Genomic DNA, 69,974 nt, shown 5'->3' with positions numbered 1-69,974 from the left:
AAAGATCTGGAGTTGCCGTGAGCTGTGGCGTAGGTCAAAGATGCGGCTCAGATCTGGTGTCGCTGTGGCTATGGCATAGGCCAGCAGCTACAGCTACAATTTGACCCCTGGCCTGGGTTCAGCCCTAAAAAAACACACACAAAAAAAGTTGCCTGGCAATAAAAATGATTGACTCTGATGGGAATAAGAAAATATTTGTCCTTTGGAGTTCCCGACGTGGCTCAGTTGTTAACAAATCTGACTAGGAACCATGAGGTTCGATCCTTGGCCTTGCTCAGTGGGTTGAGGATCTGGCGTTGCCGTGAGCTGTGGTGTAGGTTGCAGACGCGGCTCAGATCTGGTGTTGCTGTGGCTCTGGTGTAGGCCGGGGGCTACAGCTCCAATTAAACCCCTAGCCTGGGAACCTCCATATGCCGCGGGAGCAGCCCAAGAAATGGCAAAAAGACCAAAAAAAAAAAAAAGAAAGAAAGAAAAGAAAATATTTGTCCTTAAGGAATCACAAGTTATTCTGGGTGGGGTGTCCAATAAAGAGACAAACTGTCATGAGTTTCTGACAGATGTTCTGGATTGACTTCATCAGGTCAGAAGGTCAGACTCAGCCTATATGTGCTGTTACACTCCCTTAATGGCCTCCTAGCTCCATTTTTTTTTTATTTCCTTTTTTTTAATGGCTGCCCATCCCCATGCCCCACCCCCCACGGCCTATGGAAGTTTCAGGGCCATGGATCAAATCCAAGCCACAGCTATGACCTATACCACAGCTGGAGCAACACTGTGATTGCTTAACCCACTGCGCCAGGCCAGGGATCGAACCTGCACCTCTGCTGCAATCTGAGCCACTGCAATCAGATCCTTAACCCACTGTGCCGCAGCAGGAACTCAACACATGTAAGTTTTTAACATCGTTCTATAATTAAAGGAACCAATGCTCTCTAATGAAATGGCTGCTACTATGACTGAGACAGCAAATACATAGGAAGAATAATGTCAATATCAGAAAGTAAGGAAGTACCAAGAAAAAAATCCCACAAGATGGAATTAGGTAAAGGGAAATCAGGAGTCAGTGTGAAGATCCCTCAATAGACAGAGCAGGAAGGAATGGAGCAACCAAACACCGTAGTGCTGGATTGCAGCCAAAAGCTTAAACTAGTTATCCAGGCGTCCACATTGGTAAAAATGAATGGTTACATACATTATTTTGTGATATGTTTGAATACAAGTGTTCCATACAGAAGGATTCCAAACAGTTGGTATAGACACTCAGCTGTTCATCAGTAAGACTGAGCTAACATCCCTCTCTTTTTTTATTTCTTGGCTCACACATATGGACGTTCTGGCCGGGGATCGAACCTGTGCCTCCACAGCGACCCAAGCCCTCGCAGTCAGATTCTTAACCCACTATACCACAACGGGAACTCCCTAATTCCCCTTTCCAGAAGTGTGGGGTCCACATAGTGACCTTCTCCTGTGAAAGTTACTGAAACAAGGAGAGTCTAGAAACTGCCAAAGTCAAGAAGAGTCTAAAGAGATGTGACAAATACAGGTCATGTGATACCTTGGATGGGATCCTAGAACACAAATGGTATGGCTGCATTCAGAGCCTCCAGGCTGACACACACCCTATGTCCATTCCACTGGGAAGAGGTTCTCCTTCCTTGGGGTCCAGCGAAAAGTCCCACAGCTTTAAACACCTTTGACTGGCCTGGGTCACATTCTCATCCTCAAGCCCAGCAAGAACACCCAGGACACGAACCATGGGATTGGCTAGACTTGGATCATACAGCCAGCTTTCAGGTGAGTGGGACGTGGGGTCTGGACTGGAGACAGGTGAGACATGGCTCCCGAAGGAAAGCTGAGGTGCAGCCCTTGGACAGGAGGAGAAACGCTGGCTCAGGGAGAGCAGTAGACTCCACAGCACTGACAGCCCACTCGCTGCCCAGCACAGAATTTGAAGCACCGGGTAGTGAAACCATCTACAAGTCCATGAGTCCTTGTGTTTTGATGGAAAAGCCTTCTCCTTTAGCCTCCCAGGTCTCCCCTCAGTCTCAAAAGGCAGACTCAAGAGTTAATGATTAGGAAACACTGTTACAGCTAGAAACTAGTTCTCCATCATGTTATGGCTGCCTTGGCCCACTAACTTATTACTACTGGTTACTTTCTAGTTAGAGTTGTATTGCACCTGGTGTTTTCTTTACTGTGAAACACTCCCTAGCACCCCCCTCCTTTTGTGAGCAACTTCACTGCAGAGAGAGGGTCAAGGTGCAATAACCCCAAAGACCACCAGAAACCATCAGCAGACCACCTGATCTCAGCCTTGATAAGTTGTTCATCATCTCTGGTGGGAGAAGAATGCGGGCTCCCTAACCCTTATCAACAGCCTTTGTTTTTAAAGCTAAACCTATAAGACCCCTTGCTGTCCCCTCTCAAGGGAGGACACAGTTTTGAGGCATGAGCCTGCTGTGGCCTCCTTCGCCTGGCAAAGCAATAAAGCTGTTTTTTCTGCTTCACCCAAAACTCTGTCTCTGAGACTTAACTGGTGCCAGTGTACAGAGGCTGGGTTTTGGCCATAGGAGGAGGGGTTCAGGGGCTGCGGCCCACGTGATGCTCTTGCTGATCTCCCTCGACAGCACCGGGTTCCTCCTTTGCTGAAAAGCAAAGTTGATGATGGTGGTCAACTTGGGGCTCCTGCCTTGGGCATCAGGTCCATGCACCTCAGAGGCTGGCCCTAGAATATCTGGGTGCCCTCAGAAGGCACAGAGACCTCACTCATGTCCCTGGGAGGTGGGAGCCCAGGAGTCATGCCTGCCCTCCGCCATAGTCATCACCTACCCATGAAGAACTAATGTGCCCATTTTCCAGGCTCTTCCCTCTCCTTCACAAAGAGCAGAGACCAAACGCCAGGGAGGAAAGGAAATCCTTGCTCAATGAAGCAGTGGGCAGCTCCAGGATTATTCCCTAACATGGAATCCCCAGGTGGCTGGCTTTCCGGAAGACATGGAGATGAGGCCCTGGACACTCATGGCTCTAAGGCCATGAGGCCTTTGAGGGAAACTGCCCGTTGGGAGGCCCAGTTGCTCCCATGTCTTTGATTCTAGATGAGTATGAATGTCAAAGATTTGTTCCAACCAGAAGGCCAAAGTACTGCAGCCAAGGCCATGGTCAACATCTGGAGAGATATGACCTCTCCAACAGGCCGGGAGGGACAACACACTTTCTCAAAGGTGTCAAGAATTGGAAAACCCCAAGGGGCTCTTTGAGCTGCCCAGGTAGCCAGTCTATTGACCAGAAGCAGGCTCAGCTCAGTACCTGGCCATGGGGGCTTGATGGGGCCCAGGCTGACCTGGGCTGGGGGACCACACCTCCCTGCCTAATGGTGAAAGACTAAGGGATGTCCTATCTGACCTGTTTCTGCTGCCCACTCAGATAGAACAAAGGATCCATCCAGTCCCAGGAGGGTCCTACCAGCCCTCAAGAAGGCAGCACCTGGGGGCTGGCAGCTCGATGCCCCCAGTCCTGTATAAATCCAAATGTGTCTCAGTGCCCAAATGCCAGAGGTGTGCTGGACCTGAGGCTACCCAGGCAGAGTAAGGCCAGCATCACCTTCCCTACCTGAAGTCTGAGGCCCTTCACATCTCTTGATTAGGGTTAAGTTGGACTGCAACGTCAGTGACCAGTGTGGGCATTTCATTCCCCTATTATCAAAGTAGACGATCAAGGGTCCAGCTCAACTCCTGACTCTTGCATGACACTGGGTGAGTCCTATTCATCCTGGAGGCCTCAGAGAGATGGAAGCAGAGGAAGTGGGCCAAGGAGACTTAAACCTATCCTCAATCCTAACCTTTGACTTCAAATGCTAATCCCTAACAATCTTTACCCTGGAAACCTAGACACTAGACCCTGACCCATAAACTCTAAACCTTGACCCTGTAAACCTGACCCTGATCTTCTGACACCAACCTTGACCCTCTAACTCTGACCCTGACCTCTAACCCCTAACTCCAATCCCAAACCTACACTCTAACACTCAAGCCTTAACTCTAACCTCTAAACAACTAACATGTATTTGCTAACATACAATGAACTTTTACAATTGAGCCAAACAGAAACACCGCAATTTTTAAATGAACAAAGGACTTAAACAATTGTCCAAAGAAGGCAAACAGATAAGTCACCTGAAAAGATTCAACATTAATCACTATTGAAATGCATATTGAAACCACTGTGAGATCAATCTCTCTCTGTCTCTCTCTCTCTCACACACACACATGGCCCTTGACTTTGCTCTACAGCTAAACTATTGCTATTTTATCTTGCTTGACTTTTTCTTGTTTCTGCATTTCTCGTTCCTCTGATTAAATTTGCTCTTTGAAACTCGGAGCACTTCACCTGAAGTGGCAAATGCGGTGAAGCAGTGACAACTGGGGACCGATGGATAGGATAAAGAGCAACCTGTACGTTCTCACAGGTTCTCCGTATGTTTGAAATTCATGGAAAACAAGATACTTTTAGGAACAATTCTGTCCATACCAACAACAAACGCGGTGGTCTGGTCAGGAGGCCCTCACCTGACCTGGGTCTTCCATGGTGCAGGGGCCTCACAGAGACCACCAAGTCTGTGCACCATGACCCCCCTAACGCGGTTTTCAGGATCCATAGTCTACACCGGACCTTCACTGGGCACTGGGATCACCAGGCACTGGGCACAGAGGGAGCTTATCTGCACCCCTCCTCACCATCCCCACCCCTCTTCACCATCCCCACCCCTCTTCACCCGTCTTCACCTCCCCACCACTCATTACTCCTTCCTCGCCTGTCCCCCCTTTCACTTCTCCGCACCCTGCAGCTCTCCTCCTCAGGCGGCCCCACATCGTCCCTGTGCCTCCTCTGGGTCCCAAGGAAAAAGAGCTCCGGAACATCCGAATTTTCAGGAGGGCATGCAGATGCAAAGCGCATGCGCCCCAGGCGGGCCCTCTGGCCCCCTGGGGGCGGCGGCGGGCGGTGCAGTTGTTCCAAGCTCCCAGCTTAGCTGGGAAGCTGCGCCCCGGGGCCAGCACCAGGCTGAAGCAAGGAAACGGTACTCAGATCACTTAATGCCATGACCCTGAAAATGCACTTTTTTTTTTTTTTTTTTTAAGGGCCGCACTCGCCTCATATGATAGTTCCCAGGCTGAATCATTAACCCACTGATGGAGGCCGCATCCTCGTGGATCCCAGTCGGGTTTGTTAACTGCTGAGCCACAAAGGGAACTGCCTGCCGGCCCTGAAAATTTAAAGTGAGGTGGCACGCACTGACGCATGACTTTTCCTGAAATAGTGATGGAACGTTGATTAGAAACTATGGAATGAAATAAGGGAATTCCCGTCGTGTCTCAGCGGTAACGAACCCAACTAGGATCCAGGAGGATGCGGATTGGATCCCTGGCCTCAGTCCGTGTTTAGGGACCTAGCGTTATCGTGAGCTGTGATGTAAATCGCAGAAACTACTCGGATCTTGCCTTGTTGTGGCTGTGGCTGGCAGCTGTAGCTCCAATCCTAGCCTGGAAACTTCCATATGTCGCGAGTGTGATCCTAAAAAGAAAAAAAAAAAGAAAGAAAGAAACCATATGGAATGAAATAAATGTAGCCTTAAAAAGTCAATTCACACAAAAATTCACTCAAAATAGTCCAAAGACAGATTTTTTTAAGGTAAAACAATAAAAACACTAGAAAAAAAGTGAAAAAAAAACCTTCCATGACTCAGTATGGTGATGGCTTTTTATACAGAACAGCAGAAGCTGATTAACCAAAGAAAAATAATTGATAATGTGGAATATGCAAATTAAAATGTCTGTGTTCCCTGGGGCTCAGTGGGTGAAGTATCCAGCACTGTCACTGCTGTGGCCAGGGTTGCTGCTGTGGCCCAGGAACTTCTTCATGCTATGGGCGTCGCCAAAAATAAATAAATAAATAAATAAATAAATAAAAAATGTCCACTCTGTGAAAGATCCTATTCAAACAACAAAAAGAGGAGTTCCCATTGTGGTGCAGTGGAAATGAACAAACTAGGAACCATGAGGTTGCAGGTTCAATACCTACCCTCACTTAGGGATCTGGTATTGCCATGAGCTGTGGTGTAGGTAACAGACAAGGCTTAGATCCTGCATTGCTGTGGCTGTGGTGTAGGCCTGCAGCTGTAGCTCCAATTTGATCCCTAGCCTAGTGACTTCCATATGCCACAACTGTGGCCCTAAAAAGATCAAAAAGAAAAAAAAAAAAGAAAAAAGAAATTAAAATAAATGAACTTTTAGGAGTTCCCTGGTGGCTCAGCAGGTTAAGGATCTGACATTTTCACTGCCAGGACAGTGGTGTGGGTTCAGTCCCTGGCCTGGGAACTTCCGAAAGCTGTGTGTGGCCATAATTAAATAAATAATAAAACGAACTTTTGTCTCATCTGAGACATAGATGAATCTTAAATATCTCTTAGAGTAAGAAGCCAGTGTGAAGAGGCTACCACTGTTTAATCCCATGTATATGACATTCTGGAAACGGAAAAACTATGTGGTAAACAGATTTGTAGTTGCTGGGGGTTCATGGGGGAGTGAGTTTGAAGTATTGTATATGATAATTGAACTGTAAACATTCACCACTCTGCTTTTGTCAAAAACCACAGACTTTTATAGCCCAGAGTAAAGCATAATGTAAGCTTCCTCGCTCTCATTTTTTTCTCTCCTTTTTTTCTTATTAGGGCTACATCTGTGGCATATGGAAGTTCTTGGGCTACAGGTCAAACTGGAGCTGCAGCTGCCAGCCTGCACCACAGCTCATGGCAATGCCAGATCCTTAACCCACTGAATGAGGCCACAGATCAAACCAGCATCCTCTGGTTACTAGTTGGGTTCTTAACCTGCTGAGCCATGATGGGAACTCATATGCTTTCAATTACATTACCCAGTTACAAATTCAATTACATTATTTAGGGTATTAGAACATCCCTGGATGGAATACAGAATGTGACAAAGAATCTCACTGTATCACAAATGTATGAAAAAAAAAACAAAACACTGCAGGCACTGGGGCAAAAAGCAAATGATTAGCAATTTGTAGATGAAAGATAAAAGGACCACATAAAAACAGTGAACACTAATTGTTTTCAATTTTTCTTTCTTTCTTTCTTTTCTTTTCTTTTTTGTCTTTTCTAGGGCCACACCTGCAGCATATGGAGGTTCCCAGGCTAGAGGTCTAATCAGAGCTGTTGCTGCCGGCCTATGCCAGAGCCACAGCAACTCCGGATCAAGCCACATCTGTGACCTACACCACAGCTCACGGCAATGCCAGATCCTTAACCCACTGAGCATGGCCAGGGATTGAACCCACAATCTCATGGTTCCTCGTCATATTCGTTAACCACTGAGCCACAATGGGAACTCCAGTTTTTCTGGTTTTTTTTCAACTTTGGTTTGAACATTTAACATGAACTCTACCCTCTTAACGGATTTTAAGGGTCAAATCCAGTTATTTTTTGGCCATACGCTTGGTATGTGCCAGAGACAGGGATCAAATCCACACCACAGCAGTGAAAACACTGGATTATATACCACTAGGCCACCAGGGAACTCCCAGATTCAGCATTAAGATTTCAAGAAATACAGTCTGATCATCTCTTGGCACAATGTTGTCCATCAGAGCTATTGGTCAACATGCCAGTATCATACTGTTTTAGTTACTGTAGATTTGTAATATACGTTGAGGTCAGGATGTGTAAGGTCTCTGGTTTTCTTCTTTTTCAAGATTATTTGACTACTTGAGGTTTTTCATGGTTCCATATGAATTTTAGAATTGCTATCTATTTCTGTAAAAAAAATACTATTTGGGGGTTTGTTTGTTTGTTTGTTTTGTTTTGTTTGTCTTTTTAGGGCCACACCCAAGGCATATGGAGGTTCCCAGGTTAGAGGTTGAATTGGAGCTGTAGCTGCTGGCCTGCACCACAGCTTGCAGCAACACCAGATCCTTAACCCACTGAGTGAGGCCAGGAATCGAACCTGCATCCTCATGGACTCTAATCAGATTTGTTTCTGCTGAGCCATGACAGGAACTCCAATAATACTGTGAGTTTGATAGGGGTTGCACTGAAGCTGTAACTCACTTTGGGTTCTATAGGTTTCTTCCAATCCATGAACATGGGATGTCTTCCTGTTTGCTTGTGTCTTGCTTACTTTTACAACAATATTTTAGTTTTCAGTGTTCAATTCTTCCACTTCTTTAGTTAAGTTTATGCCTAAGTATTTTATTAATCTTGATGCCACTATAAATGGGACTGTCTTCCTAATTCTCTTTTCAGATAGTTGGTTATTAGTGTATAGATACCACAATTGATTTTTGTATTTTGATTTTGTATTCTGCCATTTAATGCAATACATTTTATCTCTAGAAGATTTTTTTGTTTTTGGTCTTTAGGGTTTTCCAGAAATAACATCATGTCATCTGCAAACAGGGAGTTTTACTCCATCTTTTGCAATTTTTATGCCTTTTATTTCTTTTTCTTGGCCAATAACTCTGGTCAGAATTTACACTACTATGTTGAATAGAAGTGATGAGAGTGGCCATCCATGCCTTGCTCCTGATCTTTGTGGAAAAGCTTTCACTTTTTCACTATTGAGTATGTTAGCTGTACGTTTTTCATACATGAGCTGTACTATTTTGAAATTATTTCCCTCTATTCCTAGTTTTTTGAGAGCTTTTATCATGAAAGGATGTTGAATTTTATCTAATTTTTTTCTATATCTATTAGGATGATCTTGTGTGCTAGGGGTCGAATCAGAGCTGCAGCTGCTAGCATATGCCACAGCCACAGGGATGCCGGATCGTAGCTGCGTCTGTGACCTACAGCATATTTGGACAAAACACTCTGGGTACCTAGCCCTGTGATGAGCTAGGACATAATCACCACATGCCTAGATGGTTTTGGATCCCTAACTTAATCTCCCTTTAATGCAGGCGGATATTCAGAAACTATATTTACTGGGAGTTCCCATCATGGCACAGCAGTAATGAACCCAACTAGTATTCATGAGGCCGCAGGTTTGATCCCTGGCCTCACTCAGTGGGTTAAGGATCTGGCATTGCCATGAGCTGTGATGTAGGTTGCAGATGCAGCTCGGATCCTACATTGCTGTGGCTGTGGCATAGGCCGGCAGCTAGAGCTCTGATTTGACCCTTAGCCTGTGAACTTCCATACGCTGCAGGTGTGGCCCTAAAAAGCAAAAATAAATAAATAAATAAATAAATAAATAAATAAAACTATATGTTCTGGCCTTTGGGTTTGCCACTGAAGAGATCAACAGGAACATAAACTTAGTATATTGTCTACATTTCCTACAACAGGTCAAAGGACATTGGCAGAAGTCACAACAGACAAGAGTGGGCCAGGCCAATCCCAATTTCAACTGTGAGAAGCAGAAGAGAGCCACAGTTGTCACTACCAAAACCACATCAGCGTTTTCTTGCTCAGGAGGATACTGTTGGACTCTGCAAATTCCCATAGGTGGAAATGAAGGTGAAGTGGGGCAGAACTGAGTACACATCTTGTTCAGAGACATATATGGCAGTAAAATAGGATAGAATGTCTCTGTACATCAGTAAGGGGGAAAACCAGAATGCACAGAACTCCTGTAGTGGCATGTCCTTTCCTTGGCTTGGCAACGACAAGTGGGAAGATGAAGACTTCACAGGCTTAAGTCAACCTTGGTAGCCCCCAGAAATAGCTTCTGAGTAATTTTTCCAGGTAGCCCTTGCAGTGACATTGAAAACAAAATATGCTTTGAAAAAACCCTTGCAGCTGCACTTACTGTTGAAAGTAAAATTGTTAATATATAGAGCACTTTCCATGGCAAGTGAAAAGGAAAATTATTTCAATGAATACTAAAGAAGTATCCTCTCTTTTTCTTTTCTTTCTTTCTTTTTTTGGCCACACCAGGGCATTCAAAAATTCCTTGCACCACAGCAGCAACCCAAGCTACAGCAGGGACAGCACTGGATCCTTAGCCCAATGAGTTACAAGAGAACTCCCAAGAATTCTCTCTTGATTGTTTCCTTGGAAAAGAAAATGGACCATGTGTTTTCCTTCCCATCTAGGTCACCTAAGGTCTCTGTGGTCTTCTGCTGAGTGTCAAGGGTTGGTCTCCACGTCTGAATCAGATGCCTCCAGGAATGCTCTTCTGGCCTCAGGTATGGTGGTGCTGCTGCTGCATTACAGCTGGACCTGGGCTGGGCTGTGGTCTCTGATGATGTGAGGTGAGCATTTTCTCTGGAGGCCAAGAGAAGACATGCACAGGGGAGATCTGTGCACCCTTTATAGGGTGGATGCCTACTGTTGAGCAAACTTTTAAATTGGAGATTCTTTTTGTTTGTTTGTTTATGACTGCACCTATGGCATATGGAAGTTCCTGGGCCAGGGACTGAAATCTGACCCAACAGCCTTAAAGTACACTGTAGCTGTGGCAATGCAGGATCCTTAACCCACTGGATCAAACCCACACCTCCACAGTGACCTGAGTCACTGCAGTCAGATTCTTAACCCACCGTGCCACAGGAGAAACTCCACCAATTGGAAAATCTTATCCAGTGCCCTATATTCACCCAAAATGTGGCTATTAATTGCTATAAACTGGGCTTCTTTGATTCCAAAAACCACACTGATGAAAATGAGGTCAACAGAAAATTTCTGAAACACATTTATGTCAGCTAAGGGAAGAGTCAGCAGGCTGATAGGGGCCTAGGAGCTGTCCAGCTGCTGAAAATATGTTGAAAGCAGCTTAAGAAGAATCACAGATTTTAAAAATTGCAGTACAATCCCTCCCCAGCCCCTCCTAAGAGGTTCTAGATGGCAGAGAGTATCGTTGGGGGTGGCTACAAAAGTGGGTCCGAGCCTACTAAGCCTCCAGGAAGAATGCCCAAAGCATACAGCCTGGAGTGGTGACCCTATCAACAGCCCATTGAAGTCTAGAAGCAAAGCTTGAGGTGTACTCATGAGAACAGCACCTCCATGCAGCTGGGAATCACTGAGCAAAACTGCTACAGTAACCAAAGTTTCTCAATGAAGATTTTATGTGGTTGCCACTTAAATGGGGATTCAGTTGGTGAATCAGGAATGAGTAAAGTATTTTTCAGCTTGGAAGATTTACTTAGGCAGAGCTTTCCTATTTGGGATTAATATAAGAATCTTTTAAAATACAGTAAAGAGAATGACATAATGGACACCTATGTTCGTTAACTACTGAGCCACAACAGGAACACCTTCCTGTTGTCTTTTTTTTTTTTTTTTTCCTTTTTAGGGCCTCACCCACGGCATATGGAAGTTCCCAGGCCAGGCCAGGAGTCTAATAGGAGCTGCAGCTGATGCCACAGCCACAGCAATGCCAGATCCGAGCTGCGTTTGCAACCTATACCACAGCTCATGGCAACGCCAGATCCTTAACCTACTGAGCGAGGGGTCAAACTCACAACCTCATGGTTCCTAGTTGGATTTGTTTCCACTGTGCCAAGATGGGAACTCGCCCTCTATTGTCTTCTTGACCCTCTGCTCTGGCCTGGGCTACAACATCCCTCTGCTTCATGTTCTGCTTCATTTTCCAATTACAAAGTCTTCTCTGCACTAACGTTTTGAATACATTTCTCCCCACCCCACCCCACCCCTTTTTTTAGAGTTGTATCTGTGGTACCTGGAAGTTCTCAGGCTAGGTGTCAAATCAGAGCTGCAGCTGCAGCCTACACCACAGCCACAGCAACACTGGATCCAAGCCACATCTTTGACCTACACCACTGTGGCAAGGCCAGATTCCCAACCTACTGAGCGAAGCTAGGGATCGAAACTGCATCCTCATGGAGACAACGTCAAGTCCTTAACCTGCTGAGCCACAATGGGAACCCCCACATTTTCCCTTTAAAAATATATTCCTAGGTCCCTTTCCTCAGCTGCCACGTGGTGCTTGGTCCTTCCGAGGAAGCTAAGGCTGAGTTGAGGTGAGGCCCTCACTTCATCCAATAACTAGTACCTCGCCTGGCAATACCCACCTAGCATTCATCCACACCATGGCCTCTGTCTCTGAGCTCGTCTGCATCTACTCTGCCCTCATCCTGCATGACAGTGAGGTGATGGTCATGGAGGATAAGATCAATGCCCTCATTAAAGCAGCAGGTGTAAAATGTTGAGCCTTTCTGGCCAGGCTTCTTTGCAAAGGCTCTGGCCAATGTCAACATCAGGAGCCTCATCTGCAGCGTGGGGGCTGGTGGACCTGCCCCAGCAGGAGGTCCTGCCCCAGCCACCCACTACTGCCCCAGCTGAGAAGAAAGCAGAAGCAAAAGAAAGAAGAATCTGAGAAGTCTAATGATGATATAGCCTTTGGTCTTTTTTGACTAAACTTCTATAACACATTCAATAATAAAAAGCTGAGCTCTTAAAAAAAAATTCCTAGAAAAAGGCCCCCACCTAAACTGTTGGTGGGAATGTAAACTGGTACAACCACTATGGAAAACAGTATGGAGGTGCCTCAGAAAACTAAACATTATTATTATTATTATTTTTTGTCTTTTTGCCATTTTCTTGGGCCGCTCTTGCGGCATATGGAAGTTCCCAGGCTAGGGGTCGAATCGGAGCTGTAGCCACTGGCCTACGCCAGAGCCACAGCAACGCTGGATCCAAGCGTCTGCAACCTACACCACAGCTCACCGCAACGCCGGATGTTAACCCACTGAGCAAGGCCAGGAATCGAACCCGCAACCTCATGGTTCCTAGTCGGGTTTGTTAACCACTGCGCCACGACGGGAACTCCAGAAAACTAAACTTGATCCTGCTGTATAGCACTGGGAACTATATCTAGTCACTTGTGATGGAACATGATGGAGGATAATGTGAGAAAAAGAATGTGTGTGTGTGTGTGTGTGTGTAAGACTGAGTCACTTTGCTGCACAGTTGAAAATTGACAGAGCATTGTAAACCAACTATAATGGAAAAAATAAAAATCATTAAAAAAAAAGAAAATTAAATATAGAACTACAATATGATCCAGCAACCATTCCTGGGCATCTATCCAGACAAAACTACAATTCAAAAAGATACATGCAACCCTATGTTCACTGCAGCACTAGTCACAACAGCCAAGGCATGGAAGCAACCTAAACGTCCATTGACAGATGAATGAATTAAGATGATGTAGTACACAATGGAATACTACTCAGCCATAAAAAAAATCCAAAATGCCATTTGCAGCAACATGGATGCAACCAGAGATTCTCATACTGAGTAAAGTCAGAAAAACAAGTACCATATGAAACCACTTATAGGTGGAATCTAAAATATGACACAAATGAACCTATCTACAAAACAGAAATAGATTCACAGATATAGCGAACAGACTTGTAGTTGCCGATGGGGAGAGGGTAGGGAGTGGAATGGACTGGAAATTTGGGGTTAGTAGATGCAAACTATTACATTTAGAATGGATAAGCAATGAGGTCCTACTGTACGCACAGGAAACTATATCCAGCCTCTTGGGATAGACCATGATGGAAGATAATATGAGAAAGGGAATGTATGTATATGTATGACTGGGTCACTTTGTTGTACACCAAAATGGCAGAACATTGTAAATCAACTATACTTTAAAATATATATAATATACATTTAATAGACACATATTTATGTATAAATATAAATATATAGTTAATAAATAGATACATATTCCTCGAGGTTTGTCTATGGCCTTATCTATGCTGCTTCCCTGACATTCACTTGTGTAAGTGACGGGTGAGGGGTTCCCATTTCAGGGCAGAGTACAAGGGGACCCATTTTTGAAGCCCCCTGTGCACAGGGTCCAGGGAGCCAGAGGAGAGGGGTCAGGGCTGGGGGGTTCCAGTGAGCCCTCCAGGACACAGGGAGTGACAAATGGGAGCCCCAGGGACCTGAGTGTGCAGAGCTGCAGGTGGGCACTGCTGAGATGGGGCCATCCCAGAGCAAGGATGCCAGTCATCCCAGGGAACCGGCTCTGAGGCCTGGCAGGGGAGGGGTGCAGGGTATATCCCCCACCCCAAGCAAAAAGGGGACAAGGGGCTTGCTCCAGGCCAAGAACCCACATGTGACACCACAGCCAGCGTGGAGGTTCTACTGGGCTCAGGCATAGCTCTGTACATGATCAGCCTCTTGGGGGCACAGGCTCCCTGGCCACACTCTTACCCACGTGTGAATTTCTGCCCAGTTGCTTGCATTTAGGGGTTCAGGGCAGGAGGGGTGCCCTCGGCAGAGGCCTCCTTACTGGGAGAAGGGCAGAGGTGGAGCCACTTCATACCCAACCTGCACTCAGGGCTTTCTACTTCTAGCCTCCCCAGCCCCAGCTTGTGCATGGGGCTCACTCTGCTGGGTGACACCTGCTGCCTGGGTAGGTCCACCTGACCCCCAACCTTAGCACTGGGCCACAAACCAGTGGACCAGGCAGCAGCCAGCTATTCTTCTCTACCTCCTGCCCACTGGCCCAGAGCAGCAACTATGGGTGTGTCCGACTCACCTTGCTGAGCCCCAAACAGAGGGTCTCCCCCTCTGCTGTAGGAACAGAGTCCCCAGGACAGCCATAAAGAACAGAGGTGCTATTCACACTTGTCAAGCAAATGCCCTATTTTACTAAAAATCTGCATATACATTACATTTTACAAAAACAGCATCCATAAGGATCACTTGGTCCCTTCCCAAACCCAACAAAAGGGGTCCTGAGGAAGGGTCCCCCTCCAAACGCTAGGGCTGCCCCAGGCACCCCCAGACCCCTGGTCCAGTACACATGAGGTGTGTCAGTGGAACTTGCTCCAGGATCCAGCAGGGGCATCCAGAGCCCTCACCACCATCCCAGGTGAGGGACCTGCCAGGAACAAGGAACCCAGCTGGAAGCAGCTCCGGGTCTCAGGAGGAGGAGACCGGGTACCCATAGTGGTTGTGGTCGGCCTCGCCCAGGGTCAGTGTCAGTGACAGACTAGGCTTCCGCTCCAGCTCCTCCTCCTCTGGGCTGTGCTGCGGGGGCCGGACTTTGAAGAAGTCGGAGATGTACCGGACCTGGCGGAGGAGAGGAGGCAGGAGCTGATGGAATGGGAGGGGCGGTGGGCACCAGGAGGGGAGGGGCACGTGGCGGGGCAGTGAGGGGAGGATAGGAGAGAGAGCGGGAGGGTCTCAGGGTGAGGTCTCTGGTCAAGGCAGGGTCAGGAACCCCCCACCCCGGAGCTTACAGTGAGGCTGGCCACCAGCGCTCCCTGCAAGAGGCCGACAAGAACATCACTCCAGTGGTGCTTGTGGTCAGACACGCGGGTGTAGCCCACGTAGAGGGCAAAGGCCACCAGGAAGAACTGCACGGTGGGCCTCAGCAGCCGTGCCCACTTCCAGCAGAGCCGGGCCTGCACGTAGAGCTGGGGGGACAAGAGCAGCTGTTGGCACAGGAGCGTGCCAGGTGCCCACCAGCCCAAAGAAGTGGGTACCACCAAGGCCAGGAGTGTGTACCGGGTACACCCAGGGCCTCCAGTTCTTATGAACACACCAGTTAGTCCACCCATCACCACCAGCACCCACCCCATTTTACTGAGGCCCAGGCAAGGGGAGTGACTTGGCCTCGGCTCCACAATGGGCAAGTCACAGAGCTACAGACTCACCGCCAAGAACACCATGCAGTACATCCCAAAGGAGGAATGTCCAGAGTAGAAAGACAGCCTGAGAAAGGGGGTGGGGGTGTCAGGAAGGCGGCAAAGGGCAGCCCCTGAGGGCCCACCCTCTGAGGCCAGGCAGCTCCCTCAGCACTTCTGCCTTCAAACACCGGCCCCTGTCCCATCCTGCTGTGCCCCCAGGGCCAGGGCCCAGTACAAGGCAGGGTTTCATGTAGCACCACAGCCAGTGTCAGCACCTGCAATTCTTTCATCTTGTTTCTCTTTCTCTCTCTCTTTTTTTTTTTTTTTTTGCTTTTTAGGACTGCACCCGTGGCACGTGGAGATTCCCAGGCTAGGAGTCTAATTGGAGCAACAGCTGCCGGCCTACATCACAGCCACAGCAACACCAGATCTGAGCCACATCTGTGACCTACACCACACAGCTCATGGCAACACCAGATCCTTAACCCACTGAGCAAAGCCAGGGATCAAACCCGCAACCTCATGGTTCCTAGTCAGATTCGTTTCCCCTGAGCCATCATGGGAACTCCTTTCATCTTGTTTCTCTGATGACTCGAGGGAAAGTCTCAGCTGGGGCTCATGATCTTTAAGGCCTCCCCACCGAGACACTGCAGGCCTTGAATACAGAGCCCTGGGCAGACAACTGTGTCCCCCAAGTAGATACAATCACAGCTTCACCAGACCTGTGGCTGCCCAGGGGGAGGAGGTAGGGGAGGAATGACACAGGAGGGAGGTTGGGGTTAGCAGATATAAGCTGTTATGTATAGGATGGATAAGCAACAAGGTCCTACCATGTAGGAGAGGAAACTATATTCAATGTTCTATGATAAACCAACATGGAAGATAATATTTTTATTTTTATGTCTGTATCCTCAGCATATGGAAGTTCCCTGGCCAGGGACTGAATCCAAGCCACAAATGCAACCTATGCCACACCTGCGGCAATGCCTGATCCTTTCAACCTACTATGCCAGGCCAGGGAACAAACCCTAGCCTCTGCAGCAACCCAAGCCACTACAGTAGGATTCTTACTCCACTGCACCATGGCAAGGCCGTAAGCTCTCACCTCTGGCTTACCTTCAGGTACTGCACAAATAGGACGTGAGGGCTAAGACAGAGTTGTCAACTGACATGCCTCACATAGCACTCACACCCCACATGGTACACGGAGCCCATCTATAAACTGCAACTTTCTTCCTCCAGGTTCCAGGTATTTAAGAAGATATCTGTCCAATCACTAGCTAATCACTCAGCTGACAGCAGAACTTCATGGCCACTCATGACAAAGAATAAAGACTTTATAGGAGTTCCCGTCGTGGCTCAGTGGTTATGGAATCCAACTAGGAACCATGAGGTTGTGGGTTTGATCCCTGGCCTTGTTCAGTGGGTTAACGACCCGGTGTTGCCGTGAGCTGTGGTATAGGTTGCAAACGTGGCTCGGATCCCACGTTCCTGTGGCTCTGGCCTAGGCCAGCGGCTATAGCTCCGATTAGACCCCTAGCCTGGGAACCTCCATATGCTGTGGGAGTGGCCCAAGAAATGGAAAAAAAAAAAAGATTTTACAAAATTAGTTCAGAAAACTCACCAAGCAAACAACCAACAACCTATAACAAACAGTAACAACAACCCCCCAATCAGAGTAGAATCTGATTTCCAGAGTTGCTACATTATAGTATTAAAAATGTTTTTCAACAAAAACAACAAAGAACAAATTAGAAGGCATGCAGGGAAAAAAAATGGAGATACCCCGGGGAAAAAAAAGCCCATTAACAAAAGTTGTCCGTGAGGAAGCTGGGATGTGGGACTTACTAGATAAAGACTTTAAATATGCCATTTAAAGTATGTTCAGGAAGAGTTCCTATTGTGGCTCAGTGGGTTACGAACCCAAGTAGTATCCAGGGATTCGGGTTCAATCCCTGGCCTCGATTAGTAGGTTAAGGATCCAGCATTGCTGTGAGCTATGCTATAGGTCACAGATGGGGCTGAGATCCTGAGGTGCTGTGGCTGTGGTGTAGGCTGGCAGCTGCAGCTCCAATATGACCCCTGGCTTGGGAACTTCCGTATGCTAAAGGTGTGGCCCTAAAAAGCAAAAAGTATGTTCAGGAGTTCTCACTGTGGTGTAATGGGATTGGCAGCATCTCTGCAGTGCCAGGATGAAGGTTCAATCCCCAACCAGGTGTAGTGGGTTAAAAGGATTGAACACTGCCACAATTGTGGCTCAGATCTGATCCCTGGCCTGGGAACTCCATATACCTCAGGGTGGCCAAAAAAGTAAGCAAGTAAGTAAATAAATAAATAAAATATGTTCAGAGAGCAAAAACAGTGAGAATGTCTCGCCTAAAAGACAATACCAAAGGGAGTTCTCGGTGTGGTGCAGCGGAAACGAACCCGACTAGGGACCATGAGGTTGCGGGTTTGATCCCTGGCCTTGCTCAGTGGGTTGAGGATCTGGTGTTGCCGTGAGCTGTGGTGTGGGTCACCGACGTGGCTCGGATTTGGCATTGCTGTGGCACTGGCATAGGCTGGCAACAACAGCTCTGATTAGACCCCTAGCCTGGGAATCTCCATATGCCACAGGTGCAGCCCTAAAAAGACAAAAAAAAAAAAAAAGAAGAAGACAATACCAAAAAGAAATAGAAGTTGTAAAAAGAAACCAAATAGGAAGTCTGGATTCAAAACTATAGTATCTAAGATAAAAAATAACCAAAGGGGCTCAAAAGCAGACCTGAGCAGGCAGAAGGCTGTGTGAAAATGAAGATAGGTCAATTGAGATTTTTGGTCTAAGGGAAAAAAAAATTTTAATGAAGAGAAATGAATCGGTCTCAGTCTTGTGGTGGGCCACCATCAACTGTACCAACATATACACAACAGAACCCCAAAGGAGGAGAAAGGGGCAGAAAGAATATTTGAAGAGGTAATGACTGAAAACTTTACAAATTTCATGCAAAACATCAATCTACACATCCAAAGCTTGATGAACTCCAAATACAATAAACTCAAAGAGAGCCACAAAAAGACACATCATAATCAAAAGACACCAAGAGACAAAGTCAAGGAGAACATCTTGAAAGAAGCAAGAAAAGGGATTCATTTTGTATGAGGAATCCTTAATAAGATTAGTAGTTAATTTCTTATCAGAAACCATGATGCCAGAAGGATGACATATTCAAAGTACTAAACTGGTATATGCACACTGAAGTATATGGAATGATTGGCCAGTGGGGACCTGCTGCATAGCAGAGAACTCTAGCCAATATCCTGTGAAAATCTATGTGAGAAAAGAATCTGAAAGAGAATGGATATGTGTACATGTATAACTGAATCACTTTGCTGTACAGCAGAAATTATCACAACCTTGTAAATCAAATCAACTATACTTCAATAAAACCTTAAAATATAAAGAAAAAAGAAAAGAAACCATGGAGGCCGGGATGTCATATTTAAAGTACTTAAAGGGGGAAAAAAACCTGTCAATCAAGAATTCTAAGAGTAGTAGATGGGAACACCAACCAGAGTTCCCATGATGTTTCAGCGGAAATGAAATTGACTAGCATCCATGAGGACGCATGTTTGATCCCTGGCCTTGCTCACTGGGTTAAGGATCTGGTGTTGCTGTGAGCTGTGATGCAGGTAGCAAACACAGCTCAGACTCCATACTGATGTGGCTGTGCCGTGGGCCAGCAGCTACAGCTCCGATTCGACACCTAGCCTGGGAACTCTCATATGCTGTGGGTGCAGCCCTGAAAAAAAAGCAAAAAAAAAGCAGCTATTTAAAATATAAACATCAGGAGTTCCCATTGTGGCGCAGCAGAAACGAATCCGACTAGGAACCATGAGGTTTCAGGTTCGATCCCTGGCCTTGCTCAGTGGGTTAAGGATTGCCATGAGCTGTGGTGTAGGTCGCAGGTGTGGCTTAGATCTGGCGTTGCTGTGGCTGTGGCTGTGGCTGGCAGCTCTAGCTCTGATTAGACCCGTAGCCTGGGAACCTCCATATGCCGTGGGTGCGGCCCTCAAAAGACAAAAGAAAAAAAATTTTCTTAAAATAAATAAATAAAATATAAACATCAGAGTTAATGTGTTTGGGTTTATCATTTGTTTTTTTTAATGATTTTTATTTTTGCCATTATAGTTGGTTTACAGTGTTCTGTCAATTTTCTACTGTACAGCAAGGTGACCCAGTTACACACACACACACATAAATATACACATTCTTTTTCTCACATTATCCTCCATCATGCTCCATCACAAGTGACTAGATATACTTCCCAGTGCTATAGAGCAGTATCTCACTGCTTATCCCTTCCAAATGTATAATTTGTTTTTACCTACATGATTAAAAAAGAAAAAACATCCTACTGTATAGCAGAGGGAACTATATCCAGTTCCTTAGGATAGACTGTGATAGAAAATAATATAAGAAAGGGAACGCATGTGTGTTTGTATGTGTATATATACATACATACATATATAAATATGTATATATATATATATGACTGGGTCACTTTGCTATACAGCAGAAATTGGCACATTGTAAATCAACTATAGGAGTTCCCGTCGTGGTGCAGCAGAAACAAATCTGACTAGGAATCGTGAGGTTGCAGGTTTGATCCCTGGCCTTGCTCCATGGGTTAAGGATCCGGCATTGCCGTGAGCTGTGGTGTAGGTCGCAAACACAGCTCGGATCTGGCATTGCTGTGGCTCTGGCATAGGCTGGCAGCTGTAGTTCTGATTAGAACCCCTAGCCTGGGGACCTCCTTATGCCATGGGTGTGGCCCTGAAAAGGACAAAAGACGGGGGGGGGGGGGGGAAGACAAACCTTTAAAATAAATGAATAAATAAATCATCTATACTCTAATAAATTTTAAAAAATAATAACAGAAACTGCATACAACTAGATTTATTCTCGTCACTCCACAATGAATGCAAGTGTTGAATCATGTTGTGCATTTGAAATCAATATAATGTTATATGGCAACTATACCTCAATTTAAAAAAAAAAAAAAAACGTGAAACAATTTTTTTCTTTTCTTATTGTTTTTTTTTTGTCTTTTGTCTTTTTAGGGCCGCACCTGCGGCATATGGAAGTTGCCAGGCCAGGGGCCAAGTTGGAGCTACAGCTGCCAGGCCATACCACAGCCACAGCAACTCGGGATCCAAACCATGTCTGTAACCTACAACACAGCTCACGACAATGCCAGATCCTTAATCCACCGAGCAACGCCAGGGATGGAACCCGCATCCTCATGGTTACTAGTCAGGTTCGTTATGGCTGAGTTACAATGGGAACTCCCTGAAACAATAATTATAAACCTATATTGATGAGTATACAACGTATAAACTTTCCAACTAAAAGGCATAGATTGGAAAATGGATTAAAAACATAATCTAACTTCATGCCACATACAGGAGAATCATTTTACATTCAGAGAAACAAATAGGTTAAAGTACAAGAATGGAAAAAATATTCCATGCAACCAGTAATCAAAAGACAGCCAGGGTGGTTCTAGTATTCTCAGACAAAATAGACATTAAGACGAAAACTGTTAGGAGACAAAGGACATTATGTGTGAGAAAAAGGATTTGGAGTTCCCATTGTGGCACAGCAGAAATGAATCCAACTAGGATCCATGATGTTGCATGTTTGATCCTTGGCCTCACTCAGTGCATTAAGGATCCGACGTTGCTGTGAGCTGTGGTGTAGGTCACAGACTCGGGCTCAAATATGGCATTGCTGTGGCTGTGGTGTAGGCCAGCAGCTATAGCTCCAATTCAGCCCCTAGCCTGGGAACTTCTATATGCCAAGGGTGTGGCCCTAAAAAGCAAAAAAAAAAAAAAGAAAAGGATTGATCCATTAAGAAGACAGAACAATTAGACATAAACACCTAACAGAGCCCAAAATACATGAAGCAAAAACTGAGAGAAGCTACAACATGGGTGAACTTTGGAACATGGAAGAATCTAGACACAGTGTGTGTGACTCCATTGACAGGAACCGTCCAGAACAGGCACATCCACACAGAGAGTGGGTTCCTGGTTGTCAGGGGCTGGGGAGGGGGCACTAGCTTGTGGACATGGACATGGAGCTTCTTTCTGTGTGATGAAAATATTCTAGGAGTTCCCTCTGTGGAGCAATAGGATCGGCAGCGTCTCTGCAGAACCAGGACGCAGGTTGGATCCTTGACCAGCTCAGTGGGTTAAAGGATCTGACATTGTTGCAGCTGAGGTATAGGTCGCAAGTGCTGCTGGAATCTGATCCCCTGGCCCAGGAGCTCCATATGCCTCGGGCAGCCAAAAAAGAAAAAAAAAAAAAATTCTATATTGGATAGTAGGGATGGATGCCCAATGTTGGGAAAGTACTAAAAATCAATGAAATGTATACATTAAGATGGTTAAATTGAGGGATTGTATCCTATGTATATTTTATTTAATTTTTTAAAGAAGGAAAATAAGGTCACCAATTAAGTGAAAAGTTTCTCAGTAGAGATGAGAGATGATGAGAAGCAAGCGGAAGAGCCTGAAATTCAGGGGAGGTAGGTCACTCCTCCTGACATCTACTGTTCTGCTCCAGGACCCGACATCCCTGGCCCCCACCCCAACCCCAACCCTTGTCTTCAAGAGCAGGTCCAAGAGCACCTCCAGGCTTTGTTCCACCCTTGTCATCTACCCAACATGTGGTCTTTTTGCCCTTCTCTGGCAACTCATCCGGCAATATCTGGCTCCTGACAATCCTCCAGCCCCCACTCTCCTCCCCAGGGGTGGGGTGTCTGTGGCCCTGGTCCCTCAGCACTGCCCATCTGGACTCCAGTTCCCACTGGTGTGGAGTGTCTATGACTCAGGCCCCCTAGCACCACCCACCTGGACTCCAGCACCCCAGCACTGCCCACCTGGACTCGGTGACATTAGCAGGGCTTCCCCTGCACACATCCACCTGCACATACACCGAGCAGTTGACACGGCTCCAGTCGGGGTCACACACCGCCAGGAAGTTGGGTCGCAGCCGGCCAGTCATGTACTTAGCCAGGTCTGTCAGCGACTGGCTCACTGCAGCCCCAAACAGGAATGTCCCCAACACCTTGTAAAGGGCGGCCAGGTAGTTGTTGAAGTCAGAGCGGGAGTAAAGGCGGTCTGTGTACACCAGATAGGCCTCCCCGGCCGACACCTGCGGGGAAGCAGCCAAGGGCTTCAGGGGTCAGGGTTCCCGGCCTCCCTGAGGTCACTGGTCTTCCCCACAAACACCACCCTGAGCAGAAGCTACCTGCTAACAAGCCATCCCGCTCTACCAGTCCCCCCGGGCCTTACCAGGATGACAGTGGCTGTGATGATGACCCCAGCCATGAGCCCATGGGTGATGGTGTCTGGACGGTAGGGGTACCGGATGGAGTCATCTCCGCAGTAGAAGCCTCGCTTGTATGGGGCGTTCACAAATGTCAGGATGGTGAAAGGCAGGGAGGCTGGGTGGGGAGAGGAAGCCGTGGCCACGAGGGTCTCCCCACCACACAAAGGGGCCTGTGCCTGGCACTGGACACCTGCTGAGGCCTCCCTCCTGGTTTCCTCACCTCTGGGCCTACCTGACAGCTGGGAGGAGCTTTCCTCCTGGCAAGTAGGAGGTTGTGACCCCATTAAAACTCTTCCCAGCTCCCCATCATCAGACAGACACCAATGTCCTCCCCAGGTGCTGTCCACCCCCACCCACATCTCCCACCCTCTGCCCTCACTCACTTCCCTCAGCCTCCTCTCTGCCCTTCACAAATGCCGGCAAGCATCCACCCCAGCCTTCACTCCTGGCCTTCTCACTGCCCAGAACCTCTCTGATTTCCATCCACCCTCCCGCCAGCCCCATGCCTGCAGTCACTCTTACAGCAGGAAGCTTCCATCCTTCTTGCTTCCCAACCGTGTGTAACTATGCAATCTGTGTAGGATGCTGGAATGGCCCCCACACCCACCCCCTCCATGAGCAGCCTGGGTCAGGGGAGGGGAACTGTTGTGTTCCAGGCTGGGTCCCAGAGGCTGCTCAGGGTCCCAGAGAAGGGAGGACTCCTTGCTCACAGCTCAAGGGCTGGCCAGGGATCAGGAACACACCAGGGCGAGGCCTGCATGCACCCACTGTCCTTGGGCCAGCCAGGCCCTGGAAGCTCAGTCCAAAGGTCCATTCAGGAGCCATAGGCACAGGCACAGCACTGGAGTCCTGCTCCCCAGGGTGCAAGAGACCAAGCCAGGCAGGGTGCCCTTTGCCCCAGGCAAGGGCATGTCATATGTGTAAAAGGGTGTGGCTCTGCTGGGGCCTGAATACCAGAGCAGGAGGAGGGCAGGGCCAACTCCAGCTTCCAAAGGCCAAATTCAAGGACCGCCCCCCAGCACCACTCATGGGAAAGACTCAGCAGAGAAAACAGAGGGTCTGCCTGGTGGAGCTGAGAGGAGCTGGGAATAAAAATAACAGGTTCAGATGACCGGAATCCCGGAGCTGGCTCAAGAGGGTGTCAGGCAGGCCCCACAGAGAAGGTGGCTTAAAGGGGGAAGTTCCGGGCAGATCTGGGGACAAGCACAAGGCAGAGGGATGGCCAGTGCAAAGGCCTGGAGGTGGGCCTGCAGGGCTGGAGCTCTGGGGAGAAGGGCCCTGCGGCAGGGGTGGGGAGGAGGTTGGGAGCCATGAGTGAGGTGGGGGCTCAGGTGGGCTGGAGCAGAGGGAGGGAGCACGTTCTCATAGGATCTCTCTGACTGCTGTGAATGAGGGCAAGGGGAAGGCAGAGAGGCCCAGGAGGGGGAGGGGCAGGGCTAGAAGATGCTGAGAAAGTAAGTTGAGCCCTCTACCCACAGCCTGACCAGGGCAGGGGCTTATACAGGGTGCCTGTCACCCTCCTAACTCCTGTTCCCAGCCCTTTCTTCTAGAGATTCAGACACCCCCAATCGGATTGGGAGCTGGGCTCTCCTGGGACTCAGGCAGCAGAGCTCAGAGCACAAGAATCTGTCCCTACGTCCCCATGGCAGACACCACCAGAGCCTCCCACCCTCACATCACCCCCCAGGATTTTTCTCAGGGCCCCTGCCATCATTTAAAAGTGCACTGTTCATGCACTGAACAGAATGGGAGCTGGGTCTGCCTGGGCCCCCAGCACTTGGCGCACAGCAGTGGCACACAGCCTAATCTCCACACCTGCCCTCCCCATTGCTGTGTGATCCCCAGCAGGTGGCTGAACATCTCTGGGAGAAAACTGGGAGTCATAACAGCACCTCCTTCACAGGCTGTTTGGAGGAAAAGTTTTAATTTGCATGTCTCTTAGTGCCTGGCATACAGTTAAGTGCCACACGAATGTTCAAATAAGTAATACAAGTTCTCAGAAAATGATGCCCAGAGTTGGCAGACGCCCCCTGGGGACTTCCTACTGGCACCTGGTCCACTCCAAAAGGGGTCTCTTCTGGGACATGGGAGGAGAGCCTGGACTCAGCAATCAGTCAGGACTGACCCCTCGGTTCCTAGCGGAGGGCAGGAACCAGACTGGGGGGAGGGCAATTTAGGCCGGAGGGGCTCCTCCCTGCGCCGGGGGTAGAATTCCGGGGCCATTGTCCACACAGCCCCAGAGCAAACACTCAGCCTTTGTTCCTGGGACCCTGGAGGAGGGGCGGGGAGAGGGGGCCTCGGGCGGCCCCCTCCCCCCGCGCCTGGCTTGCAAACTCGCTGGACAGGTTTGGTGCGCGCCACCGCGAGGCCTCCAGTTCAACAGCAGCCTGAGGCTCAGATTTCTCCGGTCTCTCCCAGGCCCGAGGCGGGAGGGCGGCTGGGCGCAGGTTCGAATCCCACCACTCCCCGTCTCCCGGGCCAGGGCTCAACCCCCTCAGAGCCCACGGGGACTGCCAACCGAAGGCGAAGGGTAGAGGGCCTCCTGGCGGCGACCTGCAGCCGCTCCCGCACCGGCCCGCCCCAACCTGGCCACCGCCCGCGTGAATCACCCTCCCGGCCGAACCGAGCGGCGCTGCGCCTGGCGGGCGGCAGGGGGAGGCTCGTGCGGCCCCGGAGGCGACTTCCTGCTGCCGCGGGCGGAGGACACCGACTCCTTCGATCTGGGATACGGGGGAAACAAGGCCGGGGAGGGCGCACTCAGGCGCCAGGGCACGCGGGGCCCAAAGGTCCTCCCCTGGGGTCCCCCCTACCTTCATGGGCCTCCAAGAGGTGGAAGCACCGCGGCTCCCCACCCGTCCCACAAACTTTCGCGGGACCGGGGACCCGCACCGTCTGGGAAGGGAGTCCCCCCCTCACACCGGGGTCCCCTCGGCTCTTACCGACCAGCACGCACAGCACGTCGAGCAGCACGAAGACCCACCTCCGCTCCATGCCGCCCCCGCCCCGGGCCGCGCCCGCGACCCCCGGCGCCCGTCCCAGCGCGTCCCGTCGCGTCCCGGCCTGGCCGCGGGGTCACATGGCCGCGGAGCCTGGCCCAGTCGGGGAGCGGCGGGCAGGGCAGGGGAGCGGCGGGCTGGGCGGAGCGGACCAGCCGGGGGAGGGGGCGGACTCTGCCCCCGCCCCGCCCGCAGCGCGCAGCGGGGAGGGGCGTGGGGTGCGCGCCAGGGTGCGTCCCGGGACCCGCGGCCTAGAGGAGAGGTTGTCAACGCCCAGCACTACCTTTACCCCCAGACCGGGAGGCTGGGGCTCAGTGTCACACACGGATTGGGTCGGTCGAGTCGGGGCGAAAGAAAGGACAAACGAAGGGGTGATTGAGGGGGTGAATGGACAGGCCTGCAGGATGTGGTGTGGAGGAGCACGAAGCTCTGGCTCCCACAGGATGCACTAGGTGTGATGTGCCCTTTGCGCCTCGGTTTCCTTTCTGGGGAATGGCACTGGAGCTGCTGTGTCTTAAAAACCAGTGAATCAGGAAGTGCCTAAAAATTGATGGGGTGTCATGACTTAATGGCGGAGTTTTTCTTTCTTCCTAATGCTAAAATCCTGGTGGCCCTTCCATCCCTGGTATTTTAGATCAAGTTCCTCAATGCCCACCTTGTTTGTGGCAGGCCCTGCGCCTAGGTAGCGCCTATGTAGCACTCTTAACAGCCCCTTTTACAGAGCAAACTGTGCCAGGAGCTAGGAGCTTGCTCACACACTTTTGAAAGGGTTAGAGTTAGGGTCTGTGCCCCGTACCCACACCAGGTCTCATAGTAGCCCTAAGCTGGGAGGTGCCCGGCGGTCAGGCACCAAAGCTGGGGAAACTGAGGCCCAGGGGCACATCACACCCACTGTGTCCACACACCCATGCCAGATCCTCTGGGTTGGAGCCATCTGAGGGGACTTGGGGAGGGTCCCCACCTCCTGGAGAGCCCCTCCTTGACCTGGCAGGACACAAGAGGTTCTGTCACTCTCTCAAGGTCACACAGTGGGAAGACTCAGGGCTGGGGTTTGAATCCAAGCAGCCTGGCCCCAGCCTAACCTCCAAACCAGGTTCACCAGCCCACCACCTCCAACAATCTCAAAACAGAAGATGTTCTTTGAGTTTCTTTCAGAGATGAAGGGAGCCAGGTCCAGAGAGGGGCAGCCCTTGGCCCAGGTCAAGAGTCCCTGACCTTGCTTTCAGGAAGGATGAACAGCAGCCTGCACTGTGGAGGAGTGGGGTGCACTGTTGGAGTGGAGTGCAGGAGGAAGCCAAGGGGCTGGGGGTGGGGGGAACAGTGCTCAGCTACTCTTTAGCTCTACCATTGGCCAGATGGTGGGGTTGAGGAGGTGTCTCTGACCAGGGTCCCCTGCACCCTGGAACAACTTTTCTTTAGGCAGGACAGCAGACAGCACCCCCCCCACCACCTCCACACACACTCAAAATAACTCAGCCCACCCCCAAGACATGACAGCGTTCCGCATGGAAACTGCTGGACCTGGATTTTCCGTCTGCGGTGTGGCAGAGACACAATGTGGGAGGCAAGTCCCAGCAACCGCCCCTTTCCAACCACATGCCTGGAGGAGTTGGGAGGGCATATCCTAAAAATGCGGCTTCCTCCCTCACCCCCAGACTTCCTCCCAGGCGCCAGAAGAATCAGATTACTTGTCGGAGGGTTTGTCTCTCTCCTGAGCAGGGTCCAGTTTCAGGCCCTGGGGGGACCCAGCCTCCTGGACTCCACCCAGAGTGACTCCGCCCACTGGCTTTCCCTATTGCACTCAGGGAGGGCAGGCCCTTCATTCATTCATCAATTCATTCATTCATTCTTCACATCACAGGAATTACCTGACAAAAATACATGAGCAGGTGCCTGGCATATTTTACATAAATGTTATCCAGCATTGTTATTTTGGCACTTTTTTCACTTTAACCTTGCTCTCAGGGTACTCTTGACACTTTCATCACATTGGAATCAATGAAATGGAAGGTTCTTTATTGGGCACCTACTGTGTGCTGGGAGGGACATGCCAAAGAGGAGCGTGGTGGTGGGGCCAGCCTAGGTGGTGGCTGTGGGGTTGGACCCAGGAGTCTCTAGGAGGCTCCTGAGGGGCAGGTGGAGACTGGGTGGGAAGGAGCATGGCCTGTGTGCTGGCTGGAGACAGGCGTGAGGCTGGAGCCTGTTGTGGCCACCCTCCCCTCCCTGCTGACCTCAGTTTCACCCTGTCCTTAAAACACCTGGGCAAGGTCAAGATTAAAATGTACTGAGGGCAGCAAGGATTAGGGTTGGGGATATAGGATCAGGGCTGGCTGGGGAATCTGCTTTAGGCCAGTTGGGGTTAGCCCTCCCTGGAAACAGAGCCGAAGCTGGGAGCTGGCATGGCTGCTCCCTCACCTGAAGTTGGGAGTCCTCTAGTTGGGTCCTGGGCCTCAACTGTGTGCCCTGGGGGACTAGACCACTCCTGGTGCCTGGTGATCACTCCCAGGCAATGATGCCCAGGGCAGTTGGCTCAACCTGGAGACAACCATTGTCCCCAAATGGAGCATCACAAAGATTAAGGGACAGGTGCCCAGGGAATGGGCAGAAAGGTGTCCTGCACACAGTAGGTGCCACCTGAGTGCAGCCTGTAGTCCCGCCTCTTTCTGTACTTCTCCTGGGGCTCAGGCCACACAGGAGTCAACTCCCTGACATGGGGCTTTCCTCCCTGCTGAGGGTCCTGGAGCCCAGGCTGTACCCTGGGTGGCTGTGCCAGGTATGCCTGGCAGGGAAGGTTAAGTGGGTGATGGGTGCCTCAGTTTTTCCATCTGAACAATGGACACAGGACAGCATCCCACCCCCACTCCCATCCCCTGGTTGTAGGAAGACCCACTAGGAAGCACTACTGGAGGGTTAACTGAGTAGAAAACAGAAGGGGTAGGTACCTGGGGTTGGCTTCCATCAGAACCAAGTATCAATTCGTGCAGAATCCCAAGACTGCATTGCTCTAGGAATTGGCAACCCCACAAGTTTCCAGTCAGGGACAGAGTGCCCTTCCTGACTCTACTGCTACATCCCGGGAGCCCAGTCCTGGTGCAGACCACCCTGACAGCACAGCCCTCTTCATGCCCCACCCCTGTGTCTGCCACCTCTCGTAAGCTCTGGCACCGGCTCAGTCTCTCTGCCTGTCCCCCGCCTTGAGCCCCAGGAGGGTGGGGATAGCACAGACTCAGTGCTTAATCTGTGTTCCGTGTGAAAATGAACCAGCACCCAAGCTTTGGCAGGATCACAGCCAACCAAGACAGGCACTGTGAGCATCCTCACCTCGGAGAGCTGCCCTCCACCTGCCTCTCTGAGAAAGGAGGAAGCTGATGCAGCCCACACCAGCATACACTCACTCAGCCCCATTCATGCCTCTTCCATTCGTCTCCAAAGCCAGGACTCCAATCAAGGAGCAGCTCGTGCAGACCTGAGATCACTGCAAGGCTTATGAGCGTGAAGCAGGTCCTGCAAAGGAGGGCTGGGAGTCCTCTGAACCTCAACAGCTGAGAGCCCCCTTTCCATGTCACCATCACTGTCCTGTGTTGCCCCCTGGGCACGGCCTGGAGCAGGGGCTATGTTCACCTCCTCATGGATTTCCAGTCTTCCCTGAACAGGGGCTGTGGCCCCAACTACACAGGAGGGCTGGGGAGTGGTATGTGATTGGAGCAGGGACCTCCGCACATGCCCCTGCATGCCAACCTATGCCACTAGAGCCCACCCTCCCCAGCTCTGCTGGGGGTAGCTTGACCAGGCTCCACCTATTGGGCCCCTAAGATCAGGAGGCACTGCAGGGTTGAGTCGGCCTCCGGGGTGGTGGGACCAGAGCGGCCTCTGCTGGACAGTGAGGTGAAGCTACAGCTCAGCCCTGATCTTGGCACCTTCATGGGCATCCAGCATGCCAGGCATCCAGTCTCTGGGTCCTTACAGCAGCCCAGGAACAGGGTTGCCGGATTACAGTATCTACGCAGGACGTGGTTAAATTTGAATCCCAAGTAAGCAACTAATCTTTTGGGTTTTTTTGTTTGTTTGCTGCATCCAAGGCATATGGATGTTTCCAGGCCAGGGAACAAACCCATGCCTTCGCAGAGACAACACCAGATTCTTAACCTACTGCATCACAGCAGGAGCTCTCCAAAGCATTTTTTAATATGTATGTCCCAAATATTGTATGGGATATACTTACACTAAAATATTCGTTTACCTGTAATCCAGCTCTAACTGGTGCCCTGTTTTTCACCTGTGATTCTTGGTTTCATCCAAGAACCACAAACCAGGAAAACAGGAACTATGGGGAGCCCAACCCCCACTGTGAAAAGGAAGCCCTGGATAAACTAAAATACAGTTAACACTTCTCTATATAAGAAGTCTATCCCAGAGGCCAGTGGAGGCATCTAGCACCAGGACAGAGGCGGGGCCCATGGGTGTGGCTCTGGTGCAGCTGACACCTGCCTGTTGAGTCTGGGATGGAAAGTAGGTGGGAAGACACCTGAGCCAGAGGTGCAGCAGCAGCACAGTGGCCTGCCTGTGATGGACCGCGGAGACTAACATCTCACTGCTGCTACAGACAGGCCAGTATCAACTGCTCACTAAAGGGTTTTTCGTACAGTGTCCAGTGATGGCCAACAGGAACCTAAGTTTCTGGTTGACACTGGGGTGAGGACAGCCTCTCCCACTCCACTGCAGCTTCCTCCCAGGCAACTTCCCAGGTCCTGGCCTCAGGGAAAGCTTCCTTCACCTGGCCTCCCTCCTCTCCCTGGCTGCTACCCTGGCTGCCACCCCTTCCTGCCCATGGGTTCTTGGCTCCGGTGACTCCTCCCACCCAGAATACCAGCCCCTCGCTGCCAGGCCTGTCCCCCATGTATGGAGCAAGGACCCCTACTGGCCAGTTACAGGTGCAGCTATAAGCACCAGACCCAGGGAGCTTTGCTGAGCTACTTAAGGTAGAGGGCTTGGAGCTGCTGGTGGCCGCCTCTCAGCATCATGGAGGGACATGTGCCCAGAAGGGAAATGAGAGAAGGCAGAAAGCAAAGAAGCAGCACACAGTAGCAGCACCAATGCTTGGCTCTGAGCCCCTGGCATCCCTGGACGGGGCCGGCATGCGACTCCCGCAGTCTCAGGACAGGCACCAATGCTCTGAAAGCCAGGAAGATGGAGGTGACCCGGTTACAGCCAGGAAGGCCCATGAGTGGCAGTCATGCCATGGGGAAGCCGGGCAGGACAGGGCAGGACCCAAGTTGACACTAGATCAGCGACTTGTTTAAACACAACCAGGAGAGGAGATGTGGTGACCCATGATCATGGGGAAAACAGTTAACAGTAGTGTATCCAGAAAAGATCCAGGGGCTGGAACAGCAAAGACGTAGGTAACTACTATAAAAGAGATAAAGAATGTACAGGAAAGGAGAAAAACGAGACTTTCAGCAAAGGAATGAAAAAAAGAGAAACTGCAAATACCAGCATCAAAATGTACAGCATATGAGTCAAGGATGTGGTGGGATGGGCTAAGTGGCAGCTGGAGGAGTGGAAGTGGGAGGACGAGAGACCAGAGGTCCAAATACAGAGAGGACAGCTGACATGCACGGCGCTCTCGGGACAACACTGGTCTCGGCCAAGTAATGGGGGCCCAGGATCAGAGCAAGAAGGGGTGGCAGAAACATCCCACCAGATATTGGCCAGGGTGCCCCCACACCGATGAAGGGCACCAACCCTCAGGTCCAAGAAGCTCCCTGTTGGGAACAACACCAGGCGTATCAAAACAGAGAAGATCAGGGTCAGGAAAAAAAGACATCATATTTAGGGACACAAATAAGGATGACAAATTTCTCATTGGAAACAACAGAACCCAGTGATAAGTGAATGTCTTTAAAGTGCTGAAAGAAGTCAACCTAGAGTCTTTTTTTTTTTTTTGTCGTTGTTGTTGTTGCTATTTCTTGGGCCGCACCCGCGGCATATGGAGGTTCCCAGGCCAGGGGTCGAATCGGAGCTGTAGCCGCCGGCCTACACCAGAGCCACAGCAACGCGGGATCCGAGCCGCGTCTGCAACCTACACCACAGCTCACGGCAACGCCGGATCGTTAACCCACTGAGCAAGGGCAGGGACCGAACCCGCAATCTCATGGTTCCTAGTCGGATTCGTTAACCACTGCGCCACAACGGGAACTCCTTAACCTAGATTCTTAACCAAGTTTTAAACAAAAAGTGCTGGGAAGACAAAGGAGGGGTTGGGGCCTTTCCAGCCAAGGAGGACTGAGAGCACACTGCACAGACCCATGGCCTGCCCCCGGAGACTGGGGACCCAGGACCCCAGGGAGGGGCAACACCCACCTTTTAGAGGCTGTGGGAAGCATCTACCAGAACAGCCCAAACCCAACCTGACAACTCTACCCCAACAGCTGGAAGGGTCGCGGAGCCACAGGCAGGATCAGAAAATGCAGTGACTGCTCAGGAAGGTGGCTTGGAGGTTCCCACAAAACTAAACATAAAATCACCGCATGATTCAATCCAGACACCTGCACGCGGGTATTCACAGGAGCTTACTCCTGAACTGCCCACACCTGGGAACCTCCAAGGGGCCCTCCGGCAGGTGCACATAAACACCACAGGCTAACCAGGAAACTAAATGTTATTTGACACGAAGAAAAAAAACTACCACGGAAAGCCACGGAGGAACCTGAAATGTACACACCTCGGGCAAGCAGCCAAACTGGACGGCCCCATGCAGATTATATACGCCAGGCACATCTCACCCAAACCGCTCACAATCAGCAGGAGAAACCTCAAAGGCAGGCAGAGCAAGAAACACAGATTAGGATGCAGCAGACTTCTTTCTGAAGAGGAACTGAGCATGGCAGGACAAGGCCTCTAATACCCCGAAGTAAAGTGCCAACAGACCAGAAGCTCCAGTGACCACGACTCTGTACCACTCTCATCCCACCACCCCACAGCCTAGGGCCCAGCTGCCACAAGCCCTCTGCAAAGGCTTAGCCCTGAATCTAGGGAGACCCCCAACTGCACACACCCACACAAATGGTCCCTGAGCCTCTTCCTTGGCCCTGCCTGCCAGCCCCAACCCCTGCACATGCTGGGACCCCAGCCTCGCTCTCAGCAGCTCTCACGAACAGGCCTGTCTCTGTCAGTCCAGCTGGAATGTCACCTCCACTTACCTGACCGTAATCCCTGGCACCATCTTGACCCAGCCCACAGTCCCCCAGCAGTCCCACACCCCCAGGCCCCTGGATGCTGCCTGGCACAGGGTCCACCAAGTGACCAGCACCTCCTTGAACCCCGCCCACGTGATCTATGACGAGACACCCATGGGGCTTCAAATCAAGTTTAATAAATAAAACAGCAAGGGGTTCAAGGCAGTTATCACTTCACAGTGTGGTCCTTGGTGGGGCGAGGGAAGGTGGAGTCCGACCTTGGGGACGGCTCGTGCCAAAGACTTCCCTTGGTGACATTGGGTCCAGGAGTGCTGCCCTGCCCCCGAGGACCCCACTCCGATTTGTAAACAGAAACATAAATAACCGAAGGAGGCTGGGGTGAAGGCCCAGGACCCCAAACCGTCTCGCTGGGGGCCTCAACAGAAACATGATCTCCGGGGGCAGGGGACAGGCCGGAGCCAGGCCCCTTGGTGCTGCAGGCGACAGGGTCCTGGTACCAAGGAAGTGTGAGTCCTGTGTCCTCAGACCCACACCGGAGGCTGCCAAAGACCCCGGGGGTGGGGGCAGGGGGTATAAAGTGCGGCTTTTCCTGAAGTGGAGCGAGGGCGGACGTCGAGGGCAGGGCAGGCCGACATCGAGGTATATGGCTCTGTGCCCCGCGGGGTTTGGCACCGAGTAGCAGCTGCCCTGAGCCCTGGGCAGGGGCAGCCCGCAGTCTGGCCAGGTGCAGGGAGACGGGGTGGCAGAGCGCTGAGGGTGCTCAGCAGAGGCTGCTGGTGGGGGCGGCGTCCGGCCCTGTCTCCCACGTCCCTGTGGGGCCGGGACGCCTTTCTCGCCTCTGCTGGCTGGACAGCCGGCCCCCCGGCCCTGGCAGCCCGATGGGTCCCACGGTGGGCAAGGCAGCCTGGAGTTGGGTGGTGGTGCCGGTGTGTGTGGGGCAGGGAAGGGCCACCGCTCAGCCCTGTCCTTGAAGTACTCCGAGCAGAGAAGGCGCTACCCGAGGCCCATGAGAAGGGAAGGGTCGGGAAGACTGAGAGGCAGGCCTTGTGGTGGCCCTAAGTCCAGTCTGGGCCACTCATGCCCGCCTGTGGCCAGGGATCAACAGGTCATCACGTTACAGCTGCAGTGGAGAGATGGAGAGACGGGAGAGGGTGAGTTCAGTCCCAGAGCACATGGCCCGGCCCCTGCCTCCCCACAGACCGTGCTTCCATTGCCGACAGGCCTCCCGCGGCAGCACTGGCCTGGGTGCCTGGGGATGGCTGACGCTGGGGCAGGGGCGGGAGGAGCCTGGCACTGGCCCCGTTTGTACCTTTTTGGATTTTGAACCATATGAATGTATTACCTAGTCAAAAAAATAAATAAGCCAAATTAAAAGTAGAGAATAAAACTAAAGAACAGAGCCTGCTCCAATGTGGCCAGGCCATCCTCGGCCCCGGGGCAACCCCTCCCCTGACTGAGCTCAGCCTGAGGCCAGGGGCACGCTAACTGGAGTGTGGGGATGGGGACGAGGCCACACTCACTGTGACAGGGGCTCCGAGTGCAGCCCAGGGGCCGGGCACGCTGGGTGAGCGGCCAGGAAGGGGTTCACGTCCCCAATGCCGATGAGTCCAAATTCAGCGACCGACAAGGCCACCTGTGCGGGGGCCACGGCCTCCTCGGCCTCCCCATCCATATCTGCGTGGCTGGAGAGGAGAGGCAGCCCCTCTGGGAGGGCCCCAGGCAGGGCCAAGTCCACGGCCAGTCTTGGGCTGGCCCCAGGCTCCGGAGTGGCTGTGGCGGTGGGGTAGAAGGCCGGGTCAGCCAGGGCTGGGGGCTGCTGAGGGGAGGGCGCGGCCAGGGGTGCGTCCAGCTGTTGGAGGGCACAGGGCCCTGGTTCCAAGGATGGGAGGCCTTCTGGGCTCTCCCCAGGCTCACTGGGGCTCCCAGATGTGCTGCTGCCTACGCTCGGAGGCTCTGCAGGGAGAACATAGCTGCCAGGCCCCATGGGCACCCATGCCCACCCGCCGTGCCCAGGGCAACCTGGCCCAGGCCTGCTTGCCTAGGATCCCACGTCCAAATCAGGCTGTGAACAGGCAGGGCCTCCACCTCTGGACCCAGCAAAGCTAAGGACTCTCCTCACAAGATGCCCTCACGTGGACACAAGAGAAACCTGTCACACTGGGTTGGGGGAGTACTTGGGCTAATGGTCCTGCTTCAGAAGGTCGTGACGCCCATCCTTTACGATGGGACAGACAGCATGGTGAGGAAAAACATGGACTCGGGGAGCTTCTGAACAAAGACACAGGCAGACACCACTGGGCAAACCACAGACCCAACCCGACTCTGGAACCCAGACCATGAAAGTCCCAGTGTCCAGCAGACGCAGAAATCAGGGATCCTCATGCCCCGTGAGGTCACTTTCAGAAACAGCAGTCGTCACCTGGGCCTGTCTGCTCCCACATGGCCCTGGGCTGACCCTGGAGGGGCCTCAGCACCTACCTTGTCTCCCACCAAGGCTGGACAGAGGAGCCCCTACCTGGGCCCCCGGACTCACAAGGAGTCAGCCCCAAGAATGACTGGTGTGAGACACCCCACATGTGAGACACCATGTGTGTGACACCATATGTGTATGACACTGCACATGTGTGAAACCCCACCAGACTAGCCGGTGCCACTCCTCAGAGTCTACAGCCCAGGTCGGGGGTACAGTGAAGAAGGGCCCTGAGGACAGGGGTCTGCCACACACACTTACCCCCATGCATCTGAGCCAGAGGGTCTTGCTCAGGGCCCAGGCCATTGGCAGGGGGCAGGGGCAGTGAGGAGCGGGGGCGGCTAGGGCCATCAGGGTCAGTGCCATCCAGATCCTGGTCTGCGTCCCTGCGGGGAGAGGGTGTGAGGGGCTGCGGGGGGATACCTTGGGTGGGTGCGCCCCCCCCCGCCCCCCCCCCCGCCCGCAGGCACCCTCACGCACGTGGTTCCTGAGGGGCCGTACTTCCTGCGGCCCAGCCTTGTCTGCTGGGAGAAGTAGTCATAGCGCTCTGACTTCTTCCATAGGTAGTAGTACTCCACACACTCGCCTACAGACCGCGTGCGCACCTGGGGGCAACTCCGGGTCACCACAGTCCCTGGCCGCCCCCACCAGAGGCTGCCAGGGCCCCTTTTGCCCATGCACTGGGCCTGTCTCTGCTCCAGGTCCACATGCCCAGCTTCCACCCACCAGCCCCAGGTTGAGAGCTCCCGAGGGCGGCAGCTCCCCCCAGCCCATGCCCTGGTCCCCACAGGCCCTGGGCAGGGCATGATGACCCCTGTGCAGACCCAGAGAGCATGCCGAGCAAGCCCACTTTCCCAAGGAGCCCCACGGAAAGCCGCCCATGCGAGGGCACTTTGAGTCCATGACTGACTAGAGATGAGAGACCAGGGTGACTCCCTACCCAAAGGGTCACACACAGCAAGGCCAGCTGCGCCACAGCTCATGACCCCACCACTGCTCCTAGAAAAGGGCCCCAGTGAAAGTCTGGGACCAGCGGGCACAGGGGGCACCCACAAACTATCCAAACTTCTTGGCCTGACCGCCTTGTGCATCACCCCTTGGAGGAGGAAGGCCGACAGCGCTCCCAGGCCAGGTTGGCGGAGGACCGGAGACTGGGGAAGGGAGGCCACACTCCATCAGCAGGGTGGGTGGGCCAGAGGGCCAGCGGCAGGCCAAGGAGGTGAGAGTGGCCAAGAGGATTCCGCCGCAGAGCAGCCTCCACTTTGGGAGCCACAGGCTGCTGGCCCCACAAAAGACCAGGGTCTGTCCCCACACCAGCCCCGGGAAGGCACCTCACCCACTCCAGCCTCCTGCAAAAAGACACTGAAACTCCAAACATGAGTCCAGTTTCGGCCAGGCCCGTGAAGAGGAAAGGGCCAATGCTGTTGGCCCCACAAAAGCAGACAACAGGGGATGAGGGGCAGGGAGGGGACCCACAGTGAGATAGCAAAGGGAAAGTCAGGCTCCAAGACCAGTGACAGGAGTCAGGCCAGGCAGAGGGCCAAGGCTCTGCCACAAGATCAGTGAGGAGTTGTGGTGAGGGAAGCCAGAGGAGGTGGCACCCACTCAGGAGGTGGGGAGGATGGGGATCAGCTCTGGGGATGGGCAGGGGCACCTGCTGCAGCATCCCCTCGGGTCCTGCTTCTTTACTGTTGGGACAGGAAAGCACAGGTACTGGGATGGAGTGAACCTGGATCCCCTTGGTCCCCATCGCAAGGGTGTAAAGGAGAGGTCCAGGTGGGGTCAGCGTAGTGGGACTGGCACTGGGTGTGAACTCCGAGAGAGAGCCCAGGGAGCACTTACTAACATTCCCCCTTAGGCAAAATCCTTCCCCAGACTGGAGCTTCCTCAGGGAGGGAGGAAGCCAGAATGAGATGTCACCAGGAAGTGGGAAGCCTGCCACCAGCCTGGGGGTGGGTTCTGACTTCTGGCTGAGGGTGGAAGGTGCTGGTGGCTGGTCACCAACCTCTCTAGCCCCAGGACAGAGCCCCCAGTGCAGCCTGGGGTAGAGCCCAGGATGGAGCCCCCAGTGCAGCCTGGAGTAGAGCCCAGGATGGAGCCGCCAGTGCAGCCTGGGATAGAGCCCAGATGGACCGTCCAGCAGGCCCAGCACGCAGGCCAGCCTCACCTTGTTGGCCTGGATCAGGTGGAAGTTCTTGCCATGCACACGGAAGCCGTGCTCGAAGTTGCGGCGCTCCTCCTCACTCCAGGCACAAAGCCCATCTGCAACCAGGAGGGTGGGGTCAGAGCACTGAGGAGGGGGTGTCAGTGGGGGTGCAGGACAGGAAAGGGGCACAGGGCGGGCCTGCAGTCACCTCGGATCACCTTCACGTTGAACCTTAGCCTCCGCAGGGCCTCCTCCACGTTGAAATTGCATTTCACCAGCTCATACAGCGCCTGGAGAATGTGGGGGGAGCCCCACTGACTCTTCCACCTGCTCACCCAGGAGCCATAGCAGGGAGCATCCACAGCACCATGGGGGCGGGAAATGGGGGTGGGGAGGGCGGCCACACCAGCATGGGGTCATGGAGATGGGGGTATCCAAACCCTAGAGGGGGGCGGACCACTTCCCCACCAGTGGCGTTCACTTGAATTTATCACTATCACGACCACGTTGGTCCACACTGGATAGGAGCCCCTCAGCAGGTCCCCCCCACCCCCACGCGCCTGATCACCCCTCACCTCGCCCTGCCTGGTGCGAGGGAGGCTGGGAGATACAGGCTTCCCACCCCAGCAGTACAGCCCCACCTGCTCGCTGTCCTTCACTACTTCTCCCTCCGGGAGCTGAGACCCGGCCGTCTCGTGCCATCTCCGCTTTACTGCCCGGTACAGGAACTCCTCCACCTCCCTCTCAGGAAGGATGTTGGGGTCCCAGAGCAGCTGGTCTTCATTCTCATAGACTGTGGGGTAGGGGTGGGGTGGCAAGGTCACGCCAGGCACGCGGTCTGCATCCATACCTCCAGCACAGGCTCCCTCCTCTGAGCACCTCCTCAGAGCACTGCCAGGGCAGGCCGACTTGCCCCCTCCAGAGGACAAATGCCCACCTAGTGGCCTGGGCCCTCTACCTCCACACCCCTCAGGACCAACTCCGGGGACCCAGGTACTCAAGATGACCATGCAAGGCAGAAAGTCACGGGAGGCCAGTGGGTGCTGACTAGCCAGGAATCAGAGCCAGCATCCCAGGGGAGGCAGCGACTGGCTGGGCTGGGAAGGAGGCCTTTTGGGCACTGCCTGTGAGGAGGGACTGTAGAGCGAGCTCAGGGAGGCCAAAGGCAGAGGCTGGGGGGAGCATGGAGACAGACCCAGACTTGACCATGGCAACAAGACCCTGGTCCCAGCAGTCTTGCTCAGCAAGAGCTCCTATAGCTGTCCCTAACCTCAGCACCACACCAGCCACAGGAGAGTATATCTCGTCAAGAGCGGAGGGGCAGAGAAGGCAAGGCAGGGAGGGCAAGGGAGGTCCTGCCCCAGGGCAGCAATACAGGCATGCATTAAGGATAGGTAAGAAGGGGGGAAGCCTCCAGCTGGGGAAAGATGAGGTGGGGAGATGCAGAAGGGAGACCCTGGAGTCAGATCTGGGGAAAGCCCCATGCTAGCACCTCTCAATTATCCAGAGAAGAGTCCCAGGGACCAAAAACTAAACAAAACACACAAGCAAAACACCCAATGCCGTGGCTGAAAAGTGGAGAACACGGGGAAGCGGCTCCACACTGGGCTTTCTTGTGTGGGGTTGGCTAGGAACCAGCAACTCCTGGGATGGCACCCCTGTGAGGCCTGTGGCCACTTCTTTCCACCTCTGAAGTTGACACGGAGTCCCAGACTGGACTGTGGGTGTGTGGGGGAGGGGCAGGGACAGTCGGGGGGAGGGGGTCAGCCTGAAGGGAAGTGGGCCCATCTCCATAGAAAAGGCCTTCCACAATAGCCTTCTGTCTACCTGTTGTGTGAAGATGAGAGGAAAACCACGTGACAACATGTATATCCACACACAGCTGGATACGAAAGCAGACTAGGCTTTAAAGCAACTATGATTAATGAATTAAAAGATGACAAAGAAAAAGCACAAAACGAATGGAAAGCTGGAAAATTTCAATAGAGCAGGGAAATCCATTCAGAAGAGTAACATGGACATTCCAGCACTGCAAAATGCAGAGAGTGATTTTTTTTTTTTTTTTGCTTTTTAGGGCTGCAATGGTGGCATATGGAAGTTCCTAGGCTAATGGTCGAATCAGAGCTGGAGCTGTCAGCCTACACCACAGCCACAGCAATACTGGATCCTTAACCCACTGAGCAAGGCCAGGGATTGAACCCGCATCCTCATACTAGTCAGGTTCATAACAGCTAAGTCACAATGGGTACTCCTGCAGTGTGTGAATTTATGAACCCACTGGATAGCTTTTTTTTTTTTTAAAGTAATGTGTTTTTTTATTAATGTACTCTCTGTATTATAGTTGATTACTGGACTGCTTTAACAGCAGCAGAAGACAGGATTAGTGAAATCGAAAAGAATTTCATTAAAAAAAATCAAATGAAGCTTAAAGAGAACATAGTTTAGGACTTGGGGAAGATGGTCAAGCAACCTAAGACAGGTATAACTGAGTCACAAAGGAAGAGGACAAAGGATGGGACCAATTTTGAATAAAGAATAGCCAAGAATTCTTCAACATTGATGATACCAACCCACAGAGCCATGAAATACAGGGCAAGCAAATACAAAAAAAAACCATATCTAGGCATACTGTAGTCAAAATGCTAGAAAGCAAAAGGAAAAGCACACAGGGAAAAAAGTGAACAACAATTTCAAGGGAAACAACAGTACAGATGTCTGACTTTAAGAGAAACAACAGACACCATAAGCAATGGAATAGGAGTTCCCTTGTGGTGCACCCAGTTAAGGATCTGGCATTGTCACCGCAGCAGTTTGGATTGTTGCTGTGCCATGGTTCCATCCCTGGCCTAGGAACTTCCACATGCCATGGGCACAGCCGAAAAAAAGAAAAAAGGACAAAATAGACTAAAACTGTTTAAGGGTTGAAAGAATAATGCCTGCAAATCTAGATATCTATGCCCATGAAAATATTCTCTAAAAATGAAATAATGGGGGAGTTCCCGTCGTGGCGCAGTGGTTAACGAATCCGACTAGGAACCATGAGGTTGCAGGTTCGGTCCCTGCCCTTGCTCAGTGGGTTAACGATCCGGCGTTGCCGTGAGCTGTGGTGTAGGTTGCAGACGTGGTTCAGATCCCGCGTTGCTATAGCTCTGGCATAGGCTGGTGGCTACAGCTCCGATTAGACCCCTAGCCTGGGAACCTCCATATGCCGAGGAAGCGGCCCAAAGAAATAGCAAAAAGACCAAAAAAAAAAAAAAAAAGAAATAATGGGGAGTTCCCATTGTGGATCAGCAGTTAATAAACCTGACTAGTATACATGAGGACGTGGGTTCGATCCTTGGCCTTGTTCAGTGGGTTAAAGATCCGGCATTGCTGTGAGCTGTGGTGTAGGTTACAGATGTGGCTCAGATCCCACATTGCCGTGGCTATGGTGAGGGTCGGCAGCTACAGCTCCGATTCCACCCCTAGCCTGGGAACTTCCATATGCCAAGGGTGTGGCCCTAAAAAGACCAAAAAAAAAAAAAGAAAGAAATAAAACAACGGGAGTTCCCATCGTGGCTCAGTGGTAAAGAACCTACTAGTACCCATGAGGAGGTGAGTTCAATCCCTAGCCTCACTCAGTGGGTTAAGGATCCAGTGTTGCTGTGAGACACAGCTTGGATCTGGCATTGCCATATGGCTGTGGTGTAGGCCAGCAGCTACAGCTCCAATTTGACCCCTAGCCTTGAAACTTCCATATGCCATGCATGTGGCCCTAAGAAGTCAGGGGAAAAAAAAAAAAGAATATATGAGGACAATGAATACTTTTCAGACAAAAGCTGAAAGAATTCATCAACACCAGAACAATGCAAGAAATACTGAAAAAGAAGTTCTTCAAGTCTCTAGCAATGGACACTGGAGGAATGAAATGCAAGAGGGGCTGTGACTGTGCCAAGGGTAATGCTGCGGAAGCACAAAAGCACAAAGGGTGGCAAGAGGTCAGTGGAAAGGGAACTAGGATTCACAGACCAAAGTAAACCAGGTACCCACTGAGGAAGCAAAAGCTCACAGAGGAGGGGAAATAGAATTACTAGGTCAATCAAAAAGAAGACAAGACAGAATCAGGGAACAAAGAACAGACAGAAGAAGCGGAACACAGCACAATGGCTGACGTCAGTGCCTGCTCCCACAATGACACAGAGAGTAAGTACTAGATGCAACACTATTAACAGACAAAAGTTAGATCCCACAATAGGCCATTTACAAAAACCACACTTCAAATACAAGAGCACAGAAAGGCAGAAAGGGATGAGCCATGCAAACACAAACTAGACAGACAGCGGAAGGAACGTTCACTACAACACTGGCTGCAAAGCCCAGCTCCCCTGACCCCAAAGGGTCAAAAGCAGAGCTCAGCCTCTGACCACAGTGGAGTTCAATTTGGCATCAGTGACAGAAGGAGTTTCCATTGTGGCTCAGCAGTAATGAACCCAACTAGTATCCATGAGCATGCAGGTTCAATCTCTGGCCTCATTCAGTGGGTTAAGGATCCGGTGTTGCTGTGAGCTGTGGTGTAGCACACAAATGTGGCTCAGATCTAGGGTCGCTATGACTGTGGTGTAGGCCAGCAGCTGCAGCTCCGATTCCACCCATAGCCTGGGAACTTCCATTTGCCTCGCATGCAGAAGAAGAAAAGAAAAAAAAGGGTGCCTAGAAAATCCTTGATGCTTGGAAATTAAACAGAATGCTTCTAAATCACCCTGAGTCAGAGAAGGTATTGCAATAGAAACTAGAGAATGAAAAAATGAAATTAAAGAGAAGTAAAAAGTCAGTTAATGAGAAATCAGAAAATAGAAATCAACAAGTCAGAAGTTAGTTCCTTATGAAGGGTAATAAAATTAATAAACCCCTAACAAAACTAATCGAGAGAGAATAAAAAGAAAAATGCAAATTACAAATATCAGGACTTGAAAAGGGACATCACTACAGGTCCTACACACATTAAGAAGAGAACAAGAGCACACTATGAACTTTCTGCCAATAAAGTTAATAATTTCAGTGAAGGGCATAAACTCCTCAGAAATAGTTTATCACAACAGGAAGAGAAACTCTAAATAGATTGACATTTGTTAAATAAATTGAATTCATAATTTAAAATCTTGTGTGAGTTCTCATTGTGGCTCAGAAGAAATGAATCTGACCAGTATTCATGAGGACAAGGGTTCGATTCCTGGTCTCACTCAGTGTGTTAAGGATCCAGTGTTCATGTGAGCTGTGTTTATGTGTGTGTGTGTGTGTGTTGCAGACATGGCTCAGGTCTGGCTTTGTGTGGCTGTGGCCAGCGGCTATAGTTCCGACTCGACCCCTAGCATGGGAACCTCCGTATGCCATGGGTGTGGCCCTAAAAATACAAAAATAAAATAACACAAATAAAATAAAATAAAATAAAATCTTCACAAAAATAAAACTAAATGAAACCCTAGGCCCAGACAACATCACTGCAGGATCCTTCCAAACATCCAAAGAAATGATAACAATCTTAAACAAATTCTTCCAGGTATTAGAAAAAGGCACTTTCCAGCACACTTCATGAGGACACATAACCCTGAAACCAAAGCCTGACAAGGACAAGAAATAAAGAGAAATGACAGGCTAATATCTCCACGAACATACATGAAAATATCCTGAATGTTCACAAACCAAATGAAGAGAAGACTTAACAATACATGTTAATTCCTGTCCTTCATGGTAGCCACATTCTGTAAAGTCAGCCAGCAACTGCTGCTCCTGGTGGGGTAGCAGGGAGCTTAGGTTGGGTCAGGGTCCTGAGTGCCTCTAGTCAGAGCACATGTATCAACTCACCCACACATGACCTGGCTTCATGTGAGTTTCCGTTCAGAGACCTTATTTCACATATATTGTTGGTTCGTTGACAGCTCACAGCACTAGAACTCCTAAACAAAGCTCATCTAACACACATTTTCCCCAAAAGGCAGTCCCAGCTCTCCTGTGCCCAGGACACCAGACGGCACCTCAGCACCATGCTTGGGACCATTTTAAACAGCAAAACCACCAGCAAACAGCAAAACGTGAAAGCCACGGGAGTTCCCATCATGGATCAGCAGTTAACAAATCCGACCAGGGACCATGAGGTTGCGGGTTCGATCCCTGGCCTCACTCAGTGGGTTAAGGATTTGTTGTTGCCATGAGGTATGGTGTAGGTCGCAGATGTGGCTTGGATCCCGAGTTGCTGTGGCTGTGGTATAAGCCGGTGACTACAGCTCCGATTCGACCCCTAGCCTGGGAATCTCCATATGCCGCAGGTGCGGTCCTAGAAAAGACAAAAAGACAAAAAAAGAAAAAAAGGAAGAATGCATAGCATTAAATATGAGCAAATAAAATGTGTTTACAGTTGAGAGCTGAAGAGAAAAGGAAGCCTCTCCTGGTTCAACATAGGTTATGCATTGGGCAACTCCATGTTTTCCTGCTTCTGCATGTGTGTGTGCCCACAAATGGCCATGAAAGCACTGCAAGTGTTAATTCTGCATTTATACATTCATTTTAGCCATGCATAAATGCACATAGAATCCACAAAATAATGAGGACTGAATGTATACATGTCATGAAAGACAGCATTTTGTGACCTGGTGGAATTTACTCCAAGACAAGGTTGGTTTTATGTCTGAAAATCAACCAATACACTACATCAACAGAATAAAAGAAAGAAAAAAACAAAACAAAACGACCTTCTCAGGGGTCAGAAAAAGTACTTGACAAAATTTGCAGCAATATTTGTCAGCTACTAAGAATAGAAAGGAACTTTTTTATCTGATAGAGTATCTACAAAAATCTTGCAGCCAATATCACACTTAATAGAGAAAGATTGAATACTTTCTCCCCCAAGTTTGGGAACAGGACAAAGATGTCCTCTATCACCACTTCTTTTCACTTCTGTACTGGAGGTCTAGCCAATGTACAAGGCAAGAAAAGGAAATAAAACATGCAAAGATCATAAAGAAAGAAATTATCATACATAAATGATATGATTGTACACAGTTAAAAATGGAAAAGAATCTACAAAGTGAATTTAATTTAGCCAAGTCACCGTGTACAAGATTTTTTTTCCTTTTTTTCCCACCACCCCCCAGCCCCTGAACAAGATTAATTAAAATAATAAACTGCATTTCTGCTAACAAGAATCACAAGACCACTACACTGAAAACTCTGGAAGGCGTGAGGACAAGACCTGGTTAAGGTGTGGGCACCAGAAGAACAAATGCAGCAGCCCTGGGGAGGGAAGGAGTGGGGAAGAGTAGAGGCGAGATCCCAGGGCCAGCATGCACCTGACATGGGCCAGGACCCTCAGACTCCCTCTGAGGACCTGGGAACTCACTCTGCTAGACATACAGCTCCTTTCCTGGCAGGAGTGGAATCTGCATTTCCTCTCCCTGTCCCCCCACCTTCCAAGGCTCCACTTACTCTTCTCACCATGACGGTTTACATGCAGGTTGCTGAGGTCAGCTTGGAACTGAGGCCCAACCATGATCTCCTGCAAAAGCAAAAGCCCAGGCAAGTCAGGGCAGACAGGAAGCCCAGTGGCTTGGTGCTGATGGGGGCGAGGGCTGAGAGGTTAGTCTGTGCCATCTGCCCGCAGACACCAAGTCCTGAGGTGTGAGGGTAGTAGGCAACACCCAGGTGTGTGGGTGTGTGAGTGACTGTGTGTACCATGGAGCTAGTCCTGAGGCAAGGGGGGTAGGACCACAGCGCTGGGCACTGTGGTCAAGCCCAGCCTAGCAGGCACATGCCGAGAGCACTGCAGGGTCAGAGCCACGCACCTTCTTACACTTGTTGGCAGGAAGTGGGTCCTCCTCGGTGTCTGATGAGGTTGAGGAGCCAGGTTCTCTGTCTGCATTGGCCAGGAAGCGGGCTTTAGGAGGAGAGGAGCATGTGAGGTATGTCCACGGCCCTCGGTGTCCCCCCAGCCAGCAGACGCCCATGGCCTCCACTCTGCCCTCATCCACCTGACCACCGCACTGTGCCCATCCCAAGAAGCTGGCCCCAGACCTGGCCAGGGGACAGGTGTGACAGGAACTCCTGCAGTTGGGAACTCAGGAGGCTGCCCTCTGCTGGGGCCTTAAACCACCAGCCCTGCCCCCAGCTCTTTATGCTGCTGGCACAGCCTGCTGCTCAGGCCAGCGGTGGGCAGAGCTGCAGGGAGCATGGTCTGAGGATGCAGCCCTGGACCTAAAAGACTTTCAGCCACAGGAACCAACACATGCCCTTCTCGTGGAAACCATGGTCATTCAGTCTTGGCTCACAGGCAGAGCAGGGCACCCCTGGGGGCCCCGATATCTGTATCCCCAGCAGCCCAGGGCCCCTCCTCGCTCTGCCAGCCCAGGGGACACCTACGTGCACTCTGATTAGGGAAAAGGTCGGAGGCCTCCTGGGAGGTCACAGATGGAGTGAGGTCGTCGGCTGAGGACTGGGTTTCTTCCTCTTCTTCCCCTGAAAGCAAATCCTTCGCTATTTGTTCCTTTTAACAAGAAAGTAAAGAACATTTTTGCAGTTTAACAATGTTAAATAACACTAACAATAAGCAGTGATGGTGCCATGCGGACAAGCCTCCCAAGGGCTCCTGCAGGGCTGTTCTCCCCTCACTGTATGGACAGAATAACAGGCACCAGGGCTGGCCAGCCAGGGGCACTGATACAGACCACACTGGTGCCTGGGAGGGCAGTCAGAGCCCCTCGGTGATGCACTTAGGACCCTCCCCATGGCCAAAGCTGCACCAGCAAGGACTCCAGGGAGAACAGGCCTCCAACAAGCTGGCGAGGCCTTACACTCATTGCCTGCCATTCCACCTGTCCAGGGCCGTCCTGCCCACCCTCGAATTCTCCCCCCACTCACCTTGTCCAGGGTCATGTCTGGGAGGTTGGCCGCAGTGTCGCTGCCCTCACTCTCGTGCTCTGAGATGGGGTCTGACGCCTCATAGCCATAGAGGGCCAGTAGCTCATCCAGGGGCATGTCACTGCTCTGGGGGTACAGGGCTCTGTCAGGACGGGCTGCTCTGGGGGTTCTGCTCTCCACCCCAATTCATCAGCCCCACAACCAGTCACAGGATCTCACCCTACCCAGACTCCAGGCCCAGCCCCCACCTAAGGATCCCCTCACAGTCCCAGGACATGTCAGATATCTGTCCAAGGTCACTGGCCTTGAAGGTGGAGCTGGGCAGCCTCCCATCCACACCACCTGTCCACATGCCTGTGCAAGCTCTGCTCAAGCCCCACAAGGACACTCAACCATCACCACTTGTGACATCAATAAACCAGAAGGGGAAAAACATGGCCAATTGATGAATGCAAAAAAAAAAAAAAAAAAGCACCTGGTCAAACCAACATCACTCCTGATTTTTTAAAAAAACCTCAGAATATTAAGTGAAGAGATGGATGCCTCATCAATGTAACGGAGAGCCTACTGACCCTCACTGGGTCAACAATGAGTGGCCAGAGCAGTGACACCACCACAGAACCAGAGGAGGCTCTAGACACCATGGGTTGGTATGATTAACGCTGTTCCAATGCTCGGAGTCAATGCAATAGGATGAGAAACTGAAATCAGATGTTTAATGACCAAAAAGGAGGAGACAAAAACCACTCCAGCCTTGTGCTTCAGCACCACTTTCCAACCTGTTTCTTAACCCTCACGCAAACCTGGACTCCTCAAGGCCAGTGCCGTGTGTGGGCCACACTTCATCCTGACCCCTGTGGGTCACTGTCAGCTTCCAACCTCCTCAACACACCCTCTCCTTCTCCATTATGTCAGCACCTGCTTCCTGCCACCCTAGCCCCTTCCCTGGGACTTCAGATCCATGGGGACCTCCCAGCCGATTCCCAGCCCCTTCTCTCAGGGGCATCCCTTCTAAATTAATCTTTTACTCTCACAGGACCCCTCCCCACAGAGGAAAACATTCATCACGCCTCTCACAGCACACCTGGGGGTGGGGTAGGGGCTAATGTAGGAACCCCAAGACCCCTGGGCTGCCCAGGAAGTGACTTTCGTGACAACACAACATCATCCCTCCACTGTGGCGTGGGGTTGGCGGCAGCTGACCACCTGCACAGTTGAGGCAGGAACGCAGTGTCAGAGCATCAATGCCAGTTCACTAAGGTCTCCACAGATGCCCGTTTCACTAAAGAATATCCTGTAATTCCTGTGTAAAACCATGGATTTTAGTAACTCTCACCCTGAGCAGAGGTCATTTCAATCTCCTGTGGGAGGAAGTACCCGCCCATCCCAGCTCAGCCGGGGACTGAGATGGAGCCCTGGAGCACAGGGACCAGTGGACAACTCCCGTCCTCCTGCTGGGCACCGTGCAGACGCCGCATCAAACACCAGCCAAGTGAGCTGTCACTTCAAGATAAACCATGGACTGTACTTGTCACCAGCACAGAACTCAAACTTTCAAGCAGAGAACTGGAATTTGGGAAAACTTGATCTGACAACAAGAATGGGATAAACTCCAATGTCTGCTGGTAAGGGGATATAAAAGCGGCTCTCTGCTTTTGCCTTGGACAGTACATTCTTTTCCCTAATCAGTTTAAGAAAATTATATCTGAAGAAAACAGATGCAGTACTTAGCTAATGAGGTGGGGGTTAGTTTTGAAAAGTTCTAATTCAAGTTGAGCTTTTTAAAACTTTTTTTTCAGAATTCCCATCGTGGCTCAGCGGAAACATGGGGTTGTGGGTTCGATCCCTGGCCTCACTCAGTGGGTTAAGGATCCGGCATTGCTGTGAGTTGTGGTGTAGGTTGCAGACTTGGCTCAGATCTGGCATTGCTGTGGCTGTGGTGTAGGCCAGCAGCTGCAGCTCCAGTTGGACCCTTAGCCTGGGAACCTCCATATGCCACAGGTGTGGCCCTAAAAAGCAAAAAATAAATAAATAAAAACAAAACTGTATTTTCTTTTCTGAAGAGAAGACATCTGTTTTTGTTCTTAGACCAAACTGGCACCAAGTGATACACAGCTCCAAGCTAAATGCCTGTGATTACTCCTTAAAAAGGCCTCTGGTGAGATGAGTGCTGACCTGTAATGGACTGAACGTTTGTGTCTCCCTTGTAAAATTCAGACGACAAGCCCCTAATGAGATGGAGATGAGCCTTTATGGAAACAAAGTTAAATGAGGCCACAGGACAGAGCCCTGATCCAACAAGGCTGGTATACAAGTCAAACTCCAGAGAGCTTGTTCTCCTCCAAGGACATGGCAAGAAGCAGGCCCCCACCAGGAACAGCCCTGCCAGGTCTGGATCCGGGACTGCTGGCCTCCAGGACTGAACGAAAATAGCTTTCTGTTGTTTAAGCAGCCGAGTCTGTGGTACCAACTGTGGGATTTCCAGATTTTATACCATGAACTCTCAGCACATGGAAGATCTAACGTTACAGCACCAGCATCAGCAGACATCTCAGCACAGGTCACTGCCCACACCAAGGTCAGCCCAAAACTGGTGGATCTTCATACCAAGGACAGAAAGGTCATTAACTATGGTTAGGGAAGCCACTCTACAAAACCACCACTTGCTGTATGCTGGTGCAGCATCAAAGAACACCCACAACTATCTGAAAAGACTGTGAAATACCCACCCTCTCCCAGAACAGCTTGGTGTGAGGCCAGATTCACACTCACTTCAACCAGTCACAACAGATCAACATCTGCCTTAAAGGACAACATTCATAGATTCACGAAGATGTAAAACTATTCTACTCTTCTGCCTCATTTCTTTTGTCTTGGAAAAACAGTTATTTTTCCATTTTCTTGAAAATGTGTTGTTTGTGCTAACAACGGGTTTACTGTATCGCCTACCTAAACAAAACTCCTTGAGATCCTCAGTAATTTTTAAGAGAGGAGTTCTGAGGCCAAAGAGTTTAAGAACAGTGGGCTCACTGACCAGCCACCCCACAGCCCAGAGCCCCAGGGCCCATGAAGCCCATCCTGTGACCTCAGCACCCAGCACAAGGCCTGCCCTGAGGATGGAGGAACCAGCATCCCTGGTCACCTTGGTGTCCACAGAGCTCGGAGACTAACTCGGCTGAATGGACACACCGTGAGGTCGCCATAATGTTCCACTCGCTGAGTACCTGGGAGATGAAGTCCTTCTGCAGGTCCTCCTCCGGCCTCTCTGGGCCCCGCGCAGCCTGCTCGCACTCCTCCCGGACACCGTAGTTCTGCGACAGGATCTCTGCCAGGTGGAACTGATGGTCTGCAGAGCCCATGGACACCACTGTGGAAGGGACAGCAGCTGGCATGAGCGCCTCGCCACTGTCTCAACCATCACACCGAGGCCAAGGATGATGGGTGGAGGAGCCACAGGGCCCAGCTACCACCAGGGACGAAGCCCAGGCTGTGTGGCCACACATGCAGGCATGTGCAGGCATATGCACATGAGGCCCATGTGTGTCTGTGTGCCCATGGTCAGCACAGGAGCACACGGCCCAGCAAGTGTCTGGCCCCTCTCCTGCCGCAGCAGCATCATCTGCCAGCCCAATGGGGGGGGGCGGAGTGGACGTTATCAGACTTGGGGTTTTCCCCAGGGAGTCAGGATGTGCTCACGGCCAATTCTCCATGATTGGTTTTTAAAACAAATAAACAAGAGAAAATAGCTAGGTCTCAATTCAGCCCCAGCCAGCAGGCAGTCAAGGCCAAGACCAGACCTTCACATGGGCCCAAAGCACAGCAGGAGGCGGTGCAGGGAACTGGCCGGGAGGAGCGGGACCCCCACGCATGGCACCCCCCAGTACCCTCCCTTCTGTGGCCCATCCCCGCCTCGGCCTCAGCACAGGTGTCAGCAGGCCCCCTGGAGATGGGAGACCATCCTGGCCACTATGTCTGCATGCCCACCCCTGAACGCTGGGGTCTCTGTGCATCCAGGATGGCATCTCGCCTGTGGGCGAGAAGGTACCTGCTGTCGTGCGCAAGCTGGGCTCCCCAGGGCACAGGCCGTGAGGGAGGCGGGAGGCCACACCCTGGCTCTGCCTCTGCAGCGAGGAGGCCTGCGGAGGAGAGGAGCAGATCAGGATCCGTGGCCCCACTGAGCAGTGAGGGGCTCCCTGAGGGACATTGGGGCAACTCAGGGCAAAGGGAAGTGGAAGCTGCCCCCTCACGAGCAGGCCAGGCATGCAGCATGAAGGGAAGGCAGAGGCTGCTGGCCCTACAGCTTCACAGCCTCGGCATCCTCTCCAAGTGAGACATGCACCCAAGGGCCCTGTGCTGGGCCTGGACACAGGAACCAGGTGACCCAGGCCCACACTCAGCCCTGCTGCACACTCCCCACAGGCAGGTGCTGATGCAGAAGCCACTTCCTGAGGGCCCAGCCTCCAGAAACTTAGTCTTCAGGAGGCAAACAGGCACTCTGGAGAATTCCCAGCAATTCCTCCAAAAGTAAACGGTTACTACAGCAATGAACTCTTCTCCTAGGGACAGACCCAAAGAACCAAACACTTGTCCACACAAGTGTACATATGTCCACAGAAGCAAGACTCAAGACAGCCAAAAGGCACCCAGCAACAGGTGAGTGAATAAACAAGATGTGGTCCACCCATACAGTGAAGACGAGAGAAGCACTGACACTCCTACCACGTGGACAGACCTTGGGACCACGATGCTCAGTGAGAAAAGCAGACAGAGGACACACAGTGTGAGAGTCTATGGATGAGAAACATCCAGAACAGGCACATCCACAGAGTGGGTTCCTGGTTGTCAGGGGCTGGGGTGACTACTCCTGAAGATGGGGTTTCTTTTGGGGTGATGGAATGTTCTGGAATTAGGTAGAGGTGAAGGTTTCAAAACTTTGTGAACATACTAAAAACCACTGATTTAAACACTTTAGGTGGGTGTGTTTTGAGATCTATAAACTATACCTCAAAAATTTTTTAAAAATGTAAATAACATTATAACAGCTACCATTACCACAATGTTCAAAAGTTTATGAACAAGAAAACTAGACCAATATCTCTAACAAAGAGAAACAAAAAATGCCTCAACAAAATGCTGGCGACATACAAAGGACACTAAACTGTGATGAGGACCTCACCTCAGGAAGCAGGAGGTGTGAGATGCAGAGTCAACACAACACACCAACTACAACAGACTAAACATACACCCATACAGTCACCTTAGTGAACTCACCGCAGGGACCAGATGTGACATCCAGAGTCAACAGAATATACCAACCACAACAGACTAAACACACACCCGCACAACCACCTCAATGGGTGCACAAACGCACCTGACAAAGTCCGACATCCCTTCATGATAAATATACTCAACCGCCTAGGCCCAGAAGGGAACCTGCTGATAAAAGGCATCTACCCAAACCACAGCCACTATCACCCTGAAAAGAAAAGCTGGTGCCTCCTCCAAGGTCACCACCACTTCTATCCCATGTCATCCTGTGGGTTCCAGTCAGGGCAGGAAAATGAAATATAAAGAATCCAAGTGGGAAAGGCATTTCTTTCTACAGATGCCATGACCTTGGGACACAGAAGATATAAAGAATCCACTAAAGAAATTTCAACTAATAAAATGAGCTCAGCAAGGCTGCAGGACACAAGATAACATAAATATCAACTTATTAGAAAAGAACTAGAAAAGAACAATCCAAAAAGAAAAATAAGGAAAACAATTCCATTTACAACAGCACCAAAAAAAAAAAAAAGTACTTAGGAATAAATATAGCAAAAGAAGTTCAAAACTAATACTCCGAAAAGTATAAAACATGTTGAAAGAAATTAAAGATCTAGGAGTTCCCATTGTGACTCAGCGAGTTAAGAACCTGACTAGCATCCATGAGGATGCGGGTTTGATTCCTGGCCTCTCTCAGTGGGTTAAGGATCCAGCATTGCCATGAGCTATGGTACAGGTTACAGATGCAGCTCATGTCTGGCATTGCTGTTCGCTGTGGCATAGGCCGGCAGCTGCAGCTCTGATTCGACCCCTAACCTGGGAACTTCCATATGCCACAGATGCAGCCACAAAAAAGCAAAAAAGAAAGAAAGAAAGAAATTAGAGACTAAATAAACAGAAAGACCAACTGAATTCATGGTTCAAAAGACTTACTATTGCTAAAATGTCGATATTCCCCAATCCATGAGGAGATTCAATGAACTGCCTATCAGAATCTCAGCTGGCAGATTCCAAAAACTCACAGGACCCAGAATAGCCAAAACAATCTTGAAATGCAAGAACACTTCCTGATCTCAAAAATACTCCAAAGCTAGAGTAATCTAAACAGTGTGGTAGTGACATAAGGCTAGATATTTAGATCAAATTAACAGAATTGAGAATCCAGAAATAAACCCACACATTTACAGTCAAGCAAATTTTTAAAAGGGCAACAGAAAAATCCAATGCAGAATGAACAGTCTTTTCAACAAATGCTGCTAGGACAACTGGATATCCACATGCAAAATAATAACAGTTCAATTCCTATCTCACACTATACACAAAAACTAACTCAAAATGTATCAAAGACATTAAATATAAAAGAGGTAAACCCAAAACAGTCTTAGAAGAAATGACAGGGATAAATTTTTGTTACCCTGAACTAGGCAATGGTTTCTTAGATAAGATGCCAAAAGCAAAAGCAACAACAGAAAATTTAGATAAACTGGACTTGATCAAAATAAAAAAAACTTATGCTTCAAAGGACACCATCATGAAAGTGAAAAGACAACATACAGAACAGTAAAAGATACTTGCAAATCATGAAGCTGAAAAGGGAATCATATCTGGAATATAGAATAAAGAATCCTGGAGTTCCCGTCGTGGCGCAGTGGTTAACGAATCCGACTAGGAACCATGAGGTTGCGGGTTCGGTCCCTGCCCTTGCTCAGTGGGTTAACGATCCGGCGTTGCCGTGAGCTGTGGTGTAGGTTGCAGACGCGGCTCGGATCCCGCGTTGCTGTGGCTCTGGCGTAGGCTGGCAGCTACAGCTCCGATTGGACCCCTAGCCTGGGAATCTCCATATGCCGCAGGAGCGGCCCAAGAAATAGCAAAAATGACAAAAAAAAAAAAAAAAAGAATCCTTACAAGTCACTAATAAAATGGTAACCCAATTTTTTTTTTTTTGGTCTTTTTGCTATTTCTTTGGGCCGCTCCCGCAGCATATGGAGGTTCCCAGGCTAGGGATCGAATCGGAGCTGTAGCCATTGGCCTACGCCAGAGCCACAGCAACACGGGATCCGAGCCGCGTCTGCGACCTACACCACAGCTCACGGCAACGCCAGATCGTTAACCCACTGAGTGAGGGCAGGGACCGAACCCGCAACCTCATGGTTCCTAGTCGGATTCGTTAACCACTGAGCCACGACGGGAACTCGGGTAACCCAATTTTTAAATGGGCAAATTATATGAATAGACATTTCTCCAAAGAGATAACACAAATGGCCAATAAGCATGTGAAAAAAAATGCTCGCCATCAGGGGAAAGCAAATCATCAACAGCACGTAAAACACACTTCTTAGTCTTGGAATGGCTGTGGTCAGGAATATAGAAAAGAACAAGTGCAGGGGGACATGGATGCTGGAACGACTGTAAGAACAGCCAGTAGCTCTCCAGGAAGTCAGACACAGAGTATCCTATGGCCCCAAGATGCCACCTGGGTGCATGGCTAGGAGCTGGGAGAAGGCACCCCACATGCTGCTCTGGCACAGGGTCACTGTGAGCTGAAGGCAGCTGAGAACACTGACCACGGCCCTCACCCCATCCTGTCCACCAGTGTTCTGCTGCACTGCTGTTCCCGAGCCCTGATCACCCCAGTGAACTCCCCACAGAGTTCTCCCTGAGGACATGCCGTCTGGTTAACAAACTGCTTTTTCCTCTCTTGTGAACTTGCCCTTGTTGGTCTGAATCCCAGAGCCTGCCTGGGACCCTGGGATGGGGGAAGGACAGAAGGAAAAGTCAGGCTTCTCCTCCAATAAGATACCCAAGAGAAAGGAAAACTCCCAACCACATGAAACCTGCTCCTGAACATTCTCAGCAGCACCATTCATAAGAGCAAAGAAGGAGAGACCTGAATGGCCATCGGATGGAATAGTGTGCAGCCACGAGAAGGAGAGAGGCACTGACACTCGCTATCACGTGGACGGACCTTGAGACCACGATGCTCAGTGAGAGAAGCAGACACAGGAGGACATACAGTGCATGATTCCATGGATGGGAAAGGTCCAGAACAGGCACATCCACAGAGATGGAGAGTGGGTTAGTGGTTGTCTGGGGCTGAGGAGGGAGGTTTTGAGGAGAGATGACTGAGGAGTGGATGGTTTCTTTTGGGTGAAAATGCTCTAAAATTGACTGGTGATGGTTGTACAACTCCGTGAGTATACTAAAAACTACTGAATCGTACCCATTAAAAAGAGCAAATTGTACGAGAAGTGAATTACACTTCAGTAAAGCTGTTTACAATAAATAAATAAATAATAAAAGATTAGGACAGTTAGTTTTAAAAGTTTAAAATTTTAGAAAAAAAAAAGTTTAGTAGGAATTTCCACACGAATTTCCTCACTGGGTCTGCAAGAGGTTGTGTAATCATTCTCTTCACAGACAAATAAGAGGCTTGAAACTTAGGGAGGTCAAGTTGCTTACACAAGCTCACACAGCATCTAAATGATACAAATACAAGCTCAAACTCAGGCTCCGTGACTCAGAAATGCTTTACAGACCCGTCACTCTTCTTGGGGACATAAATGAAAGTACACGAATGTACAGTAGAGACATAGCAAGCTGGGAGGCAATGCAAGCCACAGGCACTGGGCACAGGGCACAGCCCACCCCGTAGAGCCATACATGGGCACTGGAGCCATGAGGGCAGAGCTGGCAAGGACCAGCAGAGGAGTCTGAAGCCCTCTAGGAAATGGGCCTCAATTCCCCGGACGGAGTGTACAGTGGGTGGCCTCTGCCAGGAGCACCCCAAGTTCTAAGAGGGGAGTCCCCTACCCAAGCAGCTTAGGAAGTTTAGCCCCTACACTTGGTGCAGGAGGGCAAAGGAGCCTGCGGATGAGCTGGGACCAGAAGTGGGAAGAGTCAGGGCACCTGGCAGCCTTGGACATCTCCCCTGCCAGAAGCAGCCTTGCCTCCCTCTAGGAAAGAGCAAGTGGCCATCAGCCCGCAGGCCACCCTGCAGAGTCACACATGGGACAGCTATGGTTCCAGCACTCGAAGTGTCCTCTGAAGTGACCGAGGCCCCTCTAGGACCCTCGTGAGGGCCCTGGTGCACCAGCTTCTCCTGGGCTCCCTCACCCACCCCAGTCAGGCCCGGCTTCCTAGCTCTTGCAACCAAGACCACTGACTAGCAGGGGAAAACAAGAGGCCAGAGCCCAGACCACCCACTTACCAGAGAGTAAGAGAGCACTGTACCCAGTACCCTGCCCACCCACAGTACAGCTTCGGGTGTCTGAGAGGTGCTCAGTCAGAGGGGCTAGGAGAGCAGTGGCTGAGAAGTCTGGCCTGCACCTCCCAAGAGGCTCCACACAGCCTGCCCCCCAAGGTGCCCTGGGTCCCCAAGCTCATCTGCAGGGAGCCCCCAGCGCCTTGCATTCAGCAGGGAACACTGTATGGGTTTTCTTCCCTGGCCCAGCCCTAACACCCAACTTCCAGGCCAAGCTCACTCTCCACTGCTCCCAGGGGTCTAACTCCATTTGTTCAGGGCACTCTGGACAGACCAGTCCAGTCCAAACCCCTGTTTTGCCAAGTGGGAGAAGAAAAAGGATGAGGATTGGACTAAGGGTGCTTTGGATCAAATGAAAGAACAAAAGGGAGGAAGGAAGAGAAGGAAGGAACCAGCATTCTAGAATCTTGGTCCTAAAGGTGAGTGTGGTGGAGTTGGGAGCAAGCCTTGGAAGGCTCCGCCCACCCTGTCCCACCTGGCAGCTCAGGTTCCAGGCACTGCTGGAAGGACAAGGGCGGCAGAGCAAATGTAGCTTCCCATTCAGCCCTCCCTCCAGCTCCACCCACAGCCTCACGTGACAGCCATTCCTCCAAGGTGGTGGCTCCCAGGCAGCCCAGACTCCCGCTGCAGGTCCCCTCTCTGTGCACTGGTTGGGCCAGGGACTTTGGTGGGAGGGATTCCAGGCACCCTCCAGTGCAGTTTCCACTGACCGCCAAGCTGTGAGGAAGCACAAGCTGCAGGGGAGGCCGTGCCAGCAGCCAGCGTCTTAGCCACACCTGGGTGAGGAAGCTTCCCTGCACTGGAGATGGCTCAGCCGAGCAACCAAATGCACTGTGGGGACCCTGAATGAAAACTGCCTGGCTGAGCCTCGTCAACTTGCAGAACAACCAGAGGTAACTAAAAATGATGGCTGCTTCCAGAAACTGAGTTTCAAAGTGATTCATCCATCAGGCAGCAGTATTAACCAGGATACCCTCCACCCTTACCCAGCAGAGGTACGTGGTCCCACTGGACCACCCAGCACTCCATTCCCCATCTGACAGCCCACCCATCACCCACTCTGGCCAGGAGGCACAGCAGTCAATGGACAAACAGGTTCTGCCTGTCCACACACGAGCCGTCAGTCTAGTTGGACATGTACAGTACTGAGGGGAGAAAAATGGGTGGAGCCTGCACAACTGGGGGTCAAGGAGGACCTGTGTGGCCGTCTCCAGGCAGAGGCCTGAAGGGCTGTGGAACAGTACCGTGCATCAGGTCCCTCCAAGGGTGCAGACTGCACAAGGAAACAGAAGGCGCCTGGGGCGGGGGCGGGGGGGGGGTACAAGAGGCAATCCTAGGGGACCACATCACTGGGCCAAGGGTCAAGGAGAGGACAAACTTGACACAAAGGACAACAAAAAGCTGTGTCTTTTAAGTACAAGATAGAGATGGTGTACTCAGGTTTTTCTTTTTTTCCTCTTTTCCTCTTCTTTATACAGCTGCAGCTGTGGCATATAGAAGGTCCCAGGCTAGAGGTCAAATTGGAGCTGCAGCTGCCAGCCTACAACACAGGCATAGCAACTCAGAATCTGAGCCACATCTGCAACCTACATCGCAGCTACGGCAACACCGGATCCTTAATCCACTGAGCAGGGCCAGGGATTGAACCCGCATCCTCACGAATACTATGTCAGGTTCTTGACCTACTAAGCCACAACAGGAACTCCAAGTTTTTCAAAGCTCTTCAAAGATTAAGGCAGGACCCACAAGTAAAACAGCACAAAGCACCCCACCTTCTCTCACAGTGCTGATAGCTGCTTTGCCAACAACAAAAATCTGGCAGCTAATATTGATCAGCATGCTTTGCTAGGTTACAAATCACCGTTTTTATGGGTTCAAGACAGCTGGTTCTCAGTGACTGCATAAGGTTCAGATTCTCTGTGCAAGCACTAAGCCAAGATCTCATGAGATCTCCCCATTCAGAGAGTGACCGGCCCAAGGTCACACTGAGCAAGAGGCTCTGGAGCCACAACAGGTCTCCTGGGCAGAGCCTGGCCATGCCCACGACTGGCATTTGCACACTTCTTATCCTTTACTGACCAGCTTCCCTCTGACTATGTCTCCTCACAGCCAGACCCTCAGGGCCTGCCACAGAGCCAGACATACAGGCTTTCTTTCAGAAACCAATTCACTCAACAGGCACCACACCAAACTGGACAACAGCTGCCATGAGGGTTCCAGGGGCTGAACGCTGGGCAGGGCAGAATCAGCAGCCAAACCCAGCAGCTCTCAGGGCTGGCTGGCTGGGGAGGCTGCCCCACCCACCTGTGACACGCAGCCACCTGCCAGGCCAAGATTGCAGGCCCCTGGGCCAGACCCACACAGACCACCATACCCCTGCTGGGCCAGTGGAAGGCCCTACATAAGCTTCCCTCCCACAAGTCCAGCCCCCATCTGGGAAACCCGAGTTTCCTAAATGCCCCCTATGGAAGCAGAACTATTCTGGAAAGACCCCTTGGACCCAGCACAAGGCAGGAACTGGCTAGGAAGGCCCGGCCCTCCACTAAGATGCCCACACCCTCTCTGGCGCAAAGGCTGGGCCTGTTACTGCCCCTGAGAAAGTCACTGGTGGGAAAGAATGGTCAGTTCCGCCCTCCACAGCCATCTACCCACGATGTGCCAAGATGTAAACACCCAACTCAGCCCCACAACCAGGCCTAGCAACCGAAAATGCTCCTCACCAGGCGGTGCCTGCTCCTCCCCGGGCCTGGGCAGCCTCCCCACTGGGTGAGGATCACTTGCTGGGGCCAGGGACCTGCTCCACATCCCCAGACTGAACGCTCAGACTCACAGTGACTGAGTCCCTAGCAGGTGCATCATTCATCTTCACTAGGGCCTCATAAGGTGACAGCAGGTTCCCACCTTCTTACCCAACATGCAAAAAAGCCCTCAAAGTGAAAGTTTTTCATTCCTGGCTGGACGCGACATGCAGCAATTTGCTATCTTAACCCCCATAATCCTAGGTGAGTTTGATGAAGCATAATAGTCCCAAACACCACGAGTCCTCAAATCCGAAAAACTCAATTCCAAAATCTATCTGGCCCCAAGGACTGGGGGCAAGGGGTCTTGGGCCTGCTCTCCGAACAGAGAGGAAGCTTGGAGAAGTGAGTAACTTCAAGGCGTAGGTAAAGGAAGCCCTTCGCTGCCCGCGAGCCAGCCCCAGGTAGGACCTCGAGTCCTGCCAGGGGTCCGGAGGGAGCGCGACTCCACGGCTCAGCGCCCTGGGAGTCTGCGGGCTGGGGTCCCGAGGGCGGGGTCCGGGTAGAGAGCGCGCTCCGCGAAGTTGGCACACACCCGGCGGGAGCCGGGGGTGGCGAGCTGGGGGCGGGAACCCGCGGGCGAGCGCCCCACCCCGCCCCCTCCCCAACCCGCGCCCCCGCCCTGCACATGCGCACTGACGCCCACGATGTGGCAGCCGCGAGGGGGGGGCCGAGGCCGGGGGTGGCAGGCGACGGAGCCCCGTGCCCCTCGGGCCCCGACGGGAGCAGCGCCGCGGCCCGGCCCCAAGCCCTGGGCCGGGGTCCTTGGCGCCCGGGGCCCCGACGCGGCCGGGTCGGGCGGCGGGAACACGGGCCGGGGCGGGGGCCGGCTCCCCCGGCCCGCTCACTCACCTCCGCCATGGCCGTGTGTGCGCGGGAGGCGGCGGCCGCGCCGGGATCCCCGGATGCGGGGCCGCGCGCTCATTGGCTGTGGCGCCAGGCGGGCGGGGGCGCCGGGGCGGGGCCGGGGGCGGGGCGCGGGCGGGCGCGTAGTAGGTGCGCAGACGGGGACGCGCGGGCGGGCGTGGGATGCGCGTGGTCCCGCTGGAGTTGGCCCGGGAGGTGGGTACGCCGCCGATGAAAGTAACGATTCCCGATAAGCACACTTTGTCAGGCTAGAACTCTGGTCTCATGTCCTTCTTCTAATCCTCTGGCCAACTCCCAGTTGTGCTCCCGTGTTACAGATGGGGACATCGAGGCCAGAGTGTCGGGCCACCCGGGTACGATGGTGGAGTAGGGACTGAAGTCTCGGGAGAAAGGTTCTGCAACTTTCCGCACTTTTGCCCCATCCGTCGTCGCTGGGGAGCCTGGGGCCCGCGCGGAAGATGGTCAGGGATTCTGATGGCCAGACGGGCCACTGGCTCTGGACCTGCGGTTGTCTTGGGTGGAAATTAATTGGTTAGACGTTATGAGTCTGCGCCAGGACGGAGGATTCCCCGCGTCTTACATCTCAGACTGAGACGAGTGGGGGCATCGGGGCAGAAGGTGTAGACAGAGTGAGCGGGAGAAGATGCAGTGAGGAGGCTGGAGCAGGGATTAGGGTGATGGCTGGAGCGGAAGAGGGGTGGGAACAGAGGACAACCCTGCTGGAGTGAAGGTGGGGAGAGCAGAATGAGGCACCCAGGTTCTGGCTTGCACAAACCGGGCAGAATGGAATCGGGGACCTGGGGACTCTGGAGCCCCATTCCTTTCCAAGCTGTCGTTGGTATCAGCATCACCTTGAGGAGGTGAGATGCGGAGAGCTCCACGCTTGGTGGGAAAGCATCCAACCCTCGAAGAATCTACTAGACAAGAGGGAACCCCCCTACCCCCCTTAGAAGGGCTTGAGTCAACCTGGGGCTACCAAAGAAGATCCCTAGGAGGGAGCTTTGACAGGAATCCTCAGAAAGTCGTGAAGTGTGGGGTAGAAGGGGGATTCAGATGAGGAGAGGCATATGTTTAAGATCTGAAAGCCTCTTCCCTCATATTAATTAGAGTGGAGAAAGGAGGCAACCTCTCAGTCAGGTGATAAAAATTAACACCAAGAGCAAGGGGCAGATGGTGGTCAGAAAAAGGACATCACTTCATCTGCCCAGAGATGCATAAACTGGGTCTGCATTTGAGGAGGCATCACACAAACCCCAAATTAGGAACATCCTATTAAACAGGAAAAAGGACAGTATACTTCACAAGTACTAATGCCAGAAAAGACTAATCTGTGGAAACCTCCCAGAATGACAGCTAAATGCAACGCCTGATCCTAGGCTGGATCTAGAAGTACAGAGGTTAAATCGTTAGGTCAGTTGACAAAACAGATTCATCTGATTGGATAAATGTGTTAAAATTCCTGGAATCCGTAGCTGTTCTCTGGTTATGTAAGAGAATATCCTTATGCTCAGAAAATTCACACTGAGGTATTTAGGGGTTACTATAGACTAAATATCTATGTATCCACAAAATGTGTATATTGAAATGTAATCCCCAGTACGATGGTATTAGGAGGTGGGGCCCTTGGGAGATGATTAGATCATGAGGGCAAAGCACCATGATTGGAACTAATGCCCTGATTAGAGAGACCCTAGGAATTCCCATTGTGGCGCTGCAGAAATGAATCCAACTAGGAACCATGAGGTTGCAGTTTGATCCTTGGCCTCACTCAGTGCGATAAGGATCTGGTGTTGCCTTGAGCTGTCGTGTAGCTTGCAGACTCGGCTTGGATCCTGCATTGCTGTGGTTGTGGCATAGGCCGGCAGCTGCAGCTCTGATTTGACCCCTATGCCCTGGGTGCAGCCCTAAAAAGCAAAAAAAAAAAAAAAAGAGAGAGAGAGAGAGACCCCAGACAACCGCTTCACCCTTTCTGCCACATGACCACATGAAGGCACAGCGTAAAGACAGCCTTATGGACCAGGAAGCAAATCTTCACCAGACGCCAAATCTGCTGGCACATTGATCTTGGACTCCAGCCTCTAGACTGTAAGAAACACATTTCTATGATTTATAAGCCACCCAGTCCATGGCCTTTTTGTTAGAGCACCCTCAATGAACGAAGATGGGGTAAAGAGCTATGGGGTATGCGACTGATTCTCAGGTACCTTAGAAAAATACATTTTATATCTATAAAACAGACGGGGAGAGAGAGCACAAACGAAGCAAGTGAGGCAAAATATTAATAGGTGCATCAGGGGAAAGTTGTGCCGATTTTTTTTTACTAATTCTTGCAGTTATCCTATAAACCTGAATGATCTTCTAATTAAGAGTAAAATGAAACCAAGAAAACAAAAAGGAGTGTCCTCAGCTAAGATAGGGAAGGGGAAAGGGGCAGCTGCAGGGGGAACTTATGGCAGCTAGAACAGGAGCGGCAAAGGCGTGGAGCACAGCCGTCCAGGAAAGCCACTGAACAGAACGCCCTGTCCCTTTCTCTCGGCACTACTCCACCCAGTTTTGATGGCGAGTGATCTGAGGTCTGGGCCACTCCCAGCCAAGGCTCTTAGCACAGTGGAGGGAAAGCCGGCAGAGGTGAGGGGCAGCGAGTTCAGAGGCAGCAGTGAGGGCTACGGTTCACACACAGATCTTTCTTTCTTTCTTTCTTTTTTTTTTTAGTCTTTTTAGGGCCATACCCAGGCTAGGGGTGGAATCAGAGCTGCAGCTTCTGGCCTATACCACAGCCACAGCAATGCCACATCTGAGCCACATCTGTGATCTGTGCCACAGTTCACAGCAATGCCGGATCCTTAACCCACTGAATGATGCCAGAGATTGAACCTCATCCTCATGGATGCTAATTGAGTTCGTTACCACTGAGCCAAAATGGGAACTCCAGCCCACAGATATTTCTTTTGCAAGTTTTCCTCCAGAAAGAGGCCCAAAGAGATCCTGGAGGAACCGTTTCTGCAACACTTTGCTCCGAGCTGAGCGATTCAGGGAGGGCAATCTGGTGTTGTGTGCACTGTCCACCCCTCCAAACACACCTGCTGCTGGGAAACATTGGTGGCTGATGGCTCTCAGCTGCATCTCCCAGGTCTTGCCTTTGGCTGAAGAGAGAGGTCACCTGTGGGTCACAGCACCTGTGACCGATAGGGGACAGTTAGGAAGCTCAGACTCGGTCACCTGGCAGGTGGCAACCACAAGGGCCATGCCACTCGTTTTCTTGTCTCCACCTCTGTCTCCCAGTTTGTTTCCCCAGGGGCCTAACCTCTGACCCAAACAAGTGAGTTGTATTGTGAAAGATTTAAAACGCAAAAGGTGTACCACAAATCCAAAGAGTGACATAACTAAGAACAACTAAGCCCAAATCCTTATCCCGTCAGGAGATAGAAACAGGTGAAGCTTGGCTTGACTCCCAGGATGGATCACAGGCGAGTCCTGATCCTGTGGTGTGAGCCCATGACAAGCCTGAGAGTAAATCTCACAGGGCCTACTCAATAGCTCGCCTTCCCAGTTTACCAGCATTCTAGAAACCTCAGCCTGTGGGTACAGAGAGCAGGTTAGTGGTGGCCAGGGCCTAGGAGGGAAAAACAGCATGAACACAGAGCAGCACCAGGGCTGAAACTTGTGTGTCTTTTTTTTACAAAAAAAAAATTATATTGGCATACAGCTGATTTACAATGTTGCATCAGTTTCAGGTATAAAGCAAAGTGACTCAGTTATACATATACACATATCCTTTTCAGATTCTTTTCCCATATAGGTTATTACAGAATAGTAAGTAGAGTTCTCTGTGCTATACAGCAGGTCCTTGTTGGTTATCTATTTTATATATAGGAATATGTATATGTTAATCCCATACTTGTGATTTACCCCTCCCCCAACCCCCACCTTCCCTTTGGGTAACCATAAATTTGTTCTCAAAATCTGTGTGTCTGTTTCTGTTTTGCAAATAAGTTCATTTGTATCATTTTTTAAAATTGGATTCCACATATAAGTAATATCATAAGATATTTGTTTTTCTCTGACTTACTTCACTTAGTATGAGAATCTCTAGTTGCATCCATGTTGCTGCAAATGGCATTATTTCATTCTTTTTATGGCTGAGTAATCTTCCATTGTGTATATGTACCACATCTTTTTTATTAATTCCTCTGTCAATGACATTTAGGTTGTTTTCGTGCCTTGGTTATTGTACTTGGTGCTGCTATGAACATCGGGGTGCATGTACCTTTTCAAATTGCAGTTTTCTCCAGAGAGAAACTTGTGTATCTTATGACAGTCATGGCTACACCACCATGTGCCTGTGTCAGTGCTTGTAAAGCCCAGAAAGGGGTAGACTTTAGGTATGATCCATCTCAACAAAGCAGACCACGAATCACATTTATGACATGTAGTGTACAGGCTTCCTTATCAACTCACTAAGTCACATGACAACAATTTACATGTAGCCTAAAGTTAAATTTTGTTTCTTCAAGTGCCGTCAGTGTGAGGTGTTTTTTGTTTTTGTTTTTTTTTCCCTCTACCCGGAGAGGAACATGCAGTGTGAGGAGGTCTTTGATAAGAGAACAAGCACGTGGTTTTGGACATTCAGCTGACTTAAAGATTTGGCTTTTTTTGTCTAAGTCCCTAAGGTTGGGCATCCCTGGTCCTGGTGGACATACAGCACTTCTCAGCCACACCACGATCACCATGGGTCTTTGGGCTCCGCTTTGTTGAGATTGAAGCTCTGATTTCGATTCTGCTTTGGTTGCCTCTTGCTGCTGTGACAATCACCACAAACCCCATAGGTACAGCATACTTTTATTTTCGGGGTCAGGAGTTCCACTGGGCAGAATCTCGGTGTCAGTAGGGCCTTGCTCCCTCCCGAAGCCCTGAGAGAGGAGACCATGTCCTTCCATCTTCAAAGCCTGAGCCCGTGGAGTTCCCATTGTGGCTCAGCGGTAATGAACCCAGCTAGTACCCATGAGGTCTTGGGTTCAATCCCTGGGCTCGCTTCAGTGGGTTAAGTATCCCACGTTGCTGCAAGCTAAGGTGTAGGTGAAAGACAGGATTCGGATCCTACATTGCTATGCCTATGGCGTAGGCTGGCAGCTGTAGCTCCAATTTGACCCCTAGCCTGGAAACTTCCATATGCTGCAGGTGCAGCCCTCAAAAGCCAAAAAAAAAAAAAAGCCTGAGCCCAACTCACTTTGGTGTCGCAAAGTTTTCGCTGCCTCCCTCTTAGAAGGACCCACCCAGGGAACCCAGGATCGCCTCCCTATCTCCAAATCCTGTCCCATCTGCAGAGCTCCTGTGCCAGCTAACGTATCGAGTTCAAGGGTTTCCAAGATGGGGCCTGGATATCTTCAGAGCTGGCGTTCGGCTGACCACACAGTCCACTCAGCCGGGTACAGGACACCGTGCTGCCAGGAGGGGCTCACCCCTCACCGGAGTGCGAATCTTGGTGTGTCTGCTCCTGGTCTTCATCACAACAGCCTCTTGCAAAGGCTGTCCTGCTGCCCAGTGTCCCCAGCAGAGCGACACAGAAAGTACCCAGGGTTTTACCATTACTGGGAGAGTGTGAGCTCTCATCTTCCTTTGTCTGTGGGAAACATTCAGCAGCACCCACAGGCTCTAGTGAGGTCACCCCTCTAGCGATTTGCATCATTTGAGAAGATGAGGGTGGCTTCTCTTTTAACCTTTCACTTCTGAGCCCCTGTCCAGGTTTGTGCCTGTAAATACTTGGTAAATATCCTTTACTGAGTGAAGTAATGTCCTCAAAGAGTCTGCTAATTACCTTGGATTCTCAGACTCATGGCTCAGGACACCTGTGGGCTCTGAGAGACGACGCAAGGGGCTGTCAGCCCAGCACCATCAGGATGCAGCAGCTGGTACCCAAGTGGATCTGCCCAAGCCAGAGACAGACAAACCTTTTGTCCAAGGTTTCAGAGACAGAAAACTCTCTCCCGCTGTGCCCAGCAAAACAACAGCCCCCAAAGACACCCACATCCTGATCCTGGGCCCTGAGAAGGGGGTGATCCTGGATTAGGGGCACAAGTGTCTTCACAAGGTCCTCATAAGAGGGAGGCAGGAGGGTCAGAGGCAGAGTGAGACAGGAGACACTGTGCTGCTGGTTGTGAGAATGGAGGGAGAGACCACAGCCAGGGATGCGGCACCTCCAGAAGCTGGAAAAGGAGGAACTGACTTTCCCCTGAGCTTCTGGAAGGACCAACCCTGCCCAGGGCTGGGTTCAGCCCCGTTAGGCCTGCCTTGGACTCCCGACCTCAGGACTGGGAGAGAAGTAATCTGTGTGGTTTTAAGCCACCCGTCTGTGGTGACTTTTTCCCGAAGCTGTAGGGGACTGTGGATCTTTCACAAACCCTGATCCTCAGGCTCCCCTCAGCAAAATGGGGACATGGCTATTCCCCCACTGGGCCCCTGCAAAGACCAATAAATCATGCAATAGGCATTAGTGGTTTATTAGGGAGGTCACTCTGAGTTTGAGGTGCTTGTGGACACCAGGACGTGGTTGGATAAGCAAGTCTGGAGAGAAGAGGTTCAGAGGGGAAACTGTGAAGTGGGGGAAGGTGAAACCGGCCATCAGAAGGGCTGGCAATGGTGGTGGTAGGGGGACACGATGGGGAAAAGGGCTGTGGGAACTACAGGCTGGATGGGAACATAAACAATATGACCGTCTCCTCCTCTGCTGGCTGCCACCCTCCCGCCTCCAGGCCGAAGTGTTCAGAGCCACACACAGGGTTAAAACTTGGGTGTTTACTGGGAAGGGGCTCGGGGGGCCAGCTCCACTTCTCAGGCTTTTTTGGTGATGCTCTTGGGGGTGGCAAGCTCATACAGGCGGGGGGAGGCCTGAGCCACCAGGGAGGCAGGGGAGATGTGGTAGGGGTCATAACCCTCGTTCAAGTCCTTTCGCACTTTGGGCTTAGCCAGGGACACGATCCGGGGAGTGGCCACCGCCTTCTTGGTGACCTCCAGCACCTCCCAGTGTGGGTCTCTGTCTGGAACACACTTTTCCGACTGGGCCTTGGGCACTGGACGGGGTGGGAGAGAAGGACAACATCAGGCCCTGAGCCTTGGGCGTGCGGCCCTCCTCTGTGGAAATTCACCTTCTGGGTCAGGGCTCCGAAGTTCAGGGGCCTGTTCACCCACAGATGCGGGTAATCAGTATGGTCCCTCCACACATGGGAGCATCACTCAACCATGAAAAGGAGAGAAACACCAACACTGCTACCACATGGACGGACCTGGAGACGCGATGCTCAGTGAGAGAAGCAGACCAGGAGGAAACACAGTGTGTGATTACATGGATGTGAAACATCCAGAACAGGCACATCCACAGAGACAAGGTGGGTTCCTGGTTGTCTGGGGCTGGGGATGAGGTGGGTGACTGTGCAAGGGGAAGGGGCTTCACTTTGGGATGATGAGAATGTTGTAAAACTGACCGTGGTGATGGACGCACAGCTCTGTGAATGTACTAAAAGGTGTTGAAATGTGCGCTTTAAAAGGGTCATTTCTTTTTTCCTAGGGCCACACCTGCAGCATATGGAGTTTCCCAGGCTAGGGGTCGAGTTGGAGCTGTAGCTGCTGGCCTACACCACAGCCACAGCAACGTGGAATCCTAGCCATGTCTATGACCTACACCACCACTCACAGCAATGCCAGATCCTTAACCCACTGAGGGAGGCCAGGGATTGAACCTGCGTCCTCATGGATACAAGTCAAATTCGTTTCCGCTGAGCCACAATGGGAACTCTAAAAGGGTCAATTGTAAAGAAAGAATATTTCACATAGCCACAGCCCAGACAGGGGGACTCAAAGGAGACAAAGGTGCCCTGGTGCCAGGGGTGAGGAGGGGGTCAGTCAGCCCCCGCTGCCCAGTGCACCTGCAGCCCAGTTGAGCCCCTTTGACAGGGTCCCACCAGCTACGTGTGAACACAGGGTGCCTGATCCCATTTAATTCTAGTAAAATCAGTTAATTGATTTAAGTCAAGGGGTTGGTTGACCCTGACTCCATTGAAGCCATGGACAGACAGCTCTTCAGGGCAGACCTGGGGGAGGACCAGGCTTCCTCTGTCCTGATCTTCTCCTTTCTCCACCACCACCTTCCTTCCCAGCAGGGGCTGCGGGCACCACCTGCGTGGGAACTAGGACAGAAGTGACCACCAGTGGCCACTGCCTCAGCCTTCTGTCTCTGGGGACTTCAGGGGCCCTGGTTTTGAGGGGTGCCACTGCCTCCTTGCCAAATCCCTCTTTGCTTCCAGACTCTGCAGGCACAAGAGGGTGTCCCCTACTCAGTATACAGGCTGCGCTCAGTGGAGAGACCCTAGTGAAAAGAAGGGGGGCCCGGAGTTCCCGTCGTGGCACAGTGGTTAACAAATCCAACTAGGAGCCATGAGGTTGCGGGTTCGGTCCCTGCCCTTGCTCAGTGGGTTAACGATCCGGCGTTGCCATGAGCTGTGGTGTAGGTTGCAGACACGGCTCGGATCTCGCGTTGCTGTGGCTCTGGCGTAGGCCGGTGGCTACAGCTCCGATTCGACCCCTAGCCTGGGAACCTCCATATGCCGCGGGTGCGGCCCAAGAAATAGCAACAACAACAACAACAAAAAAAAAAAAAAAAAGAAGAAGGGGGGCCCTTCTACCCACAGGTGCAGCCCACTCAGGGCACCCACGGGCCGGCCTGCAGCTCTGTTGGGGGGACGACACTTGCTGGGCCCCACGCTGCCCAGAACATACCGCTGTAACATCCGGGCTCTTAAATCTATTGAGCACAATCAAAGTTGACTGGTCCACCTAGCAGCCCCCACCACCACACACACACCCAGCCATGATTCTTGCCCTGCACTCGTTCTCGTCTTGCCTTGTCAATGCCAGTCACAACCATCATGGGTGGAAGTCCAAGATTTAGAAAACCCAGCCCTACACCACTCTTGTCCACACATACGTGGTGCATGTGGAAAAGTCCTCAAGCCTGGACAAGTGTGCACAGTGTGTATGTGCAGATGTCCACATGCTTTATCCCAGATGTGTGCATGTGCACGTGTGTCAGGGAGACAGGATGGTCCGACACACAGTGCATTGTATTCATGTTTCTGTTCGTTTAGCCGATCTTTAACAACTTCAACAAATACTTTAACAAATATTTGGGGAATGGACAAAGGAATGAATAAACAAACAGAAGAGCCCATCGGTGAGCTTGAAAGTGAAAAGACTGACCGGGAAGAAGTTATTCCGCAAAATGTGCTTGATGAAGGATTAGGGATCATCTTATATAAAGAGCTGCTCTAAATCAATAATCTCCCTAAAAACCAGGAGATGGGGAACTGAGAACAGAGTAAACCAAGGTGACCAGTCCAGCCCCGGGGGGTTATGTGCCAGGATCTGGGGACACACTGTATTTTCCAAAGCCTCTGACCTCTTGGGCATGGCGCATGACAGCGCAAGCGATAGTTAAATAAACCAAGTGTATTAAAAGGTGCTGTAAAGAACAGGGAGGACTGCATGGCGCGGCCCAGAGGCGCAGGGCTCGTGGGAGTAAGTGGGGCAACAGGGGTGCTCACGGAGGGCAGAGGAGCCATGTGGTGTCTGGGGAGAATGGCCAAGGTGGCCAGAGCACAGCCTGTTGGGGAGCCCAGGGGACAAGCAAGGGGTGAGGTGGGAGCCTGGGGGACAAGCACAGGGCATGATGTGAGCCCTGGGGACCAGCATGGGATGAGGCAGGAGTCAAGGGGACAAGCACAGGGCAGGAGCCTGGGAGGGGACTTGGGAGCAGGGAGGGGCAGAGGCCCACCTAAGTGTGGCAAGACCCTCTAAGTATGGCATGGGCAGTGCTGAGAACCAGCATGAGGGGCTGCTACAGTGTAGGGACAGTGATGGGCTGAGAGGGGCTATGGTGCAGGGTGAGCTGTGGTACCGACAGGCAGGCAGAGCCCCTGGGAAGGCGCATCCCAGCTACGTGCACACTGCTGCACGTGGGGGGGTCTGTGTGTGCAGCCCGAAAGGAAACAGCAAATGGCACTACCTTGAGGAAGTGAGATTCCTTTTC

General features: G+C 51.4%; 3 protein-coding genes and 1 pseudogene across 11 annotated transcripts in view; 1 reads left to right on the top strand and 3 right to left on the bottom strand.

The window, feature by feature from the left end:
- Window positions 1–11,987: 11,987 nt before the first annotated feature.
- LOC125124308 (60S acidic ribosomal protein P1-like) lies at window positions 11,988–12,390 on the top strand (annotated as a pseudogene).
- Window positions 12,391–14,626: 2,236 nt separating this feature from the next.
- Window positions 14,627–26,099, bottom strand: PLPP2 (phospholipid phosphatase 2). Of its 5 annotated transcripts, none has more exons than XM_047777845.1 (7): window positions 25,945–26,054; window positions 25,615–25,725; window positions 22,969–23,120; window positions 22,554–22,828; window positions 15,658–15,715; window positions 15,241–15,417; window positions 14,627–15,070 (listed from the first exon to the last, which is right to left on the bottom strand). In XM_047777845.1, exons 1-7 carry the CDS (start codon window positions 25,994–25,996, stop codon window positions 14,921–14,923), a joined length of 975 nt encoding a protein of 324 aa, XP_047633801.1. In that variant the 5' UTR covers window positions 25,997–26,054; the 3' UTR covers window positions 14,627–14,920. The 5 variants fall into 5 exon arrangements, with proteins under 5 accessions (XP_047633801.1, XP_047633804.1, XP_047633802.1 ...); XM_047777848.1 differs by having other exon boundaries at window positions 25,629–25,725; window positions 25,945–26,052; XM_047777846.1 differs by lacking the exon at window positions 25,615–25,725 and having other exon boundaries at window positions 25,945–26,099.
- A 7,255-nt stretch (window positions 26,100–33,354) lies between these two features.
- On the bottom strand, window positions 33,355–59,934 carry MIER2 (MIER family member 2). 5 transcript variants are annotated; one of them, XM_047777840.1, is made up of 14 exons: window positions 59,882–59,934; window positions 50,748–50,838; window positions 49,927–50,069; window positions 46,703–46,828; window positions 46,205–46,328; window positions 45,631–45,722; window positions 45,275–45,344; window positions 38,458–38,609; window positions 38,025–38,106; window positions 37,838–37,932; window positions 36,151–36,275; window positions 35,932–36,056; window positions 34,721–35,153; window positions 33,355–34,320 (listed from the first exon to the last, which is right to left on the bottom strand). In XM_047777840.1, exons 1-14 carry the CDS (start codon window positions 59,888–59,890, stop codon window positions 34,299–34,301), a joined length of 1,689 nt encoding a protein of 562 aa, XP_047633796.1. In that variant the 5' UTR covers window positions 59,891–59,934; the 3' UTR covers window positions 33,355–34,298. The 5 variants fall into 5 exon arrangements, with proteins under 5 accessions (XP_047633796.1, XP_047633798.1, XP_047633797.1 ...); XM_047777842.1 differs by lacking the exon at window positions 50,748–50,838 and having other exon boundaries at window positions 59,882–59,905; XM_047777841.1 differs by lacking the exon at window positions 59,882–59,934 and having other exon boundaries at window positions 34,721–34,970; window positions 50,748–51,687.
- A 6,449-nt stretch (window positions 59,935–66,383) lies between these two features.
- THEG (theg spermatid protein) overlaps window positions 66,384–69,974 on the bottom strand; it is a 12,085-nt gene continuing 8,494 nt past the window's right edge. The window contains exons 8-10 of the mRNA XM_047774720.1: window positions 66,819–66,963; window positions 66,725–66,784; window positions 66,384–66,447 (exon numbers count right to left, since the gene is read on the bottom strand). Coding sequence (XP_047630676.1) covers window positions 66,384–66,447; window positions 66,725–66,784; window positions 66,819–66,963 — 269 coding nt within the window. The remainder of the gene's footprint in view (window positions 66,448–66,724; window positions 66,785–66,818; window positions 66,964–69,974) is intronic.

Source organism: Phacochoerus africanus, chromosome 4 (assembly GCF_016906955.1).
Source record: "Phacochoerus africanus isolate WHEZ1 chromosome 4, ROS_Pafr_v1, whole genome shotgun sequence".
Lineage (NCBI taxonomy): Eukaryota > Metazoa > Chordata > Mammalia > Artiodactyla > Suidae > Phacochoerus > Phacochoerus africanus.
Note: the sequence above shows the minus strand (reverse complement) of the source record. Positions and strands in the feature narration are given on the sequence as shown.

Coding starts and splice junctions, on each gene's coding strand:
- PLPP2 (XM_047777844.1), bottom strand. CDS start 23,289: ATGGGGTCACAACCTCCTACTTGCCAGGAGGAAAGCTCCTCCCAGCTG. Junction 15,716..22,553: donor GCTAATGTCACCGAGTCCAG/GTGGGCAGTGCT, acceptor CCCCTTTCTCAG/GCTGTCTTTCTACTCTGGAC. Junction 15,418..15,657: donor ACTGCATGGTGTTCTTGGCG/GTGAGTCTGTAG, acceptor TTGTCCCCCCAG/CTCTACGTGCAGGCCCGGCT.
- MIER2 (XM_047777839.1), bottom strand. CDS start 50,964: ATGCCTGGCCTGCTCGTGAGGGGGCAGCTTCCACTTCCCTTTGCCCTG. Junction 45,345..45,630: donor CTGCCAACAAGTGTAAGAAG/GTGCGTGGCTCT, acceptor TTGCTTTTGCAG/GAGATCATGGTTGGGCCTCA. Junction 34,321..34,720: donor CACTCGGAGCCCCTGTCACA/GTGAGTGTGGCC, acceptor TCTCCACTGCAG/CTGTAACGTGATGACCTGTT.